The 72089-nt window shown below is 37.4% G+C and overlaps 2 protein-coding genes across 2 annotated transcripts; one reads left to right on the top strand and one right to left on the bottom strand.

Annotated features, from left to right (window-relative positions):
* Window positions 1-48728: 48728 nt before the first annotated feature.
* Window positions 48729-49151, bottom strand: LOC110942981. The gene has a single exon (XM_022184741.1). It carries the CDS (start codon window positions 49149-49151, stop codon window positions 48729-48731), a length of 423 nt encoding a protein of 140 aa, XP_022040433.1.
* Window positions 49152-65765: 16614 nt separating this feature from the next.
* LOC110942980 lies at window positions 65766-66284 on the top strand. The gene has a single exon (XM_022184740.1). The coding sequence runs from the start codon at window positions 65766-65768 to the stop codon at window positions 66282-66284; it is 519 nt and encodes a 172-aa protein (XP_022040432.1).
* The last annotated feature ends 5805 nt before the right edge of the window (window positions 66285-72089 follow it).

Below are 72089 nucleotides of genomic sequence, written 5' to 3'. Positions count from 1 at the left end.
GAAAATGTTATAGAAAAAAAAAAACAAACAAACAAAATAAACTAGAGTTTATGGAATAGCAATAAAGCCAATGGGCCATGGCAGCTCAATATTAAATGAAAAGGATCAATAGCGTTTGCAGCCGAACTTGTAATCATGAACCAAAATTTCATACCGGAAGCGTCTAGACGAAATTCTTGCAATGAAAAAACATGAAAACAAATCACAGTTGACAGTCGGAGTACAGAAGGGATGTGATGACTATACGAGGAGAGAAGACAATGTACGTATTGTATGGGTTATGATTTTTGTGAGACATTGATGTGAGTGTCTAGGTAGATTCTAAAAAGACGTTGTGATAGCCCACTATAAAATTGTTACATAGATAAAGTGTTACATAAAAACTCTAATGTATTAAGCCCACTATAAAATTGGGTTAATCGCATATATCAGCCTTTAAATATTTATTTAACAATCATATATTGCAAGTGTTTTGATGCGGTTTTGCATAGTTAATGGCGGTAGGGATGTGGTAACTAGTGGCAAATCTAGAAATTATTTACTGGAGGTGCGAACATGGGTCTTAACCAACATTTCTAGAGGCGCAATCGGGATGTTTGCCTATAAAATATACTTATTTTTTTTTCAAGGGGTGCGCCCGTTAGGGCTGAACAGTATATGGTTCAGAACCGTCAAAACCGGGGAACCGAACGGGAACCGCTAGATCCAAACCGTATTTTTGTATATAGGGTCCGGTTCTTAAATTTGAGGAAAAACGGTTCCCGGTTCGGTTCCGGTTAAAACCACGGTTCCGGATAAAAAACCGCTAGAACCAGTTGGGATTATAAATATTTAAAACCATTTTGTCATGTAAAGCTTATTACCTACTGATATAACTTGTTAAAGTAAGTGGTTTTACTGATTACTTCAGACCCGAACATCAGAATTATAAATAATCTCTTTTATGATCTTTAAAATGACCAAAATACCCCTACGGGGCTTATATTGAGATTAAACTCATTTTGGGCATAATGGAAGGTATCCTACTGATATCACAACATATTTAGGGCATATTAAATTAGGAAACCTGTAAATGACTCTCATGGTTACCCGTTACGCTTTCTGCGCGTTCGGTTCAATTTATGTAACTAGTTTACATAAATTAGCCGAAAAGGGTCAAACCTTATCGTTTTTATCTCAAAATCCAGAAGGTGTTTAGTTCACCCATATTATACAAGTCTTTAAACTTGTTGGGACTAAAACACATTCTATTCCGGTCTTCGCCTAATCATGCATTCGGACCGTATCTTTCGTTAAAACTAACCGGTCTACGTTTAGGCTTAATTAAAGACCCGTTAGGATTCTAATAGGTTATTATCAACCTTCGTTCCAGAATAGGAGACCCGATAAAAGCTACACGCACTTGCTATTTGTGATTGATACTTGCAAAGGTAAATACTTTTAACTTATCTTCCCTATACGGGCTTGGGGTATGGTATATAAACTACCGCTTGGTCGGACATTGAATCTTTAATCGATTAGAGGTTAAATCATTGATATGCTCCGTTTTGAAATGTTTTGTTTGCTTAAAGCCTTTGGGGGGTTAATGACCATGTCCCGGATATCCCTGGCATCATTTTACGAAATGGCCACGACCTAAGAACGGGGTGTAGGCGTACACCCATCAGTGCCAAAAATAAATAATGTGGTGTGCCTATTGATCTTTAACCCGGTCTACGGATCGGGCTACTGAACACATAAGGAACATGTAATTCTTTTACAAGATTATATTCAAATAATTATCCCAAGTTATAAAAAGTTGTGCCTCGTGCATTCAAATCAATTTTATCAAACCTTTCAAAATGAGTCGGTTGAATGTATTTACTAGTGTAAACTGACGTATTTTCTCAAAAAGGTTAAGTGCAGGTACTACGCGAACTAGGCTGGCTTTCTCCTAGCGTCCACAATAAGTCTCGCAAGCTTGGATGTCAAAACTGTTGAACAATGTTTCCTATTTATTTTGATCCCCCTGTGGATTACTTTCAACTGTTGTGATACTTGATATTACAATTTATTAAAGTTGAAATATAACTATCTTTTGCTTCCGTTGTGCATTTAAATATTGTGTTGTTTGACTGTAATGTTACCAACTACGTCACGATAATCCCCCACCGGGCCCACCGGTGAAACGTGGAAATATCAGGGTGTGACATATATTCTATTGGTTTTCCACTTGATGTGCTTGCCGTAAGCTACGCCACACCGGCCGTAAGCTACGGTTTAATGCTGTTGTCGTCTTGTTGAACATTATGGCTGGTCGTAAGCTACACTACATAACCCGTAGCTTACGGCGGGTTTAACAATCCCCTTTCTCATCACAAACACAACTTTCACAAAATGACTAAGAGGCCCCCAGACTTTGTTCTTTCGCATTTCTTGTGCTTCCAAGGTATCTTCCGACCCGAAACAAATCCTGATCAACGTATTTTACTTTGATTATCATCCTTGAGTGTTCCGCTTCGTCTCCAAGCACTCTAACTTTACTGATTTAAGCGATTAACCTGCAAAACCACAGTCTCTCGTAGTTATCACATTCAAAACATATAATCACTCAAAACGCAACAAAGACCCATAAGATAAGGACATTAACGCTCGCGTTTCACCCTCTCCATAATATCCTCTTGAACAACGGTTCCAAGTCTTGATTAGATGTTTGTCATGCTATTGAACAGATGTTCTGGTTAGGTGTTCAAGATTCACTATCTTTGGGGGGAGAATTGCTTTATCAACTATTTACTTCTTGATCCTTGATTCATGTTTTGGCGTTTGAATATTATCTATTCTTTTGTAGGTCCAACAATCTCCCCCTAGAACGGATGATTCCAAAACAGATGTTTATTTGATCAACTTTTATTTTCTCATCAACTGTTCTCTTATTTGAGCTTTGAATTGTAATTCAAAGTCAAGAGAAACAGTGTCTTCTAGGTCTCTTTCGAGTGGCAGACTTATCAAGTCTTGGAGATATTCAATTTTAGGCATGAGGCACTTTTCATTATGACCAGCCCTGAGCAAAGTCAGTTATCTTTGTTTGACTTCCATTTTAGAATCTTTTGACGAGGTGGATTTGCCGGAACCAGAGTTATTGCAAATGAGTTTGAAGAGACTGGTCTGACCATGATTATGTCAGCTAAGTCTTCTTTCCTGGTATCCTTCTTCTGTTCATATTTTCTTTTGAGAAATTCCTTTGCAGCTAATGCAATGTTTATTGCTAATGGCAACTCAGAAGGTCTGACCAATGTTTTGATAGAAATGTCTAACTGTTCGTACTCTGGCCTTTTTGGTAATGAAGGATCCTTTTCTTGTTGTGTTTCCAACTGTTTATAGATTTCAAGGGTTGTTGGCTCATTCCATTTAGCCATTGTTTTCATGGTGCTTCTTTTTGCAGCTGCCATCATGGCATGTTGCCTAGCACGCTGCCCTTGTTTCCTGCACGGCGACCTGAAAGCGTGGCCTGACGACGTGCTTGCCTTCAAAAATTATGATTCCTCAAAAAATTAATGTCTGTTCCTATCTGCCAGTTCTTCCTTCATTTTCCTCCTCTTTAGAACCATTTTGTCATTTGGCTTTTTGCATCTTTCCAATTTGGGGGTGAACGGGTAATGTTAGGAAAGAGCTTCCACTTTTCTATCCTTACTATTTCATCTAGTAAGGATTCAGTTGGTCATCCATTAAACTCAAGACAACTAGCTAGACTCAAGGACAATACAATTCATTCCATCTTTTTAGTTGTTTTATTGCTAATTTTTTTAATTTTACTTATTCTATTTCTTAAATATTTTTTAATCAAAGTCAATCACCACTAATACGTTGTAATGAATATAAATTGTCACATTTATCTAACATATATTCCTCTTGCAGCAGGAAGTTCTCTAATGCTCATAAGGTATTTAAATGGAAAAAAAACCCGAATATGGTAAGCTTAGTAAAATGTCACCAAACTAATAGGTAACAATGTGTGGTACTTACGCATGTCTAGTAAAATACAAATCAGTCTCAAGATGTTTGGTACATTGATGTATTAGATTACTTGCAACTAAAATGCACTTACATTATGATCCAAACAATAGTTGCTTTACAAATAGCTTGGGCAATACACCTATGTTCATTATGGAGTGAGATACAACATGCTGATATTTTAAGGACCACGAAACAATATTATCACCATAAAAGATACTGAATATGCAGATGTAGAGTGAAGAGTATTGAGGAACAATCCACATTGGTGTATCTAATCAATGGTAACATATATATTGAAGAATGCGGTTCAGGGCATGCAGTGGCGAAGCTTGAGATTTCCGAACGGGAGGGGGGGTCGAAAATGTATATATCCAAAAATTTCTATAGAACCGAAGGATCGAAAACGTATATACCCAAAAATTTCTATACGGAAGCTACATATATAACACTACTGAGCGCCCCTTCTAACATGCGCCACTGAGGGCATGCAAATTAGGGTCATGGATTATGCATTAAAAGAAAACCTTGATAAACAAACTAAGCAATATCATGAGTTGTAGACGTCACGTATTGTAGTACACCTACAAGGTTGTGATATGGAGTATGATCAAATACCAAATAATTGGTGGGTGAAAGTTCGGATTTGATGCCAACATGAGAGTTATAGGAGTTGCAAAGGACATGTGAGCTTTTGAGCAAGAAAGGTTTTTTTAGAAAAAAAAAAAAAGGAGATTTGGGAAAAATAAATACAAAACGTTTTGTAAGTTGAAAAGAATCCCCAAAAGTATAGTAAATAACTAACAATGGTCATGTCAAACTTAGAGACAAGTGGTTGTGATAGTATATATAAGAGGATACGTAGTGGGGCGGTATCCCCTTCCATAGCGTCGGTAAAACACCCCACACACCAAAACGTGGGGCGCTATGAAACAAAAAATTGGATGTGGCGCGATAAACTTAGCGGCGTTATTTTTGTTGTTTATTTAATATTCGGCCGTTGATTAACGGTCATATTTAAAAAAAAAATCAATTTTTTTTATTTTCACACTATAAATAACTTCCAACTCTTCCATTTTTTTACAAATCATACTCAAATATTCTCTCATTCTCTATATATTTTTTAAAAAGTGTTGAAGCTACTCCCACCCTATTCAAAAAAAATGGGTTCCCCGTCGAAAGACTCTTTCACCGATATTTACCGAAAAAAATTTTCGCCCGAATAAGACGCGGATGAGGAAGAAGCGGTTACGAGTGCATGTACTTTTGTGATACAAGCATTTGAGCACATTCGGCCTACTCCCCCTCCACGACCCATCTTGCAGCGCACCTATATCTTGCGAGATCGTGAAGCCGCGAACGAGCGTTTGATGAAAGACTATTTTGATGCGACACCGGTTCACGGACCCAATGTTTTTAGACGGCGTTTTCGGATGAGCCAAAGGTTATTTTTGCACATTAATAATGATTTGGAAAATAGGTATGATTTCTTTAAGCAAAGAATGGACGCGCGAGGATATCTAGGCTTCACCTCAATTCAAAAGGTCACATCCGCCTTACGCATATTATCATACGGAAACACGTACGACATCAACGACGAGTACTTGAAGATGGCGGAGAAAACAACCCGAGATTGCTTGGAACATTTTTGCTATGGTAATTTTTATTGTCTTTTATTTATTTACTTTTATATATTTATTTTTTAGTAGCTTACTAGTAAAACTTTTATATATTAAATTATATTTTAGGTATATGCCAGTTATATGGAAAACGTTATTTGAGACATTCCACTTGGAACGACCTTCAACAAATATATGAGGTGCATCTAGAAAAGTATGGAATACCTGGCATGATTGGTAGCTTAGATTGTCGTCAATGGCGTTGGTATAATTGTCCAACCGCATGGCGAGGTCAACATACACGGGGTGATCAAAAAGGGCCAATTTTGGTATTACAAGTTGTTGCGTCATACGACATTTGGGTTTGGTCGGCCTTCTTTGGTGTAGCCAGGTGTTTTAACGATATTAATACGTTAGAGGCTTCACCATTAATAGAGGGCTACATTTCTGGAACTATACTTGGGCGATGGTATCTACCCGGAGTATTCGATTATTGTTAAAACGTTTTCTGAAACGTTCGATGAAAAAAGAAAGTTTTTTAAAAAATTACAAGAGTCTTCGAGAAAGGATATCGAGAGGTGTTTTGGGGTTCTACAGCAACGATGGCATTTTCTCAGAAATCCTTGTCGCATGTGGCATAAGGATAGAATACGAATAACCATGTATGCTTGCATCATTTTGCATAATATGATCATTGAGGATGATGGAAGAGCGATATGCCAAAACTATATTCCGGAAGATTTAGTCGAAGGAACCTAAGCAACAATGGAAGAGAGACTCGCAAATGCTCAGCTATTGCGATCTAGAGAAATACATAACACGTTGAAGGCGGATTTGGTTGAGCATGCTTCGGCGATTCGCCCAATTCGATACAACAGTGACTACGAAGAAGATTCCGAGGAAGAAGAGGTTGAGGAATTCGAAGACGGGAACTTTGAAGACGTAGGTTTGGATGCTAGAGAAAACGAAGAGGAAGAAGGAGAGAACGAAAATGAAGCCGAAGAATAAATATATTTTTTTAGGTGTAATGTTTTTTTCTTTAACGTTTTTTTATTTTAATGTATTGTTTTTTATTTAATGCAATGATTTTTAATTTTATAAAACTTAGAAATTAATTAAAAAAATGAAAATTAAATTAATTGAGTAATGGTGACAAATGGGCTTTATGACTACGGCCTCAAGTTGCATAACGCCCCATAAAGCCCCTTGCTGACGTGACATGCCACATGTCGCATAACGCCCCCAAAAGGGCCTTATGACTACAGACGGCCTAAGGAGTAAGAAGAAAAAGAAGATACATGACATTTGATTAGCAGAATAGATAAATAGAGAAAGACAACGTGTGACTAACTTAAAGTAGTGAGGCCGTTCCTACGTTTTCAGAGGCTCTAAGCGAACTACAAAGTGAAGGCCCTTTTGCAAAACTATCCCTTTCAACATATTTAGTAACTAAACTCTCCTTCTTTACCCGGCTTGGGACATGCAAATAAAAACTAAAAAATTTATAATTGGCGTAGATAAAAAAAATTATATTACATTTTTTATAGATAAAGCATATGTTTAAATAAAATTTATTTTTCTAGCTTTAATTGAGGCAGATTGTTTGATGAAATTATCGCAATCAAGTTCTTCTAAAAATCTTTTTCAATTGATATAATAGCTAATGATTGTAGGCCTTTCAATTTGGGTAATGGACTAATGGGTTGTTTCAATTGCAGGCCTTTTTAGTGGGTTGTTTAGTGTATTATCTTATAATAATTGAGCTTAGTATAAAGAACACCAAATTTTAGAGGCGTTTTAATTTGGGTAGCCCTAGACTTGGGCCTAGGGTCTGAAGCCCTTTAGGCCGGCCCTGGTAGTGAGAACCTTGTGCTAGCTACAAGGTCCAAGTCTCCAAGACAGACATAGTCAAACAAGTGAGGAGAGTCAATGGGTACTGGAAGATACAATGTTTTAAAAACCGGTTTTTAAATTATACCGGGATGGTCTTAAAAATGGTTCAACCGGTAGAACCGGGTTGTACCGGGTGGTTCAACCGTATGAACTAGTTAACTCTATAATTTCATAGAGATACATACGTACATGAATTATATTGACAGAACTTATCAGTTTTAAATTTTTTTCACTAACATAATAAATTATAATATAACTATATCATGTCCTCTTTCTTTTTCAAGTTTCAAAATACAGTCTTTCACATAACATTGCTTTACCCGTATAGACATACATACATACATATGTATATATGGAGAGAGAGAGAGAGAGATACATTGTATTGCTTCAAGTCTTTCACTTTTTGACCCATTTGTGGATCTATTTACTCTTAGATTATTTTACTGAAATAAGTAAAACTACCAATGAATATGGAATTGGAAGTATGATGAAGATGGAGTGATGAACCGATGAAGATGGAGCTGAATCTTGTAGATGAAGTGATGAACCGTAAGTGATGATGGTTTTGAATGTTGATCGATTGTACATGTATCTGATGAAACTCTAGAATACTAAAAACCCAAACCAAAATAACCATGGGCCGATACCGGTATTATGGTTCAAACCGGTATGCCGGATTTTACCGCCGGTACGAATCTTATGCCATTTCACTTATTTACCGGGGTGTTTCGTACCGGATTTGCATCCGGCACCGGTAATACCGGTATAACCGGCCGGTATTTACCAGTTTTTAAAACACTGGGAAGATATGTTAAGACAACCACAAACTCGAAGATGATTATAGGTGGAGAAGATACCATATTCTATCTAAAAATGCGCTAAAAATATTCTAAAGTGATACCACACAACATATTTTTGGATGACCATCTATGCTGAATATTTACAAAAAAAAAGGTGTAGACGATAAAAGCTTGAAAGAGAAGGGCGTGAAAAAAATTATTTAGCTTAGCCATTCATTGGACAATGCAAGGCCAAATTCCATTGGTTTCAAATAGAGTGCGATAAGTATGATAATCAAAATTTCGCATAAGAAAAGAAAAAGTCATAAAGAATCATGACATGATAAAGAAAGGCATTCATATTCATACTCAAAACTAAACATGTCCAAACATCATAATGTACAGTCTCAAAAAGACGAGTAGTTTTAGTGGCAAAAGAACAAAATCGCAACTCAAAATATTTGTTTTCCTACCTAACAAGCAGGAAATAAGGAAAATGTTATAGAAAAAAAAAAACAAACAAACAAAATAAACTAGAGTTTATGGAATAGCAATAAAGCCAATGGGCCATGGCAGCTCAATATTAAATGAAAAGGATCAATAGCGTTTGCAGCCGAACTTGTAATCATGAACCAAAATTTCATACCGGAAGCGTCTAGACGAAATTCTTGCAATGAAAAAACATGAAAACAAATCACAGTTGACAGTCGGAGTACAGAAGGGATGTGATGACTATACGAGGAGAGAAGACAATGTACGTATTGTATGGGTTATGATTTTTGTGAGACATTGATGTGAGTGTCTAGGTAGATTCTAAAAAGACGTTGTGATAGCCCACTATAAAATTGTTACATAGATAAAGTGTTACATAAAAACTCTAATGTATTAAGCCCACTATAAAATTGGGTTAATCGCATATATCAGCCTTTAAATATTTATTTAACAATCATATATTGCAAGTGTTTTGATGCGGTTTTGCATAGTTAATGGCGGTAGGGATGTGGTAACTAGTGGCAAATCTAGAAATTATTTACTGGAGGTGCGAACATGGGTCTTAACCAACATTTCTAGAGGCGCAATCGGGATGTTTGCCTATAAAATATACTTATTTTTTTTTCAAGGGGTGCGCCCGTTAGGGCTGAACAGTATATGGTTCAGAACCGTCAAAACCGGGGAACCGAACGGGAACCGCTAGATCCAAACCGTATTTTTGTATATAGGGTCCGGTTCTTAAATTTGAGGAAAAACGGTTCCCGGTTCGGTTCCGGTTAAAACCACGGTTCCGGATAAAAAACCGCTAGAACCAGTTGGGATTATAAATATTTAAAACCCTATTTTATTAATGGGATTTTCAACATCATACGACCATCCTAATTCTTATTCCCTCCTCTTATAATCATTCCACGATCTCATCTTTCATCTTCTAATTCTTCTCCATCTCTCAACCCTAACCCTAATTGCTATCATACAAGTTCATCTCCATCAACACCCTGCAAATACAACTATGCTATTCTATATGGCTTTTTTTTATGATTGCATATATTTTCTTTCTAGATGTTTGCTTTCTGATACATATAGTTTTCTGTATGTGAAATTAAAAATTGAACAAAAATAATCAAATCAGTGTTGATCGAATTGTAAATGTGTATATAAATAGTGTATCGCTTCTTTTAATTGTTAACACGATGGTTGTAATAGTTTTATTTAGAGTTTGTTTAATGGCTTGAAATTTTTTATTGTTGCTTTGCTACTTTTATTTTGGTTGGTTTGAACTTTGAATGTTGCAACTCTTAGTTAATGTTTAAAATGGTTTGATTCGTTTCTATTGAATTATTAATTTTATGATTTAATTGTCAACCGGTTCCCGCGAGAACCGTTTAACCGGTTCGGGACCGAACCGGAGCTGTTATAATACGGTTCGGTTCCGGTTCTTAAATTTAGCAATTAACGGTTCCGGTTCGGTCCAGTTCGGTTCGGTCCGGTTCTGAACCGTTGCACAGCCCTAGCGCCCGCCCATCCAGCCTATAACCTAGGTCCGCCCCTAGTGGTAACTATGACGAGAGAGGCGTAGTGTTACATGGTAGTGTACTTTTTTTAGAATGGCTAACTCACACACCCATTAATCCTACTTCTAAATCTAGGGGTGTGCAAATTCGGATTATCCGATTTTCGGATATCCAAAAATTTCGGATAGTGAATATTGGTATCCGAACCCACATCCGAAATTTCGGATATCCGAAATTTCGGATTCGGGTTCGGATATCCAAACGGATATCCGAACTTAAAAAAAACAAAAAAAATGTTTTCTAAGTAGATCAAAACTAAAACCATTTACGGCAAAAACTAGTATCTTTTCCAACTTTATAACATCTCATACCTTCAACAAATTCATAATAAAATGCAAGCTTAATCAGTTCAAAGTTTCATACCATCACAAAAAAAGGTCAAAAACAATCCAAAGTTTTAAATAACCAAACATTCAAAACAAGACATTAATCCCAAAAGTAGTTCTTGAACACTTAAACAATAAAAACGACATAATCAGCCATAAGCGCTTGTAAACATCCGATATCCATCCCTTGTGAACCTGCGATAACATAACATATATTATATATATACACAATACATCAATAATACGTATTTATACAAGTTAAACACATATAATACCTACCATATAAGTAAGCCAAAATAGAAAAAAAAAAAAAAAAAAAACATGGCTGGACATCATCCCATATTAAGCTGCAACAAAATTTATATATATATTATACTAGTCTAAGACCCCGCGAGTTTCGCGGGTGGCTAAACACCAACTAAACACATAAAATAATTTAAACGTAGAAGCGTTAAAGTGTGATTTGTTAAGCCTAATATTTTAAGACAGTTGAGCACGTCCCAATAGTACATCTACATAATGTTCGTTACAAATTAAGTTTTTGCCAACTAAACCTTCATGATGTTTTCATGATGTCTTCTTTAACTCCACTATCGCATTCATCCTCTGACATTATCAATTTCAACCAGGACGACTTAGAATTTAAACCTCTATTGCTAGATTATTAAAAAGATACATGAAATTAATTTGAAAAAAATAGATTCTTACTTAAGTGTAAGAACAACTTAAACGGGTTCTTAGAGATATCAACTGGTTGGCTACCCTCCAACACTTGATTTGCTATAAATCCCTTTTACTGTTATAGAAAAAAATAAGGTTAATAAATTAAAATACCCATGATACCAATAACCAAAAAAACTACTATCCTACATCATCTTGAATTGCAAAACTTTATAGATTACATGTAGGTCTTCTCCTCAAATGCATAGCAATTTGAAAACACACACAAAGCGACGTGTCTGAAGGTTTAGGAAGAAGTGAAACGATATGTCTAAAGTTATGAAATGTTGGGAGCTTATAAATGGAAACGGTTTAATGTTAATATGAGTATAATATGACCAGCAAAAGGAGAACTTCTCATTAAAAAAAAAAAAAAAAAAAAAAAAGAAAAAAAAAACCTCTTTCCACTTAGCAAGATGCTAAGGGACCAGAGCATACACCAGAGGGACAACAATACAGAAAAGAAAAACTACAGTAAACTGAAACAAAAATTAACCATAGTCCATTCCTTTGAATTTAATCCAGTTCTCCTTGCTCAGGACAGAGATACAACATCGCTTCTCCATCCACCAGTAAGACCCTTGTTTTACTAATATTATGTTGGCCCAAAAAACATGACAGCCTTTCCCAGTCGTTTCTTTCCGCAGCAGAGGTGAGTGTGGAGTTCCACTCAAGATCCCAGCAGATACCACCCCACCTTCTTGTTGTCCATAATGGACACATCTTTATGCTTCACCATGGCAAAAATTTGACATAGTTAGAAAATATATGTACATGTCCTTAAAGTACCATTTGAGTTTCTAGCACTTCTATAATTACAAAAGAGAAGTGGTCATTTGGTGTTGATGTAGATAATTACAAAAGAGTAGTCCACAAATAGATCATCCTGTTATCCCACTTTTCACGCCTCCTTATCTGCAGTTAGAAGGCAAAAAAAAATGCTTAGAAATCAAGTTTGGCAATTGATAACAGATTATCAAAATTCATAAATAACTGTTTTTTTTACTACTGTAATTTTAGTGCTATTCAATTTATGTTATCCTATACCGGTATTAATACCGCATATAATAATGAATTCCAAAGGGTTTTTAGGTTGGATTGAAGATGGGATAAATATGCAAAACTAAAGAGGAAAAAGGAAAATGCAAAGTGATTAGCGAGATTAACACAATATCAAATTACTTTTATTTGGTTATTTTTAATCAATTATGATGTTTTTTTAGACATGTTGGAATTTGGATGTTAAAAGTCGAACACATGGTTGTTTATATTTTGATTTTTTTACTTCTTTATAATGTTGTACTAACTTTTGAAAACCTTTTTCAATGTATTATTTATAAAAACAATTTAAGTAGACAAAAACATGGTTTGTAAGTCAACTGGCCCATGCCATGTTAACAACATTCGAACCTATAAAACGGCTGAAAACACCAGATTTTGTAGTTAGTTTATTTGAAATGCAATTAATTACCAGAACTAACCCAAATATGAAAATGACCCAAGTTGAGACTGACCCAAATCAAAAAGCTCTAATTATACAGGGCTAAGGCAATCAACATATATATAATTAAGACCATGAACAAACTTAAACTAAGATTGAAAGCCATACCTACGTGAACAACAACCATAGTTGTACCTTCCCAACAATAAGATGTGTGACATTAGCAAGGAAAGCATCCACCTCAGTTGAAACACAACCATGCACAAGCTTCGATAGCTCACCACCAACATTTACCAAAGGCTGTCATAAGCCTTTTTAGTAAAAAAAAAAAAACATTTAACATATGCATGAAAGCAACTGTACAAATGCCTACTACCTAAAGAAAACAATCTACCTTATTAACAAAACATATCATTCGAGCTTCCGGGGTCCCTAGACCATAACATGGCTTATCCACCAATGCAGTATCCACAACACCCTACAACGAAAAGGTAAACATAAATCCTTATTGTCTGAAGACACTTTTTGCTCAAATTCACTTGATACTTCTAATTTTTAACGCAGCTATCAGGGATAGGATTCAACATAGTAGCACTGAATTACTACCTTTTGAGGCACAACCAAGGTAGCCTCATCCTGACTAATGCATCTAAGAATTACCCCATGAACCTCACCAATAATAGCCTAAAAACAGCCTCTTCTTTCAGATCTATTTTTCAAGTACAAATGTTTTAGAAAAATAATACCTTTCATGGGGAATATGAGAAATCATTTCCTGAATTTCAGCTTCTTTAGCATCCTTTGCTATAAGAGATTCCAGCTGAAAAAATAATAATTTTTAACTTACACAAGAACAAAAAGAATCCGAAGTGAACCTACTCTGAGATAAATTGGTATTTATCAACTGTGTTTTTGATAGTCAATGAAGGTTCAGCAGTGCTACTTGTAATGTGATATGAAGCTAAAGGTGAAGGTAAAGGACAGGTGTGTATGTGTTTCTCTCTCACCTTGTAATGCGATAAGGGCTATGGTGTGAACCTCGCAGATAATTTAATAAAATATAATTAGCGAAAAATAAAATAAAACATGTACCATGGTACCATACATATGAAACAAATGTTTAGCAACAGCAGTGTCCAAGACTCAACGAATAACTATTCTCGTGTGTGACACTTTCATCCATACATATTCTTGAGCAAGCATAATGAAATATGCATGATCCCATCCATCGATCCACCCACCAGATGTGTAGACTCCAACCTCATGGTAAAACTAATTCTCAACAAAATCAATGTTCTGACAGTTCTGTAACCCTAAAACCCAATCAATCCAAAGTAAAAAAAAAACGTCCAAAACAAATCATATTAAATCTCCAGCCAACAACATAATTAAATTGGAGCCCTAACTAATTGTCGAAGCCTACAAATGGATAGAATCAACAGTATGTAGAGCAAATGTGATGAACGTAGAGCAAATGTGATGAGCTGATAACTGAAATTGGAAGCATATTTATAGGAGATGGATAGAAACAAAAGTATGTAGAATACATCTTGCAAATAACATAAACCAAACACATACCTTCAGTCATTCTCAGATGTCATGCCAAACACCGCCGTGAACAACCAACGGAAAAACCAAGAGGCGGTGGCGCTGCCGCCGTGGAAGCCATTGTTTGACCACCGATATCTATTGCGAGTAAACAAACCGTAATACATGTGAAATCAACGTAAATGAATTCAAAAGAAGAAATTGCGAAAGATATAAATGGGAAAAAGATGAAATCGCCTGAGCTAGAGCTAGGGTTTGTGACTGAGATTATTGTGGAAAGATAAAACGTACCGGTTAACCTATTCGTCACTATCATCTTCATCACCATAATTGCAATCCTCAAAATCGTGTTCATCATCTTCATCACCATGGTGGCGGCATTAATCTGGTGGCAGAGAGATGAGATCTAGGGTTCTTTCATTTCAATTAGGAGGATAAAGGATGAAAGGAAACACTGGATTTAGGGTTTTTGATTGTAACAGCCCTCAATCAATGGGAGAATCAAAAAGGTAACTCCGAAATTTATTGAATTCAATGATGGGTGAATTGAAGATAATCGATAGGAGGTGATGGCATAGGAACGAAGAAACTGAAATAGGGTTTAGAGGCTTTGTTTTAGCGCCTAAACACAAAACGCATGGATTAAGAGGAATACACGTGGCAATGAGTGGTTTAAGTGAATGCCAAGTGGCATAAGTTTGTTTTGTTTTATTATAAGGTATAGATATTAAACACATGGCTTAAAAATGGACATTAGCCTACAAAATTGCTAGGCATATTGTTCGACAGTGGGCATTGGGTATCAGCCTTCAAAATTGTTGGATAATAATGCCTTCAAAATTGATTATTAGACAAGAATTTCTTCAAAAATTTGCTGAACATTAAACATATTTTAAAATACATGGCTTGACCATTCAATAAACATTTACTCTTAGATTTTTAATTTCATGGTAGTCTTAAATGAGCAACAACAATCGATTAGAATTTAGAAGTATATAACTTACACTAATGGAAAGGTGGAGGTTTTCTTGACCGTAGCGACTCAAAGATAGAACTTAAAACGACTGGCGATCGAAGATGGCAGAGTATTGACGAGAGAGAGGGGTGAGAGAGCGACGACGCTGTGTGATATTGAAACCCTAGTTTTCAAAAGTGAATGGGTAAAAGAAAAGCGCGTGTGGGGATATATTTGTTATTTTAGGTCAGTAGAAGTAATATATTAATAGATATATATATTTTTTATTTTTTAAGTTTTCGGGTTCGGATAATCCGAATATCCGAAAATTTTCAGAATTAACATCCGAATCCGAATTTTCGGATTATCCGATTTTCGGATATCCGAATTTTCGGATAATTCGGATACGGGTTTTCGGATATTTCGGATTCGGTTTCGAATTCGGATTTTTTTGAACACCCCTATGACTAAATCTACACTAATGTCCACATGGAGAGGAACTCCTTTGCTAAATTCCTTGATACCGCTAGGCTTAGAAGCCCTTTCGCCAAACGGCGGTGTGATGAAAGTGAAGCTTAAGAAGTAAACAACATTAAATAGAAATATGTTACCGTTAACTCCAATTTGTAATTCAAATAAAAGTGTTATGAAGCCGATTCAAGATGGCTAATCTCTCAATAGACCCGTAGAGTGGGTTAGGCTCTAAAGAACAAAAGACAGAGATAGACTTTCGATCCAAGTTTCTTCACACTTTCATTTCACGAATTAATGGGCTTAAATACAAAGCATAGAATTGAAACATGGGCTAACGTGTGAATATGCATCATGGGTAAAACTACCAACTAATGGGAAACTACTTAACCAATATGACTAAATAAACATGTAATTTAAACGTGGAGTTGGAATGTTGGAGTGGGTCTTCACGGGTCGGGTCGCGGGTTGGATAGCATCATAAAGCCTAATTGATTAATTATGTTTAAAGGCGTAACCTAAGGGACGGTTCTACTATTGAGCTACTTGTGTCACGTGATAAGGTTATATTTTTACGTTATTCGTTATTTATGTATTATAATTGTATATGAGACTTATGACAGTATTTCCAAAACGTGATGCTGGTAAAAAAAAATTACGATCCATCTCTATTAAACCAAGGTTCCGACATAAATATATAGCCAACTCAATCTTGTGATGAGATATTTTTGTGATTTTGAATTGTAATAAAATGTTAGTGCAATGGAATATGACATGATCATGGTGGACCATAACATACAGCCTTGCAAGCAAGCAAGAAAAAGCAAAAGACCAAAAGGTGTTGTTTTTTAAAAGAGTGAATTGCAAGTTTTGTCCTTTATCTTTAGGCCATTTTGCAAGTTTTGTCCTTTATGTTTAAATTTGACGAGTTTTGTCCTTTATGTTTGAAAATCAAGCACGTTTTACCCTTGGGGGCAAAACGTGCTTGATTTTTAAGGACAAAACGTGCTTGATTTTTTAAATATAAAGGACAAAACGTGCTTGATTTTTAAACATAAAGGACAAAACGTGCTTGATTTTTAAGGCCCAAAGGGTAAAACGTGCTTGATTTTTAAACATAAAGGACAAAACTCGTCAAATTTAAACATAAAGGACAAAACTTGCAAAATGGCCTAAAGATAAAGGACAAAACTTGCAATTCACTCTTTTTAAAATTAAAGTTAACCATGTAAAGTCCCTTTTGGACCCATTCAAATTTTGGAACACTTTAGGGACCAAATTTGACAAACCCCCTAATTTGTGGAGGGTCAACTAACCTGACCTAGAGTTATACATAAAACTTTCTTTGCTTGTGATGGTGGGAAAAATTCCATTGTCACAACTCACAAGATAAGATCGAGACAATGACTAATGATGATATAATTTGATTAAAAAAATCTATTTTAAACATTATATTATTTTATTGTAAAAGAGATGTTTGATCATAATTTTGTTGGTAACAGTTGTAACCTTATAAAACTTCCTACTAAATACATATCCACATATGGCTATAGAGAAGGTAATAAGTACATATACTAAGTTTACATATATGGAAATCTATAATATGATACTTTCGGGTATTATTCGGGTAAATGAGTCGGGTATCGGGCGGGTATCACTAAATCCCATACTCGTACCCGTACCCAATTTTTTTCTTTTTTTAAGCCCGTACACGGCCCATACCCATTGGGCTTCGGGTATGCCCGGCTCATATGTTTCGGGTTTCGGGTATACCCATCGACTAGGGCTTTTTTGCCATCCCTATTGCCAGTCCTTAGGGCGGTGGGGGTGGAACCGTTATTCCACCGTGATGGGCAATATAACGCGTGGAAAATAGAAAACTTCCACCGCCACCTAAATATTAACGCGTGATAATATATGTTCCGTGATAATATTAACGCGTTATGGGGTTAGCGTGATAAATGGATGTAGGGAGTGTGGGGGTTTATTGTTGGGTGTTGTGAGTGATGACCATTGCCACCAAAAAAGGTTGTGGGTGATGGAAAAATGGTTGATGATATGACGGAACTTGATTGGGTGCTTGTGAGTGATGGAATTCTATCACTAGACATGCCTCATTGTGCGTGTGTTCTAAGTTAGCTAATCAGCTTTCTATTTCATACATCGAACATAATGTATGTTTATTGATATGGATCACGTGAGAACTGCAAAGTTAGTTTATTAACTAACGTAACACAAACACAAAGTGTTTTTCATGTGATTGTCCTTTCGAAAAGATGGTACGGATAAATGGTTTGTGGGTTGCACGTATATACATACCACACTCATAATTTTATGTGAAATGTATTTAAAATTGTAAATTTGCTATTGATATTCAAAATCTTATGATCGAATAGAATGTGTTTTAAATTTGCTATCACTCTTTAGTAATCTTTAGTATGTGGATGTTTATGCAATTAGGTGACCCTGATATAATTACTTAATTAAGTAATGGTTTTGATTTAGTTTGGTATATGTGGTATGAATATGATATATAACTTATTAATTATATTTTGATTTGTTATAGTCATAAAATAATAAATTATATAAAGGACTCGGGTATGCCCGTTGGGACATTTGTCCCAACGGGTATTTTTATAAAATTAACGGGTATACCCGACACCTGCGGGTATGTCCGATACCCGATGGGTAATTACCCGACAAATACCTGATGTGTAACGGACCAGGTATGGGACATAGAATTACAATCGGGTACCAGCGGGATTACCAATACCCGGTCCAAGCCCGGCCTATTGCCATTCCTAACTGCCAAAGATATAAGTATCTGCTATTTCTTGGTGTAGAGCTTAAATGTATTGTTATCTTAAACACGAATGCACTTTAGCCCAAGGGCGAAGGATTTAAGGGGCGGGGAGGGGCGCCCGCCCCCCCGAACTTTTCGGTCAGTAGTGTTATACATGTACGTTTCGTATAGGATTTTGTAGGTATATACGTTTTCGACCCCCCGGTTTTAATTTTTTTATTTATATAGCCCAAATAAAAAAATTTAATTAGTCCAAATATTATAGCCCAAATCATATTATTTGGTAGAATACTAGAATGTATATTATATAAACCAAATCAAATCATTATATAGCCCAACTTAAAAGCCCACCCTATCCAATCTTCATAAGGTTAAAGGTTTGTGTTTTTTCTCTTTAGGTTTAATTTAGGGCTGCAATTTATGTGATTTATGTTGAAATTAGGGGTGAAATTGGTCCGAATTTTTGCCCTAAACTTGTTGAATCTTTCTGTAACTATGTCTAATTTTATTTGTTTAATCTTATTGTTATTTGATTTAGATAGAAACTAGAGTTTGAAATTTAAGGTGATTTGTTAACATGTTTTGTTATTAGATTATGCTATGTGGAAGAATAAAATGATAACTTCTTTTTAATGTTTGAGAACGTTTTTTATTTGATATTAATGTTTGACCCGACCCAACCCAAATCGAATCACCGACGTCCGACCCGAACATACACCTCGAAACCACACGATAGAAAAAAAATTTTAGGTCCGTTACTTTCCGACCCCCCGAACTTTTTTTTCAAGCTTCGCCACTGCTTTAGCCTTTCGTAACTTAAAAAATATATAAATGTAGGGGATTTTTTTTCATTTTAGTTTAATTCTTTCACAATTTAGAAAGGGGTGGTGAGGTGGGTAGCAGTGGGACTGGGAGACTTCAATATTTTTTATTTAATTCTTTAACAATTTAAAAGAAATATGAAATTCAATTGATAGTTGAAAGAATTAATTTCAATTTGAAACAAATATGAAATTCAATGGAGAGTTGAAAGAACTAACTTCAATTTGAGTTTCATTCACTATCTAACTACACAAGTTATAACTTATATCCAGAAAGCAATTCAATCAAATTATGCTAACCAAATGTGATGTGAACTAAATTAAAAAAAAAAAAAAAAAAAAAAAACAATCAAGTTATGCTAACCAAATGTGATGTGAACTAAATTAAAAGAAAAAATTGATCGATGAATTTCTTTAATTTTGTCATCCATGAGACTTAAACTCAAGACTTTCAAAGCTAGGAGTTTCTAAAGGTTTTACCTTTGCCATTTGACCACCAACCCTATTACTAGCTGAATTTAAATACCAATTTTATTGTAACTGTAACAAACCAAATGCACGTACACATAATGGCAAATAATACGAACCCAGCTTTACGTTTATTTAAATAAAAAAAAAAAGGCAAAACGGATTGACTTGTTCACCCAAGATTAAGTGCAACTTGTCATACAAAATAAGAGGTGACGAGGAATGATTATGTTTATATATGGACTCTTGTTGATTCTTTTTCTATGTTTCCTAAGGTGTTGTTTGGGACCCCTATGTTATCCCTTATTTATTTAAAACATAGAAAAATGTCGGATAGTCCCTGTGGTTTCGTTTTTTTTCACCTATAGTCTCTAACTTTCTAAAACTACCTGAATAGTCCCCAAGTTTTCATTTTTTGTTCCCGGATAGTCTCTGGGTCTAACTTCAGTTTGTTTTCTCTGTTAAGGAGGGTGTGAAATGACAAAAATACCCTTTCCTTAAAAGGCCAAACCATAGGGACTATCCGGGCATCTTCTTCATATTTATTTATAAAACCCCACCACCACACTTCATCTTCAACCTCCACCCACAATCACCCTCCTCCACCTACAATCACCCTCCTCCACCCTCCACCATCACCGCCACAGTTTCAGAGAAAATCCGCCCGTCTAAAGGCCAACTGCGATAAAAGTTGGGCTCGGTCCCGAACCGACCTCAAAACTACATCGCCATCATCACCCCCCCCCCCCAACCCCCACTCCTTCTCCCCTTCCTGTTTGTTTCTTTGTCTCTGCAACCTGCAAACACCACTGGCCCACCATCGGACGACCACCTGCCATCACCACTGGCCCGCCATTATATTGTCGCATCATGTGTATTTGGGATTTAATGTCAGAATCAAAAAGAACAAGTTCACATAATCAAATAGTCACTACAGATTTTTGGCATAATCATCACTTTAGTTCACAGTTGCAAAGGTCTAAATCTACTTACAATTGACACGTCAAAACCCTATCTTCACAAACACATCTGCTCAACACTTGTTTCCCACCCAAATGCTCTCATCTACATATTTATCAAACAAAACACAGACAAATCAATTGAAGAACTGATCCATCTCACCTTCCTCTCGATCTCCCTCTCACCTTACACAAAATCCGGTCACCGGATTCTAGATCCGGGCAACGTTTACAGGTAAGACACCCCCCCCCCCTTGGTTCTTCACTGATGAAGACCACCGACAGAACCAGGAAGAGACCGGAGAAGGAAAGGGAGCCGCCGCACACGGCGGCGACGTACCTGGCAGAAAATCCCTTCGTCTCTACCTAGCAGAAAACCCCTTCGTCTCTACTAGTAGAAATCCCTAATCGAAGTCCTAATCGTACCTGCAAATCGAACCAATTCCGTCATCTACACTCGATGGTCTGATTTCAGATAGGTTTCAGAAGAGATGTGGGGTTAGAAGAGGGTGTAGGGTGGGTGGGGCTGGTCGACTGGTGGTTGTGATAGGTGGTGACGGTGAAGGGTGAATATGGTAGAGAAGGAAGAGAGAGAAGTAGTGTTAAGTGGTGGTTGTGGCAGGGGTGGTTGTGATGATGGTGGTAGTGGTCAGTGATGATGGCGGTGGTGGAGGTGGAGGTGGAGGTGACGGTGGTGGTGGTACCAGAGAGAGAGCAGGGATGAAGAGAAAGGGATAATATGGGGTTTTATAAATAAATATGAAGAAGTTGTCCGGATAGTCCCTATGGTTTGGCCTTTTAAGGAAAGAGTATTTTTGTCATTTCACACCCTACTTAACAGAGAAAACAAACTGAAGTTAGACCCAGGGACTATCCGGGAACAAAAAATGAAAACTTGGGGACTATTCAGGTAGTTTTAGAAAGTTGGGGACTATAGGTGAAAAAAGGCGAAACCACAGGGACTATCCGGTCATTTTTCTCTTTAAAACATATACTAGTTTATTCTCTCCTTTTTTTAATCTTAGACTGGGTCGAGAATTCATGTATCATGTTTGAGCTTAAAAAAACGTGTTATTAAGCCTTAACGAAATTGGGTATTGGGCTCACTAAAGGTCTAAATCTAATGTCAATGGGCTAATAACTAATCTAAACCAAAAAAAATAGTTTTCTAAGTGGGCATATGTTGTCGTTTGTATTGGTATATACCCTATTAATTTATTTTTTTACATATGCATATTAGATTTTTTTAAATAACATGCCCTTCGAAATATTAGGCCCTAACTGGTGGTCCTCCCTGCCCACCCTTAGGGCCGCCCATGATCTTAGGCCATGTTTGCAACGACTATGTTATCCAATATTTAAAATAATATAAACATTTCATCAAGGATCAAAGAAACCATTCAGACCAAACGTTTTAAGTGTACGAACGTGAGATTGAGCTTTGAGCCCGGATGTTGGTGATGTCATCATATTTTGAATTGAGCCTCATATTTTTATATATTTGTGTGCATTTAAAATAAACGAAAATACAAACAATAGGTCGGACACATTCAACAAGACAAACAATTAAACAAATGTGAAGCACGGTATCCTATGGACAGTGGACACGATTAAAACTTAGGGTGGTCGGTATCATCTCGGGGAGAGGCTTTAGGGAGTGGGGTGGCCGCACGGGGTTGGGATGCCGGTGTTGGATCGGTGAGCGGGGAGAGGTTTCTTCGGTGACTACTCATCGATGCGGGAAGAGGAGGAAAGGGGGAGAGAGAGGGTTTAATGGTGGGTCCCAACCCCTTTCAACCAATCACAGTTTTTTTTTTTTTAATTCTTTACCACTCTCCATGTGTTTGACCATTACTAATGATTGGATGCAAAATGAAGAGTGGAATGGGGACTTGACATGACATGATATTATTAGCTAGAGAATAACTCAAACACCCTAAAATGATTGAACCACTCTCTACCCTTAGACCAGACGGTATGGGGGCCGGCTTAGGCCCGGCCTGGCCCGGCGCCGGTCCCCCACACCGCCCCCCTCGGCCCGGCTAGTCCTTTTCGGCTCCCACTCGCCGGTCTCGCCGTGCCTCCCTTCTCTCACATATACCTATACATACATACATACATACATACATATATATACATAAAGGGGATCATCCCCCACTCCTCTAGGTCCATCCCCTTCAAACCCCTCCTACGTGGCGGCCCATCCCCTTGGGGATGAAGCTCTCCATACCCTCCAGCCTTACAAATTAACCCCTCAATTATTAAAATTAAGGGTTATTGGATTTTATCACCCCAACTATCGGCCTTTGGCCATTGCCACCCGCAACTAACACTTTGACACCCGGCACCCCCAACTTGACTTTTTTATTTATGCTGGCACCACCCAGTTAAATATGCACTAACTGGGTTTGTTTTTTGTCCGACGTGGCACAGGTTTGCTGAGTTGGAGATGATTACGTGAAGAATGATGTGTCATATCCCTATTCTCCTTCTTTATAACACAGAAGTTATGTCTACCATTCATCTCTAACCCTAACTCGACTAACGTTCTGATTTTTAGGAAATGCTAATTTAGCACATCGCCACGTAGAAGAGGGATATGACACATCATCGCCACGTAATCATCTCCAACTCAGCAAACCTGTGCCATGTCGGACAAAAAACAAACACAGTTAGTGCAGATTTAACCGGGTGGTGCCAGCACAAATAACAAGTCAAGTTGGGGGTGTCGGGTGTCAAAGTGTTAGTTACGAGTGGCAACGGCCAAAGGCCGATAATTGGGGTGATAAAATCCAATAACCCTAAAATTAAATGTCATTTCTTCCGAGGAATTCTAACTACTTATTAATTGAAGGTCAGCCCATTAATTATTCCACTTTGTTTTGATGTGATTCAAATTTTATGTTAGTTTTAGGGCATGTTTGGCTAAGCTTTTCAAAACAACTTATTGGCTTATTGACTTATCAAAAAGCCAATAAGTTGTTTTTGTGTTTGGCTAAGCCAAAAGTTCTTTTAGAAATGGCTTTTTGCAAAGAAGAAAAAGGAGGTTTCAAGAAGTCACAATATTGTGACTTTTTGGCCAGCTTTTAACTTTTCAAACTACAAATTACCAATATACCCATTCTTTACCCCCTTATATCTAAAAGAATGCCCATTTTAGTCATTTTACATCAATAATCTAATCCAAACACTTTTTTTAAAAACTCATTTTCAAAAAGTCATTTTCCCAAAAGTCTTTTTCCAAAAGTTCTTTTTAACTATAATAAGCTTAGCCAAACATGCCCTAAAATGGTACAACCGGTTATTTTGGGTGAAGGATACATTAAACTAAAAGCATATTGGAGTGATTTAATTGGAAAATTTTAAACTTTTATGTTTTTCGGTTTCTACCTAGTTGTTATTTGCCTTTTGTGAAATGAAATCTTCTGTAACTTAGGTTTTGGCTAGTGGTCAAGAGAAATTATCTTTTATGAAAAAAAACAAAGTTTAATCTTTAGGAGGTGTAAGTATTTAAAGAGAAAAAATTAACCGTTCAAAAAAAAAACCTTCGTGTTCGAAAAATAAATGGTATTATTAAATATGTGATTAATATTCTGTAATTTCAAGTGTGATTGCGTATTACAATTGCATATCTACACTATATTATAATGAATGGGAAAGATGCATTTTAAGATATTCAAAAAATTTGAACTTTTCCCTCTAAATTTATAAATACACCCCTAAAATAAAGGTAAATTGGTCCTTTAAACAATAATTATATTTTAGCCCTCCCCCCCCCCCCCCCGAAAAAAATCTTATTACACTTAAATCATCGAGTTTTAACTTAATTATGGGTAATTTGTTACACTTTTCCCCTCCACAACAAACTCATAATTCTTTTATGTATTCTAGCCATATCTTATAAGTTATAATGCTCTAAAAAAAATCTAAAAGTACCGTGACGACCTGCTCATTTTTGTCGACGTTTTGATAGTTGTCTTGGTCAGTGACGTATGGATTAAAGGTACAAGTTGACGATGTCTTAGTGTACAAGTAATTGAAGTCCAATGTACTTAGTAATTATCCTAGAATGTCAAGTGATTAAATACCGTCAATTTAATCCTCTTATCTAGATTACACTTTAATCCCTCATCTTTAACAAAATTATAGATAATTAGTTAGTAGTTACACTTTATCCTCTTACTAGTATTAAGCCCCTACGTTACAGTGGTTGACATAAAACTTTGTTAAGTAGTAGCAATACTATACCATTGTCAGCGACCACCAACACCGAAAAAGCTCGTAAAAACAAAATAAATAAAAATGGGAAAAAAGTAACGCCGAGCAAAAAATAAATAAACCGAAACGTAAAACATAGAAAAAAATACCTAAGTCCATCCAGGACCCGCGTGTTGGACAAACTTGTCAAACGCAGAAAAATAGATGTGACGCGATAGGCCGGTCAAACAGGAAAAAATATACGAAAAAATGTTGAACCCCGCACGAACGTTGCGGTGCGTTAAATGAAAAATTTGGGAAAGATGAAAAGTATGGTGGACCAAAATTGAAAATAAAAAAGAGTTGGGATTAAATTGCAATAAATGAAAAACTTTGGGTTAAAAGTTAAAAAAAAAACAAAGGGTCTAAATTGCAAAAGTGAAGAACGTTGCGGTGCGTTAAATGAAAAATTTGGGAAAGATGAAAAGTATGGTGGACCAAAATTGAAAATAAAAAAGAGTTGGGATTAAATTGCAATAAATGAAAAACTTTGGGTTAAAAGTTAAAAAAAAAAACAAAGGGTCTAAATTGCAAAAGTGAAGTTATTTTATTAATTTTAGATAAAGATAAGGATAAAAATAAGTGCTATCTATATATTGGTTATTAATTGATATTAATATGTTGATGAACGTTGCTTAGAAATATTAAAAATTTTCTATCCCTCTCCGAATAACCCTAACTACCGCCAAGAGTGCTCGACGATAACGGCACAATCTGATTAGTGTGTGGAGTTCTATCGGTCTGCATACTGGTTGCAACCTGGATTAAACTCTTCTCTATAACTGGGTTCTGCTCAAATCCATTCGCCTCTTGGGGTTCGGTTAGCTTCAATCTGGTTGCATGGCGGGGAGAGACATTGAGGAAGATGAATGGAGGGACGTCCCGGACCGCCGGAACCGTAAAGGAAGGAACAAGGAAAAGAAGATAGACAAGAACGTAACCAAGTACTACGTTACTAATATCCCTTTTGGTTGTACACCTTGGGAGGTGGCGGAGTTTCTTAGGTATTTTGGAGAGATTGTGAGGACGTACATCACAAGGAAAAACGATAGAGAGGGAAACAGGTTTAGCTTCGTGACTTTTAAGAATGTGAAGGATGCAAAAGAGCTGGAACATAAGCTAAACGGAGTTAAGATGGGGAGATACATTTTCAAAGTTAACAGAGCCAAGTTTGCAGTAGAAAATGCTGGTATTCTGGAGGTTGATGACCAGACTAAAACAAAGGCAGATTATGAACATAATGGGAAGGTATACCAGTCTCAGAAATATGGTCGCGACCTTAACAAATTTAGACGAAAAGGAGGGTGTTCGTTTGCGGATTTATTCAGAGGTATTGGACAAAGGAATGATATAATGCAGCCTAGGCACGAGGTTAACTCGAGTAAATCCATTGAAGTTTCTGATGATGTCAAGGCTTTTCACTACCTTCATGGTAGAGCTTTGGTCGGGAGAACGATAGATCTCAATACTCTAACCAAGATGGACAGAATCTTATGGGAGGTAGGTCATGTCGGGGTGGAAATACACTACGTGGGGGGGGGGGGGCATAACGCTCCTGCTAAAATTCAGGGATCAAGAGGAAGCAACGGGGTTCCTCCTGAAGTAAGATGTTTGGAAAGAATGGTTCTCGGTGCTGGATATGTGGGAAGGTCAAACTATGTCGTTCGAAAGAGTGGCGTGGCTGAACTTGTTCGGGGTTCCTCTACATCTAGCGGATAACTCGGTTTTCAATAGCATTTCGAAAGAATTCGGAGTGCTCGTCCAACCTGCATAATTGTTTATTGACGATGGAGATTTATCCACTGTCTGTGTGGGGATTTTGGTCGGTGATGGTAAGGTTATTAACGATTCAGTCTCCCTTAAATGGAAAAACAGAAGCTTTCAAGTTTGGATTGTGGAGGTCAATGATGTTTGGATTCCAGAATGCATGGGGGTGGTCGGTCTAAGAGCTGAAGATCGATTTGAGGAACATCAACCTCCGGCGTCGAAGGTTTTTTCGGTGGTAGCTGAACAGGCTACGGGGAATCAACAGTCTCATGGTTTCACATTGGAAGATGGCGATATGGATCTGCATGGGAACCCCAAACATCCCTCTGCTAATTCGCCGTAAAAGGAACAGTTTACGATGGAAGGTGAAGGGTCCAAAGATGTTAATGTTGGCGGCTACATAGGGATCAAAGATACATGTGCAAACGAAGGCGGGAATATTGAGAAGGACAAAAGGGACCTTTCTTGTGCTGTTAGTGAGACTTCAGTTCTCAAGGGGACTCAAACGTCGCATTTGAACTTGGGTGGACCCCAGATGGATAACGAACAGGACAAATCACTCAAAGGCAATTTCTTTTTTAATTCAGTGGATAATGTTAGGCCTAAGAGGTATCTTGCGAGAATTAGGCCTAGAATATCTAAATCCCTCCCTAATGGAAACCCGAGCCCAGGCTCAGGGGAAAGGCCCAAGAAGAGATTTAGGGATACAGGAGAACTTCTTTTTGACTTAAACGTTCTGGCTAGTCATCTTCCAGACGCCTCATTCCAGGAAGATATCACCGCTACTAGCAAGGAGCTTAAGGAGAAGGGGCCGGAGTTTGTTCTGTCTAAAAGGAGTGAGTCGAGTTCTTCCGATGAGCCGATCAGCGGAGATAATCTGGATAGCACCTTTACCAATGTGGTCAGAGACTCGCTTGCTGATCAAATTGAGGAAGAGGTTGTGGCCACAGTCAACATTGGGAACATCGTGGGAGTTAACTTGAACGACCATGGTTCTCTCGTCAGAAAGACCATCAGAGGTGAAGGTAACAATGTGGTGGACCAATGAATATTTTATCTTTTAACATCAGGGGTCTAAGAGGGGGATTTAAAGCATCGTGGGTGAAGGAAAAGAGGTTAATTAACAAGATCAGTGTTGTGTCTCTTCAAGAAACAAAGGTGGAGACGGTTTCGACGGCTGATTTAGCGAATTTAGGGGGGAACAGAAATTTTGAGTCGGCTACTGTAGCTTCGGTTAGGCAGTCTGGAGGATTTTTTTGGATTTGGGACCCAAAACTTCTGAAGATTGACAATATCGGCCAAAACAGATTCTTTTCGACCATCAGTGGAACTGTGGTTGGTAGTGGTGATCGTATTAATTTGATTAATGTTTATGCTCCCCAAAGCATAGTGGCCAAAAGAAATTTGTGGGATGAAATCTCTAATTCTATTGATTCGGATGCCGGCCTATGGGTTCTCACAGGTGACTTCAACTCGGTTCGGTCTCCAGACGAAACAAAACAGTCCAAATACAAACCGGTATGCGCTAATAATTTTAATAATTTTATTTACAACAATGGTTTGCTTGAGTATCTGTAATACCCTTATTATTATTTAACGATTTTCATGTAAATTACAAAAATAAACGGGTAATTAGAATTTCAAATACATTGAAAATACGGGTTTCATTAAACTTTATTTACAGAATTAAAACTATACAATATATCATGTGTGAGTTCGTCATTTAACATAACAACGATACATAGTGCGGAAGCTTATTTCTTGATCGTGTTCGGTTCTTCGTTGTGCTTGATCGTCCTCCGGTGCTAAAATTATACCTGAAACTCATAAAACATGAGTTTGATTAGTCATACATAACTTAGAACGTATCTAAACGAGTCCGGGAAGCGAAACTGATTAAAATAAATTTTTTCGCTAAAACAGTGCCCTTTCGCACCACACGAAGGCACCCAGTTGCTCCCTCGCGCCACGCGAGGGAGACCGTTTTCCAGCAGCTCTGGAGTTGGGTCCTGCATTTTTCAGCAATACCAGTTTTTACGGAAACGGCCATAACTTCTTCGTTATTGATCCGTTTTACGCGATTCTTTTTCCTACGCGTCCGTAATTTAATTCTCCATCATATGGAGTTAAAAATTCAACATCCAACCTAATAAATTTTGAGACTTCTAGTCTTCGACTTGTTACCTTTTTACCGAATTTTAACCCGTTTATGCATTTTATCAAACAAACGTATTTGTTTGATCCTTATATCACATACACTTCTTCAAATTAATGTTATCTACCATTTTAGGTTCTAATCACAGAATTATTACACAATTTAAATGTGACAACCGGTAATTAACGCCTTATTATTACGCGATTAACAAACGTTTTAGGCGATAATAAGTAGTGTTAAGGCACGATTAACTTAATTAGGCTCTTGGTATGCCTTGGAACGCTTATCAAACGTTACCGTGCGTGTTTGGCGATTTTCGGAAAAATTACGGAACGATAAGCGGTAACGAACTGACACTGTACAAAATGTTGACAACGCCGACAAATACGAAGTTTAAACTTATAACTTATACATATAAATGTGGTTTTGTGGAAATAACACGCTTTCGAAAACCACAAAGCGCAAACGTGCACGAAAAAAAAACACGGAAACAATGACGCACCGGCATCGAAACAGAAGCATCAGACACGCGTATTAACTTATAAACTGAAGTATTTTGATATATTTAGCTTCATTTCTAAGCTTTATAATCCGTAGGTGAAAATGGATCGCAAAACTGACACGAAACGGCGAACGACATGTATTACACGTTTAGCGCAACCGACGAATGCACACAATGAATACCAACTACCAACACCCTTTTATGAAATTTTGACGCTATAATAATGTTATACAACATTATACGGCACTCGGGTGTGAAAACGGGCTTCGCAGACGTATCGGGCCGTGTAAAAGCGGGCTTGTGGGCCTGGCCCAAGCCCACTTAAAACCTAGTATATATAACTACTATGTTAGCCAAAAACCCTAGATCATTTTTCAATTCATCAGCCGCACATAATCATCTGCTCTCATTTTCCCTTCTAAAAATCTTATCTTCTCAAAATCCCAAACCTACTGAACCATATCTATCACAAACACACACACACCTCTCGATCTCCCTCATCTCTCTCTCTCTCTCTCTATGAATGGTGACCGGAAATCTGGTGAAGCAGGGAACTCCGGCGGCTGCCGGCGGTTCCTTTTGTCAGGCGTGACCCCACCCCCTGCTCCTTCCTTTCTCCGGCGAATACACATGAGGAGCTGGCCGACAAACGACGGAGCTGGGCGACGAAGGGAACGGGGGAGAGAGAGAGAGACGTGGAGGGGGGAGGCGGTGACTCCCGGTGACCGTCGGCGATGATAGACGAAGATGCCGATGAAAACAAACGGTACTAACAGAAGATTTATGGCGGGGTGATGCTGAAATCAATGTCGACAGCCGGCCGACGGCCGGAGCTGCACCGGCGACGGCGACGTCAGCCGTCTACAACGAGGGTCGGCGGTGGTGTCCTTTGTTTCCGACGAGAATTCCGGTAAGTATTCACAACCCGCCTTCACCTATTTTCCTCTCGAATCGTAAAGTTTCTCGCGTCTATTGGCTCTTGGTTGTTTCAGGAGTGAAAGTTGATGTCGGTCGCGGCCGACGACGACATGGCAGTAGTGGTGGCGGTTATGTTTCGGTTCATGTTTAGGTCAGGATTCAAGACTCGGTTAAAGTTTCGGGTGTCGCGGTTCAGTTTATTTTTGGCTCGGGTCATGATGCGGGTCAACTCGATGTTCGGGTCAGCCATTAGTCAACAGCAAGTTCACGTTTCGGTATTCAGGTTAACTATGGTCAACAAGTCAACTTCGGTCAAAGCTCGGTCAAACTTTAGTCAACAACAGTCAAACTAGTCAACTCGGGTCAACAAGTCAGCCCAGATTCGATTACGGTTCAACTCGTTTCGGTTATGGTTCAAGACTGGTTCGAATGGGTCAACTGGTTTCGGTTCGGGTTTCGGGTCAACACGTCAACTGGTCAAACTTTAGTCAACGACAGTCAACTGTCGGGTCAAAGGCGGTCAACTCAGGACCCGGTAAAGTTTTAACAATGCGTTGAACTTTATATAAAGATTCGTAGATTTTTAGCTTACGCGACCGAGCTCGAACCATCCTTTATTTAGTTATTATATACGTTTAATTTTTGGCGTATTTTGGCGAAAATCATATACATATATTGCTTGATTGAATTATTATTGCGTTTTGATTTAAAATATCGACACATTGGATGTCGAGGTTATCCTAAAAACAGAGGAAACTCTGTCCGTTTTCCATTAAAAACCCAGATTACAAAACATATTTAAATCTTAAAGACAACACTTATCGAGATACAAGTTTTTTTTTTTAGAATTAATACAGAAGTATATTTATTTGGCGATGTTTTACGAGTTATAAAACGAAACTATAACATTTTGGCACACACACGAAATACTAATCAACGAAACTCGAAAATTTATATGTATTTTCAAAACACATTGAAACTCGAATGCTTTCACGACATAAGTATCATTAGTTATATTTATTTCAAACAACGTACTTCGTATACTTTTATAAAAATAAATATAATGTTTTATATTTATTTCAAACGATGAAATTCGTAAGTTATATTTCAAACATTTAATATTCAAAAAAATCATATAAAATAAATATAATTAGTTATATTTATTTTAATCGTCTAGAATACGAATATTTTTACAAAATGAGTATAGTCAATTATATTCATTTCAAACGTCGAGTTTCGAATATATACATATGTATATACATCTATCCATTTCCATCCTACGAAAACTACAACGGTATATTACCGTATCATATAGGACACGACAAGACACTCCTTTATCCGTATCCGTATTTCTAATTCTCGACGACCAACACGACATCGCAAGTATATATTTATATTTAAATATATATAAATATATATCTTAATCACTTGAAAACTAAGTCGATCTTGAGACTTAGTTCTATCCCAACTATAAACGGGACCAAATAACCATAGATTGGTTATTCTAAGTCAAGGTCACACTAACTTAGAGCCGTTTTGTTAACGACTCGGTAGAGCTCGGACACGTAGTTTAACTACGTTTAGATTAGAAACTGATAAATTATTCCCTGTTAGGAATACTATAGATGCACGCTAGCCAAATCACGTCCTTGGAACGACACTACGGAATCACGCTAGGCTAGCATTCCACATGGAAGTCCAGGTGAGTTCATAACCCCCACTTTTTACTATTTTACATTTTTATAAATGTTTTCGGGGGTGGAAAGACATGCAAGTTTTGCAAAAATAAACAACTTTTCGATGAACGAAAACTCATATTTCTAAACCGTGTTGCGAACGAATTTCAAGGAACTTAAATGGTTTACGAATGATTTCGATCAAACATACCGGTTTTACAAAACACGCGCCTATTTACGAAACGTGCATGATTTTCTAATGGGTACGGGCGACACAGTCGAGGTGATTCGACACAGTCGAGGTGATTCGACACAGTCGAGGGGATTCGACACAGTCGAGGTGATTCGACACAGTCGAGGTGATTCGACACAGTCGAGGTGATTCACACAGTCGAGGGGATTCGACACAGTCGAGGTGATTCACACAGTCGAGGTAATTCGACATAGTCGAGGTGATTCGACACTAAAAACCGTCTATACAGGTTGAGTACTTCCTATGTCGCCGCATACGTTAATGTCCTCGCGAAACATTAACGATCAACCTGTTCATAGACGCTTTACATACCCATTTACAACACTAAAACTTTCATATGTTCATAAGATTCATTTGATGGAAACTCAGAAATACATGGATTTACAAACTTTGGTAACGTTTTTCAAATTATACCTAAGTACGAGGACGCGCTGATCCTGCTTGCAAAGGTGCGTTTGGGCTCGGCCCATTCTCTCTCGTGCAATGCACAAAGACTATTGTGGGCTAGACTCACAGTTTTTCATATATCATGCCATGAAAATAATTTTACTATATTTTCTCAACAACTTTGAAACCGGTTATCAAAAAGATTTATTTTAAATCTTTTCAAAACAAACTATGAGCTCGCTCAACTTTATGTTGATTTTTCGCATGTTCTTTCTCAGGTTGCATTTTCAAAACTATGGAACGGTTGGAATAGGAGAACCCATGGGATTTCGAGCACTTAGCGGGCGTTCATTGTTTAGAAGTCTTAGCTTATTTGCTTCCGCTGTGCAATGAAGATACCGGTCCAGTCACGCCAGCTCTGATTTTTCGGGGTGTGACAGATTGGTATCAGAGCTATAGGTTTCAGCGAATTAGGTTTCTGTAGAGATACCTAGGCTCTAACCTCACTTTTCTTTGGGGACTTAGATTATTAAGACTTGAACACATACAGAACGCCTAAGACTCGAATATGGGTTCCAACCGTTACCAAGAACAATGAGTCAACTGTTTTGATTTTAAACATATACAAATGTTGTGTCGATACACGGTACACGAAACAATTACACACAAAATCAAAACTTTGAGAGTTTTCAATAACATGCATTTAGGACCTTTGGAAAGCTTATGTCAAAACTCATTAAAGGTCCTCACTTAGAAACCGTGACTAACAACTCGAGCAAACGCCATTATATTATGTCGTCTATGCTATTTGACTTACCGGAGCAGGTAACCTACGTGGAACGAAACGCTAGTGCACGATGATACATGAAACTCAAACTATACGTCAACGGATGTCGGAGCACATCACATTCTACGCGGAACGAAACGCTAGTGCGCGAATATACGTGAAACTTAAACTATACGTCAGCGGACGTCGAAGTACATCACACACGACTTTCGAGGCAAGGCCTTGGGGAAGCCACAAATGGTCACGATAACAACGATGCTAATCCCGGCAGCGGGAGAACTACCGACCGCAATACGACACTTTGCCATGTGATCCGGCAAACAACATGAACCTCGCTGAGGTACGTTAAAGCAAGATTTGACAACAGTCGATGCTTAGTCTAATAGGACTCACAGCTATTGGCGCTGCAAAAGAAGTCACAGGTCTTCACATCCCCCTATTTCATTTATGGCAAATACTCAACGTTCGACATTCCATGGTAATGTCATCTAACAACCGATCATCACACGAACTTCCAAGTAAAGTCCTTAAATTTCTTTTGTTGAAATTTTGACTTTTGCATATAATGAGTAGATTTTCGCATTTCTACTCCACCCTAACGGTCATTGCATCATGAAGATTTCATTTCTTGATAGCGAACACTCAATTGCTTCATTTCTTGACAAATTCATATGTTACGCATGTTTTGTTTGTTACACATGCGGTTAAGCTGATTCGTGAAGACCATTGGTGGCTTCACTCTAAATTGTTGCTTTATCCAAGTACAAATACCATTTCGCTACATCCAATTATTTCATTGTGATCTAGATGACCCGCATTGTTGCAAAGTGTTGACTTTTTGATATCGAGTCAACGAACTAGTCGAAACTCTTTTCTTTTGAATACATTACATGGTTTGTTCATTGTAACCATGTCGAAATCTCTTGTTAACACATGCATTTATCGTTGCAATGTGGCTAAACCAAGTTTAATTGTTGAACTTGCTCGTAATATATATTCGAATCAAGATTCCATATGATGGATTGAGGCCATCATATTCTAAATAATCCCAACAAGCGCTTCATTTGCTTTGAACCATAACATGCTTGTTTGGTCTTCGACTTCATTGAGTCGTTTCTTTGATCACGATCACCTTGTGGTGGCGTCTCACATATTTGAAGCTTGCGCTAATCTCGTTTGCACACGTCATGTACGGGTTTAATTGCTTACTTATTTGATTATTGATATTAAATCCGTTTGTTCGATTTATTGTATTAAATCAGTCTTAATGCAATTGTGTGTTAAGATGATGGTACACAAGTTCGTGTTAAATATTTCAGTGTACCTCTTAACGATTCTTTCAGCATCGATCGAACATTTTGTGATATTTATTGCTCTTCCATTTTCGATCGAAAAACATTATTTACTTGTTTCATTTTCAATTGAAAATCCTATGGGATTTGTTTGGAACACCCACATTTATTTCGTTGAGCCTTCATTTGATTTAAAACACGGTGATACTTGTTCGATCACCGCTATTATTGAGTTGTTTTATTCACTTTGACACCTTGTGGTGTCAGTATAAACTTGTAGCTTGGGCTAATCATGATCGAGCGTTTCATGCAATACACGGTGATACTTGTTCGGTCACCTCTATCATCGAGTTATTTCATTCCCTACGACACCTTGTGGCGTCGGTATAAACTTGTAGCTTGTGCTAATCGTGATCGACTGTTTTATGCGAAACTATATATGCTTTTTGTTTGACACATCATTTAAATAGTTTTAATGCAACTATGTATTAAGACGATGATACACCAGGTTCGGTTGTATTTCATTTCGGTGTATCCTTGCAATTCAACAATGTTAACACATTGATTTTGTCTTATTCATTTATTGGTTCGATAGTTGACAAATCATTTCCTGATTCTATCTATTTGAGCTTGTTGATTCAAGTTTCAATCATACAACAACCAACGCAAGTTTCCGTTGGTAGTGAATTCTATTATTTCAAAAATTGATTTGCATATTGTGAACGTTCATTTGGAATTCTATTGGTCGAAATTCCTCTTTTGTTGAACTCCGTAAACTTACTCACATTAGTGATAGTATCACAACGCTTCGTTCACTTGACATCGATTTCTGGAACAAACTCAGTTGAACTGTTAGGTTCTTATTGATGCAAAATGTCTTTACACTCACGTAATCTGAATAAGTCCTGATTCAAGTACGCAGTCATTCACTTTGATATTATTCGGACTTACCTAGGAACGACACAACTATGAGGAGATAACATAGACTAAATTTCGAGGACGAAATTTTTGCAACAGGGGGAGAATGTGACAACCGGTAATTAACGCCTTATTATTACGCGATTAACAAACGTTTTAGGCGATAATAAGTAGTGTTAAGGCACGATTAACTTAATTAGGCTCTTGGTATGCCTTGGAACGCTTATCAAACGTTACCGTGCGTGTTTGGCGATTTTCGGAAAAATTACGGAACGATAAGCGGTAACGAACTGACACTGTACAAAATGTTGACAACGCCGACAAATACGAAGTTTAAACGTATAACTTATACATATAAATGTGGTTTTGTGGAAATAACACGCTTTCGAAAGCCACAAAGCGCAAACGTGCACGAAAAAAAACACGGAAACAATGACGCACCGGCATCGAAACAGAAGCATCAGACACGCGTATTAACTTATAAACTGAAGTATTTTGATATATTTAGCTTCATTTCTAAGTTTTATAATCCGTAGGTGAAAATGGATCGCAAAACTGACACGAAACGGCGAACGACATGTATTACACGTTTAGCGCAACCGACGAATGCACGCAATGAATACCAACTACCAACACCCTTTTATGAAATTTTGACGCTATAATAATGTTATACAACATTATACGGCACTCGGGTGTGAAAACGGGCTTCGCAGACGTATCGGGCCGTGTAAAAGCGGGCTTGTGGGCCTGGCCCAAGCCCACTTAAAACCTAGTATATATAACTACTATGTTAGCCAAAAACCCTAGATCATTTTTCAATTCATCAGCCGCACATAATCATCTGCTCTCATTTTCCCTTCTAAAAATCTTATCTTCTCAAAATCCCTAACCTACTGAACCATATCTATCACAAACACACACACCTCTCGATCTCCCTCATCTCTCTCTCTCTCTATGAATGGTGACCGGAAACCTGGTGAAGCAGGGAACTTCGGCGGCTGCCGGCGGTTCCTTTTGTCAGGCGTGACCCCACCCCCCTGCTCCTTCCTTTCTCCGGCGAATACACATGAGGAGCTGGCCGACAAACGACGGAGCTGGGCGACGAAGGGAACGGGGGAGAGAGAGAGAGACGTGGAGGGGGGAGGCGGTGACTCCCGGTGACCGTCGGCGATGATAGACGAAGATGCCGATGAAAACAAACGGTACTAACAGAAGATTTATGGCGGGGTGATGCTGAAATCAATGTCGACAGCCGGCCGACGGCCGGAGCTGCACCGGCGACGGCGACGTCAGCCGTCTACAACGAGGGTCGGCGGTGGTGTCCTTTGTTTCCGACGAGAATTCCGGTAAGTATTCACAACCCGCCTTCACCTATTTTCCTCTCGAATCGTAAAGTTTCTCGCGTCTATTGGCTCTTGGTTGTTTCAGGAGTGAAAGTTGATGTCGGTCGCGGCCGACGACGACATGGCAGTAGTGGTGGCGGTTATGTTTCGGTTCATGTTTAGGTCAGGATTCAAGACTCGGTTAAAGTTTCGGGTGTCGCGGTTCAGTTTATTTTTGGCTCGGGTCATGATGCGGGTCAACTCGATGTTCGGGTCAGCCATTAGTCAACAGCAAGTTCACGTTTCGGTATTCAGGTTAACTATGGTCAACAAGTCAACTTCGGTCAAAGCTCGGTCAAACTTTAGTCAACAACAGTCAAACTAGTCAACTCGGGTCAACAAGTCAGCCCAGATTCGATTACGGTTCAACTCGTTTCGGTTATGGTTCAAGACTGGTTCGAATGGGTCAACTGGTTTCGGTTCGGGTTTCGGGTCAACACGTCAACTGGTCAAACTTTAGTCAACGACAGTCAACTGTCGGGTCAAAGGCGGTCAACTCAGGACCCGGTAAAGTTTTAACAATGCGTTGAACTTTATATAAAGATTCGTAGATTTTTAGCTTACGCGACCGAGCTCGAACCATCCTTTATTTAGTTATTATATACGTTTAATTTTTGGCGTATTTTGGCGAAAATCATATACATATATTGCTTGATTGAATTATTATTGCGTTTTGATTTAAAATATCGACACATTGGATGTCGAGGTTATCCTAAAAACAGAGGAAACTCTGTCCGTTTTCCATTAAAAACCCAGATTACAAAACATATTTAAATCTTAAAGACAACACTTATCGAGATACAAGTTTTTTTTTTTTAGAATTAATACAGAAGTATATTTATTTGGCGATGTTTTACGAGTTATAAAACGAAACTATAACATTTTGGCACACACACGAAATACTAATCAACGAAACTCGAAAATTTATATGTATTTTCAAAACACATTGAAACTCGAATGCTTTCACGACATAAGTATCATTAGTTATATTTATTTCAAACAACGTACTTCGTATACTTTTATAAAAATAAATATAATGTTTTATATTTATTTCAAACGATGAAATTCGTAAGTTATATTTCAAACATTTAATATTCAAAAAAATCATATAAAATAAATATAATTAGTTATATTTATTTTAATCGTCTAGAATACGAATATTTTTACAAAATGAGTATAGTCAATTATATTCATTTCAAACGTCGAGTTTCGAATATATACATATGTATATACATCTATCCATTTCCATCCTACGAAAACTACAACGGTATATTACCGTATCATATAGGACACGACAAGACACTCCTTTATCCGTATCCGTATTTCTAATTCTCGACGACCAACACGACATCGCAAGTATATATTTATATTTAAATATATATAAATATATATCTTAATCACTTGAAAACTAAGTCGATCTTGAGACTTAGTTCTATCCCAACTATAAACGGGACCAAATAACCATAGATTGGTTATTCTAAGTCAAGGTCACACTAACTTAGAGCCGTTTTGTTAACGACTCGGTAGAGCTCGGACACGTAGTTTAACTACGTTTAGATTAGAAACTGATAAATTATTCCCTGTTAGGAATACTATAGATGCACGCTAGCCAAATCACGTCCTTGGAACGACACTACGGAATCACGCTAGGCTAGCATTCCACATGGAAGTCCAGGTGAGTTCATAACCCCCACTTTTTACTATTTTACATTTTTATAAATGTTTTCGGGGGTGGAAAGACATGCAAGTTTTGCAAAAATAAACAACTTTTCGATGAACGAAAACTCATATTTCTAAACCGTGTTGCGAACGAATTTCAAGGAACTTAAATGGTTTACGAATGATTTCGATCAAACATACCGGTTTTACAAAACACGCGCCTATTTACGAAACGTGCATGATTTTCTAATGGGTACGGGCGACACAGTCGAGGTGATTCGACACAGTCGAGGTGATTCGACACAGTCGAGGGGATTCGACACAGTCGAGGTGATTCGACACAGTCGAGGTGATTCGACACAGTCGAGGTGATTCACACAGTCGAGGGGATTCGACACAGTCGAGGTGATTCACACAGTCGAGGTAATTCGACATAGTCGAGGTGATTCGACACTAAAAACCGTCTACACAGGTTGAGTACTTCCTATGTCGCCGCATACGTTAATGTCCTCGCGAAACATTAACGATCAACCTGTTCATAGACGCTTTACATACCCATTTACAACACTAAAACTTTCATATGTTCATAAGATTCATTTGATGGAAACTCAGAAATACATGGATTTACAAACTTTGGTAACGTTTTTCAAATTATACCTAAGTAAGAGGACGCGCTGATCCTGCTTACAAAGGTGCGTTTGGGCTCGGCCCATTCTCTCTCGTGCAATGCACAAAGACTATTGTGGGCTAGACTCACAGTTTTTCATATATCATGCCATGAAAATAATTTTACTATATTTTCTCAACAACTTTGAAACCGGTTATCAAAAAGATTTATTTTAAATCTTTTCAAAACAAACTATGAGCTCGCTCAACTTTATGTTGATTTTTCGCATGTTCTTTCTCAGGTTGCATTTTCAAAACTATGGAACGGTTGGAATAGGAGAACCCATGGGATTTCGAGCACTTAGCGGGCGTTCATTGTTTAGAAGTCTTAGCTTATTTGCTTCCGCTGTGCAATGAAGATACCGGTCCAGTCACGCCAGCTCTGATTTTTCGGGGTGTGACATTAAACCCGTTTTCGCTCGTATGCTTATTTTGACCCGTTAAGGGTATTTAAGCACTTTAAAGCTTGAAATCGCTTTCATTCATTTCAAGCATTTTATTCCTACATTTCTTATCAAGTAATCTTCAACCACAACACTATGTGTGTTGGATTTAATGTGGATATCTATATGTTTCGAGTTTTACCCTTCGGATTATTATTTTACGGCAAGACTCAAATAGAGCCATTTGACTAACGTATTACATCTTTCAACTTCTGCATTTATTCTAAGTATTTATCTAATCATGAAACTCGTTTCCAAACAACCTCTAAGGGTTGTTTGTTCAATTTAGCCAACAAGGGCGTTTTGGTCCTTTTTAGTCTTTCAGTTACGACAAGGTCTTTTGAGAGCATGTTTGACCCATAATTCTTCTTTTGAGTTATGATCTTGTTCGAAAAGTCATTATGCTTTTCGGAATGCCACGACCCTCTTTTAAAACGTTCGGTTTACCCATTTAAGTAACCCATTGTCTATCTAAGACTTCATTTAATGCTCATTGAACCTTACGTTCTAAATGAATAATTACTCTATTACACATACCTGGCTCGGGTCAATGTATTGACCTGTTTTAATGCCTTGCTATAATAATCGCTAAGTAATAGCGATGCAAATATCATTTCAACATTTATTCCTGAAATCATATAACTCGACAAGAACCATTAGTCGCTGTTATCAAAAGGTGGTATCTTCACCCTTTGACTCGTTCAGTCTAAATGACCGATTATATTAGCGAGACGACATGTATTTTCATCTCGACTATATGACTCGCTCCGATTTACATCGTGCGGTCATTTTACCTAAAATTCATTTCTTAACACTTTTTGGTCTATTAAGGCTTACTTCATAAGTGTCTTTTAAAACCAATAGTTATGGTCAACGCCTGACCAATTTACCGTTTTACCCTTATTGTTTGTTTTGGTTTACCCTATAAGGTAACCATTTAAAAGTTCATTTTCCATTTGTCACAAAATGATCGAATTACCGATTTAACTCCTTTTAAACCATCAACATGGTTTCTTGTCATGCTCGACTATCTTGTTCCGTACGTCTACACGCCGGAACATCATACCTCAACTATGTATTTATCTTCTTTGTAACTAAAACGATAAGAGAATATTCTAAATTATAAGACTAGTGTAAGCCATACTTACCTTACTTCCAAATTATGCTTTTCCGTCATTCTTGCTTCGTTTGACCCGCTTCGTTCCCAAGCTTTCACCTAGCCTGTTAATCGTCAAACTATCATTGTAAATTGTAAGATGGTTAGATTAGTCATAATTATTCACGACTATTCCATCTCACTTATTTCATATGTCGAAACTACTATTCGACTTCATGATTAGTTAACTTAGCTTATTAAAGTTAACTACTTTAAATCACAAGGTTTACAACATTAAGTCTAAATCAACATAATATTTAGAACCCTTATCACTTCATATTACGCGTAATCGCCATATCATTCAAATACGCGTTTTCGCTCTGATTTCAACACTTTAGTTCTCGCTTAGGCATTTTAACAAACACCTAATGTGCATAATTTGTATTCTTCTTTTATCAAGTTCATGGTTATTGTTTTAACCAAGTTTTAACATCAATTAACATGTTCACATCCATTATTCGCATCTACAACATCAGAATTCACTTACGAAAATTCAAATTACACTAGAACTACTTATCAATTTCTAGTGTTTAACATGTTCGTACAAAACCCACTTATCACCTTCAATGGTGATCATGAATCTACAAGAATTAGGCCTAATTTCATCATATACTTGTCTAGGGTTTACTCCTAGACACTACAATGTTCCTATTTCATCATATAACACGCATGCAATCATCTAATTCGAATCCTCTAGGTTTGCTCAGAATTTCAACTAGAGATTTCTCAAGAAATTTACATACCTCGTGACTCCTTTTTCAATGGAGATCACTAATTCGTACTCGGATTTTGATTTGGACTTGATTTGCCCCTTCAATTTGATGAAATTGTGTTGATTAGGGTTTGAGCTCAAGAACCCCTTGTGCTCCTGTGGAAAACCTCGACCAGAACACACACTTATTCCCCTCACTTGTTCAACTTTTTATAAAGAGTGTTATTAATCAAGTTTCATTGGCATTTTAACAACATTCAATTAACTAGGTTGATATTCCTAGTTACTTGGCGGGTTCGGGGAAATCACATCCTGTTTCGACTTTAAGTCCTGTTAACTCGGGCCTTTTATATACTTTGTTTTCTCAAAGTATTTACCCTCCTTTTAATTAATATTGGATTTATTTATTTAAATCCTAATATTTACCGGGTAAATTTTTACCACTAACGGTATTTTACCCGTCAGTAATATTAACGGAGTTTGATTACCAAACCCGTTTTTGGGGTGTTACAAGTCTACCCCCCTTAAAGAGGTTTCACCCTCGAAACCTTTTTCTTACATGTTTTATCGAGTTTAACTCCATGCATTTGATCTCGATAATCAATTGAGCATTGCTCATATTTTAACCAATTGTTAGTATTACCAGAAAAGTATGATAATATCTTTTTGGTTACTAACCATCTACGTATCTCATACGACATAATGCACTTTGAAATAACGTGATCTTGTTACTTCTACTAGTTTAGTTAACTTAGCGATATCCATCGCTTTTATATATCATCGAACTCTTTGTGAATCCGTTACCTTGACCCGCTTAAAGGTCTTTAGTGAAATCTTTCACTTTTAGCAACAATTTCTTTTGTTTTCAAATTTATTTATTCGGTTCAGTTATACCGAATCCACTGCTTACAAGCAACCAAATTTATTTAAATGACCTTAACCGATCTCACTAACTAGACTTATTAGTCCAGTTACTCTTTACTGCTCGCTTGGTTATAATGTGATTCCACTTCACATTGCATTTCTTGACCGTGATCGTGTCACGTCATGTTTAATTTATATCAACGTTTCTTTATCATACTTCTTCTTTTCGAATGTATTGTCTCGCACCTATCGATGTTAAGACCCATACTCTTTGATATTTGTTATTTCCGAATTCGCCTTATAGTAATCATATTTGTTAAAACGTTATTTCTTACTAAAACTGAATTTTAGTTTAACGTTTTTTTTAACTATGTCAATTACTCATATCAAGGAAATTGACAACCCATAATTTATTGTTTTCCGTTCTCGTTTTACGTGGGGTTTCGTAACAAGTTCCCTCACCTTACACTATTAACCCGTAGGTTCCTACACTTAACCTCGTAGGCTATTTCCTTAAGCTTTCACCTCTTTAAGGCGAGGCCCTTATGATCCCTTTGCTTCAATTCATGACCCGTGGGTCATTTTGGCCCCGTAGACCTTTACACTAATCAATATCCCGTAGGTTATGATGATCCCGTAGATCATCTTTTATTCGAGTCTTTATTCAAATGTGTATACGTTTATATACGTATATGGTGTTAAGGCACCACTTTTTATGTTTAGAATTATTCACCTTTACTTTTTGGATTTCGTTTGACCTTGACCGTAATCTAAGGCTACATTGTTTTCTTTCGAATTATCTTTCCGACTTCTTGACTTCTAACGTCAATTACACGTCGGTTTGCCCTACACTTCCCATTACTCGGGTCCTTTCATTTTAATGTTTTTAACACCTATAACTCATTTACATAGGTTTATTAATATTTCGCACTTTTATTTATTCGATTCGTGCTTACTTACTTTAGCAAGTGTCATCCTTTATTAAATTTGTTTGACTTGTTCGTGTGAAAATCCGTCACTTATGAATGTCAAACTTCAGTCTTTGTTCGACCCATTCAGCTTTGAAATAGTTGAACGTAATTTATCAAAATTTCTATTTGCAGTATCTTATCGTCCTTTAGTCATGACTCAAAACCCAAGTCTTTTTGACTTTCCATACGCGTTCATGTTTCTCAGTCTACGCATGCGTTTAATTCCTTACCCATCAACCGGGTGTTTTACCAAAATCGTTATCATTGCACCCCCTTCCGGTATGCACTAAGACTTCATTTCGATTTACTTGGTCATCTTAGTGAAATCCGTCACTTTTATTCGACCATGTCTTTTATTCTTTACGTGACCACCATTGGCAGCTTTATTAATTATGAGTGACGATTATCATCGTTATCCTTTCTTTACTACAACTGAAGTTAACAACCTTGATTATCTTTTTCGTGTGGGCAACACCATTGTTTTTATGACCCGGCGGATCATCTATACTTTGGTTTTACTTGCCCATTTTGTTCACCATGGCCCCTTTCGTCCAAGATGACTTATTTTCGTGAATTTTCTTTTGATCATTCATTTATGTCATCATTTACATTAATCCTTGTCCCTTCTCTCGGGCTCATTATCCTAATGTAACACGCTTCCGTCACCCGGCTGTGCGTTTACATTATTATCAACTATTTTGTTCATTTGTTTCATTTGGGTACTTTTTAATTTGTCCCATTCACCTCGTCCTTACTACATCGGATGTAAATGTGTCCGCTATAAGAAGTTCATGGTATCATATGCCACTACTTACTTGGCCAGAGTAAGCGATTAACACGTGACACGCATGACCTTTTTATAGTTTTCACATCACGCCCTATGTAAGTAATGCCTCTATTTGTTTCTTTTGGAAACAATATCCCGAATACATTTTCTAATCGGGTTTTTCCAAGTTTTCAATCTACATATGCAACTTTCAATTTCTACATATTTGTTGCATATTACTATTTGTGCAATTAATTTAAAATGTGCACCTGGTAATGCTTGCCTTAACGGGCTTTAAAAGTGTTTATGGTATTCAATTATGAATGAATGTATTGAACAATAAACAACCCTTTAAATAGGGAGAATACAATAAGCCCTACCACTAATTTAGGAACTATTTTAGGACTAGATAAACATAAATATTACAAAGATTATCTCTAATAATAATAATAATAATAATAATAATAATAATAATAATAATAATAATAATAATAATAATAATAATAATAATAATAATAATAATAATAATAATAATAATAATAATATCGGCTAAGACACCCCCACAGTTTGAGCGGGCGTAGGATAGACGTTCAAACTTGAACGAAAGGATTGAAACAGCTGTCTGGAGATCCCTTTGGTGAAGATATCTGCATACTGCAAAGACGAGGGGACATGAAGAACGCGAACATGGCCAATTCGAACTTTCTCCCGGACAAAATGAATATCAATTTCAATATGCTTCGTTCGTTGGTGCTGAACAGGATTATCTGACATATAAACTGCAGAAACGTTGTCACAATACACAATGGATGCATGGCGTAATGGAGTATGTAATTCAAGCAAGAGGTTTCGAATCCAAGTGACTTCAGCCACCACATTAGCTACACCACGATACTCAGCTTCGGCACTGGATCGTGAGATCGTTGGTTGGCGTTTAGAGGACCACGAAAGAAGATTGTCACCTAAGAAAACACAATAGCCACTCGTGGACCTGCGAGAATCCGGGTAACGACCCCAATCAGCATCAGAATAAGCTATCAATGCCTGGGTACCAGATTTAACTACCCGTAAACCATAATCCAAAGTACCCTGTAAATACCGTAAGATCCGTTTTAAAAAAACAAAATGAGTATCACTAGGATCATGCATAAATAAGCAAATTTGTTGCACGGCGTATGAGATGTCAGGTCGGGTGAACGTCAAATATTGCAACGCTCCAGTCAAATTGCGATACAATGTAGGATCATGAAAGGGAACACCGTCTGCAGCACTAAGTTTAGCAGATAAGTCAACCAGGGTGGCACAAGGTTTGCAGTTCGACATGGATGGCCGTGAGATAATGTCTTTTGCATATTGTTCCTGAGATAAAAACAAGCCCTGTGACTGACGAATGACTTTAATACCCAAAAAATGATGTAACACCCCCAAATCTGTCATGGAAAATTCCTTGGAGACAGTACGAATAATCTCTTGGAGGAGTGTTGTGGTAGAGGCTGTAAGAACAATATCATCAACATACAATAGCAAATAAGCAATTTCCTGTCCTTTGTTGTAAATAAAAAGAGAGTGATCACATGCACTGCTCCGAAAACCATGTGATAGAATGTAATTCGTGAACCGTGTGTATGAAGCACGCGGTGCTTGCTTGAGCCCATATAAGGACTTTTTCAGGCGACAAACAAAATTAGGATGTCGAGTATCAACAAAACCAGGTGGTTGATGCATAAAAACAACTTCATTTAAATTGCCATGTAAAAAGGCGTTCTTAACATCAAGTTGATGTATAGGCCAGTCTCGTGAAACTGCCAAGGAAAGTACAGTGCGGATTGTCGCTGGCTTAACAACCGGACTGAACGTATCTTCACAATCAATCCTCATCGTTTGAGATTTCCCATTAACTACTAAACGCGCTTTATACCTTTGCAAAGACCCATCAGATTTAAACTTATGACGAAATAGCCACATGCATCGAATAATTGGTCTATCAAGTGGGCGTGGAACCAATTCCCATGTATCATTATCCTGTAAAGCAGTAAATTCGGATTGCATAGCACGTAACCAATTTGGATCAGCAAAGGCTTTGGCATAAGAGGTAGGAACAGGGGAAACAGTTGTGGCGGTAAGAGTGTGCTGGGTTCTAGCTTTGGATCGGGTAGTCATTGGGTGAGTGGAAACAGGCTGGGTCGGTGTAGGTATGGGAGTTGGTGGGTTGGGCTGGTTCGGTAAGGGTGGTATGGGCTGGTTCGGTTCGGTAAGGGTGGTATGGGCTGGTGTGCGGTTTCGACGGCTATAGGTCAATGGGTACAGTATAATGCTTGGGTGTGAGGAGGATGAAGGTGGTTTAGGAGGCACAGGTGGTTTAGGAGGCACCAGTGGTGTAGGATGCTGAAATGTGAAGGCATCGGGAATAGGGTCATCTAGAAACTGATACTTGCTTAGAGAGGAAGGAATGGTGTAAGGGAAAGTATGTTCATCAAAAGTAACATGACGGGAGATGTGCACTCGACCTGTGGTAGGATCAAAGCATTGGTATCCCTGGAAATCAGGTGGGTATCCAAGAAAAATGCACCGCACAGAGCGACTGTGCAGTTTATGAGGTTGGGTAGCGGATGTGTTGGGGTAACATACACAGCCAAACACCCGTAAGTGATCATACGTGGGATGGCGTAGATAAAGTGCAAAAGTAGGAGTGAAGAAGTTAAGTCGTTTTGTTGGTAAAACGTTATGAAGGTAGGTCGCAGTGTGAAGAGCTTCTACCCAAAAGAAGGGTGGAAGGTTGGCATGTATAAGGAGCGTGCGTATAACGTCATTTAGGCGACGAATCATACGTTCAGCTCGACCGTTTTGGGAGGATGTCTGGGGACAAGAGAAACGAAATAACAATCCATGTTGAGTGGCAAAGTTTTTAAATGCATGATTGTCAAATTCTCCTCCCAAATCGCATTGAAAGGTTTTAATATGGCGATTAAATTGGGTTTCGATTAAGCGGTGAAATTTGACAAAGGTTGAAAATGTTTCAGATTTATATTTAAGTGGATAAACCCAAACAAAATGTGAAAAATTGTCAATAAGAACCATACAGTATTTATATCCTGTTTTACTCGTGATAGGTGAAGTCCATAAGTCATAATGGATAATATCGAAAGGCGTAAACATAAAAGAATTTGAGGCATAAAAGGGCAATCGTTTACTGTTAGATAATTGAAATGAATGGCAAAAACTAGACTTGTCTTGATTACATGGAAAATTGAAATTACGACTAAGAACTTCTAAAACTTGAGCACCGGGATGACCAAAACAATCATGCCAGGGTAGAGCAGCGGATGTTAACGAGGAGGCTTGAGGTGGAAGTTGTGGAGCGGTGAGCGGATAGAGATCTCCGGTGCAATTGTGGCGTGAAAGAATTCGTCCAGTTTTGAGGTCCTTCAAAGAAAAGCCAAATGGGTCAAATTCAATAGATACATTGTTATCACGAGTAAAACGTCTAACGGATATTAGGTTTTTGATAACTTTAGGACTATGAAGGATGTTGGGTAGGATATAGGTGCGGTCATTAATGGTGTGGTAGCCAGTGCCTGATCCTTTTATTGGTTGACATTCACCATTGCCAACCAAGAGTTTACTGAAAACAGGAGATGAAGATGGGTTAGGAATCATACCTTGATCATTAGAGACATGTGTTTCAGCACCAGTGTCCATGTTCCAGTTTTGGTCAGGTTGCTGAAGATGCATGGTAGCAAAAGCTGCTTGAAGGTCAGAAGGATTTAATGCATCATACCCTTGAGGTGGAGGCTGAAACTGAGGAGCCATGGGTGGATAACCAGCAAAGTGAGCCTGTTGAGTGTTATCCATGGGCTGCTGAGGTCCAGTAGCCTGGCCTGAAGGCTGAGAGGCTGGGTTGTAATTGGGCCTCCATTGGGTTTGAGTAGGGTATGGACAAGGGTGAGTGTTCTACCAAGCCCATTGAGGGTAACCTGAGTTCTGATAGTTCTAATAGGCCCAATTTTGCTGCTGTTGGTTCCTGCCAGATCCGCGTCCACGTCCCCCATGTCCCCGGTATCCCTATCCACGACCACGGCCACGACCCCGCTGCGTAGCCTGGTTTGACTGTTGGTTCAGGTTCTGATATGCTTGTGGTTGGTTCAGGTGTTGATTCGGGTTGGGGTTCGAGTTATGTGGAGGCTGCGGCGATGATTGTTGTGGAGCAGTGGGTGCTACAAGAACCGAAGATGAGGAATTCTGACGTGCCTCAAGACGAATTACTTCATCATGCAGCATGCTGCGTGCGAGATCCCAATCTGCATCCTGCTGGTTGATGAGAGAGGCTGTTGTATCCTACTCCGCTGGTAACCCATGAACAAGTTGTAATACGAGTCGAGACTCGGTAACCGGGTGATCCAGATCACTCAGTTGATTAGCAAGTTCCTTCAGATGTTGACAGTAATCGTCTAGGGATGAAGAAGCGGCAAGGGTAAGATTGCAGAATTTTGTTTCAAGTGCAGCAGCTCGAGCTTTCTTGTTGCTGAGATAAATTTTCTCAATCTTAACCCAAGCAGCACGTGCAGTAGAATCGGTATCCAGAATACGCACCAGTAAGTCATCTGAGATGGTGCTATATATCCATTGCAGAACTAGTGCATCGATCTCCTTCCAATCACCGTAGTTATCAGCAGGTTTTGGGGGCGGTGGAGTGTCATCGATATGATTGAGAACCTTATAGGCCACCGCATGAAGTTTGAACAACTTTATCTGTAACATTTGTGCTTGAAATCATTGTGAACAGTTCAGTTATCAATAAAACAATGTTATTTGATCCCAATGTTTGTTTGGTTATGTTTTACATTTTTCATGTTTTGACTTTTGTTCAATTTCAAACTCTACATTACTTTCTGGAGAATTATACGCAAACTGGTGCGTAAACGTACTCAGTTTAATGCGACAAATACTCCGGAACACCAACATATACTCAACATACCTTAAATAACCTTTACATAACTTAGAAATAAGTTTTGAAGGCTTTGGTATGGCAAAAACAAGTTAATTCGCTTACAGGGACTAAACTTGACAAACTGTGAAAGTCTGCCAATTTGAACTGTAACAAACATTCCGGAACATGTCCATAAGTTAAACATACCATAAATATCCTTTACATAGCTTAGAAATAGGCTTTGAGGGGTTTGGTATGCTAAAATAAACTGTTGGATCATTCAGGGACTAAAAGTGTCAAAAAGTGCATAAGTTTGCACTTTCGCGCATAACTTACGTTCTGAATACATCCGGACATCCAAAAATTTATGTAAGCATCCTAATATTATGTTTTAATGTTTGGCTTGTCAAAAATCCATTCGTCGCGCAATTTGGATCGTTTTTCGCGCTTATGCGCATTCCGTCGTAATTAACCGAACATCGCGATCGTACGGCCAAACGAACCAACATCCGACATATTTTTGAGCATGTTTCATGTCCTCAGTGTTTAGGCATCATTTTAGGGCCTTAAAGATGGCTTAACGACCCTTGAACGTGTCGGAAATGGCCTTAAACCATAACAGGGACCTAAACTGTCAATTCTGAAACTTGGTTTCTGATCAGGACTCCCAGGCGGGGCGTGTAAGCCCTGACTAAATCCTTACGCGGGCGGCGTCAGCCCTGCAGATGTAGAAACTCGTTTTTTGCTGTTTTTGGCCTTTCAATCACTCCAAAGGGCAATGCCCCTTCACAATCTCTGGAGTTAGGGTCATAATGTGATACCACAACATCTTGACAAGTGTATGAATGAGATCATGGCACGAAATTCAAGAAACGATCCTAACGGTTTTGCTTTTCCTATAAATACCCCCCCCCATTTGGTGTAAAACCCACAAAACTGATCAAAGAGCTCTAAGTTGATGCCATTGCTTCATACCTGAGCTCCTGGATCAAGTTTAGCTTTCGGGGACCCTTCGTAAGTGTTCTTTCGTTCTTTTAATCGCTTTCTAGTGCTAAAGTCAAACTTTGTTTGACTTTCTGCGTTGACCAGCTTATGGTCAACACGAAGTTCGTTGGAACTTCATAACGTGAGCGTGATCACGATGGTTATAGTCTGTAGTGACTATACCTACTAATTACCACGTTATCTAGGCTAAGTGACGAGTCGTAGTTTCGGCCAAAATGCGCATTCTTGTGTATTTTGTAACCAAACTACTCGTGGGTATCAAAACCGTTTGTTTTGATACCAAACCTGTTTTCTAAACTAAGTTAAGCATGTGTTAACATGCTTAGCTCGTCACTTTTAGTTTAGTGCTTATATAGGGTCGTAAGGTAAGCGATCTAAACAATCGCTTATACTTTCGAACCCGACCCATTTGGTCGATCATTAGGATCCGACCAAACACATTAGGTGACCATAGTTGTATAGGGAATAACCTTCCGAGGTTATACCTTATGGTCACGATGTTAGGCGTTCCAAACGCGTTCTACGCGAACGACGCGTTAAGGTAGCATAAGCTACCTAAACGGGTCGTAGTGGGTCGTAAGCACTTAGGCTAGGTTTCATTTTAGTATGTAGGCTTTGTTAAACCATATTACACGAGTCTCCATACTCGTTTGGTTTACAAACCCTCATTCTATCCAAATCCTCCGATTTAGGTCCGGTACATTAATATAGTTACCTATATTAGGTGTCGTTTGATATCCGTGATCTCTAGCATTATTTCGTTGTTATACAAGAACTTCAAAGCAATCTCAGGTGAGTACATAGACCCCTCTTTTACTGTTTTCCAAACTGTTTTGGGGTGGAACACATGTGCCTACTTGCTACTTTCGTGCTTTTCATGCTTTCACATCATATACTTGCTATGCTCATTAGTACACTATTAGTACATGATTTACATTACATTGTTTCGCTATGTATGTTTACTTAGCATACTTAGTACATTGATTTACGTTACATTTCTGCTACGTGTGTTGACTGATAGCATGCTAGCACATTGATTTACATGACTTTTATGCTATGTATGCCCATTGTGTGCGTACTTAGTACAACATTTTACACTACATTTTATGCTATGTATGCCCATTGTGTGCGTACTTAGTACATTTATTCATCACATGCTCACATTTTGGTATGACATTTGGTTTGTTCAAATTATACAATGTACATTCATTAACACCGATCATGCCGCCCGTTAGTAGGTAATGGTACCATAGGACTTGACAACTCCCATTCCTGAAATCTCGGGTTTGTTTGGATTGGAAGGAATGACCGAATACGATGAACATAACACATATAGACCTTTAATTTGTTTAAAGGTCTATCACCACAGTCACAAAGGCTTGAATGTATGCATTTTCACAATACCGCATAAATGTTTGTATCAGTATAGCATGCATTTGTTCCACAAAACATATCTTTGACTTAAACTATGTTTAATTCAATACCCTGTTTTTGTGCATTTTACCTATGGCCTAGCTGATATATTTCACATGTCATACATAATATTTTGGATACACATTATATGATTTACAGTAAACATAAACAAATTTACATTAGACATGAACATTTTGATATGGTTTACACAATAACACTTGACGATTGATTTATACATGAACAATTTACATGGTGGTTGGTTTGGGTAAATGGTTTGAGTAACGTGGCGTATGTAATATGATACAAACATGGTGGATACACCGCTGGTACTTCCTATATATAAATGTTTGTATAATATTACCTATCGTAGCAATATTTAAATCATTTCAGTTTAGACATATTACGTTTTACACAAATAACATATTCTTCGCAAGACATTATTTTTACAAACAACTTATCTTATACAAACTCACTTTACTAGGTTATTCATTTAACCTTACACTTTTATACATATCATCTGATCTTATCGTTTTTCATACGATTTACAAAACAAAACAATTTACAAGGTTCATGACTGACTGTTATTGAACGTTTTCTTTAAACTCAAGTCATGAATCCCATTTTCACAAAACCTATGTATCTCATAGGCATTTTTATGCTGACGTACCTACTTTCACATGTGTTTTCAGGAGCTATCGCTTAGGATGACGATTGTGACACTAGGGCGGACCTGTGCCTTAGAGATATAAAACGAAGATAGACTTAGTTTAATTATGTTAAAAACTCTTTATTTCCTGTTTGAAGACAATGTAACACTTTTGTTTGATAAATAAAATATAACTTTGTATGCCATGGTTGTGAAACAAATAATTCTGTCTCAACACTCCCCGACGTTTCCGCCGCGGTTGCATGTTATACGCGGTCGGGGTGTGACATTATCCAGGATGAATATGTGGCTTTGGTGCCATCTAGGGTACGAATTTTTGTCTGGATATTCGTATCAGAATATGCGGGATGGAGGGCAGTTGGTGGACTGGGTTTTTGAGAGGTATCACCATCATCAGGTTTTGTCATGATGAAGGACACGAGGTGAACTCAGCGACGGCTAGGGTTAGGAGAAATGAAGAAGATGAGGTATGACAGAACCGAAGCCCTGATACCATAAAAGTTTTTATGGTATTCAATTCTGAATGAATGTATAGAACAATAAACAACCCTTTAAATAGGGAGAATACAATAAGCCCTACCACTAATTTAGGAACTATTTTAGAACTAGATAAACATAAATATTACAAAGATTATCTCTAACAACAACAACAACAACAACAACAACAATAATATCGGCTAAGAGGCTTCTCTTGCCATTAGCCTTGTTCACGACCGTTACGCGATTTAGGTCCTTGATGAGTATACTCTTTAGACCGTTCCTCTTGTCAAATCTGTGATTTGTTAAACTCTCGCTATCTTCATATGCGAGTGTCCTTCAACTAAAACATATACAACAGTTAGTAATTTCGACATTAAAGGATGCCCGTATTATAATACAAGGCTTTTCTACTATACGCATCAATGCGTGTAATTTCGTTGACTATATCTATTCTATATCGTTTTTATTGGTGTAACGTGTATTACACGATAACCATATGTGTTGTTCTCAACACTTTAATCATACTAAACCATTGTTATACAAGTACTTACCGGATTTGCGATCAAGCCTCGAACTGAACACACTTTACTTTTTAACCATGAGCTCTGATTACCAACTTGTAACACCCTTATTATTATTTAATGATTTTCGTATAAATTACGAAAATAAACGGGTAATTAGAATTTCAAATACATTGAAAATACGGGTTTCATTAAACTTTATTTACAGAATTAAAACTATACAATATATCATGTGTGAGTTCGTCATTTAACATAACAACGGTACATAGTGCGGAAGCTTATTTCTTGATCGTGTTCGGTTCTTCGTTATCCTTGATCGTCCTCCGGTGCTAAAATTATACCTGAAACTCATAAAACATGAGTTTGATTAGTCATACGTAACTTAGAACGTATCTAAACGAGTCCGGGAAGCGAAACTGATTAAAATAAAATTTTTTCGCTAAAACAGTGCCCTTTCGCGCCACGCGAAGGCACCCAGTTGCTCCCTCGCGCCACGCGAGGGAGACCGTTTTCCAGCAGCTCTGGAGCTGGGTCCTGCATTTTTAAGTAATACCAGTTTTTACGGAAACGGCCATAACTTCTTCGTTATTGATCCGTTTTACGCGATTCTTTTTCCTACGCGTCCGTAATTTAATTCTCCATCATATGGAGTTAAAAATTCAACATCCAACCTAATAAATTTTGAGACTTCTAGCCTTCGACTCGTTACCTCTTTACCAAATTTTAACCCGTTCATGCATTTTATCAAACAAACGTATTTGTTTGATCCTTATATCACATACACTTCTTCAAATTAATGTTATCTACCATTTTAGGTTCTAATCACAAAATTATTACACAATTTAAACCCGTTTTCGCTCGTATGCTTATTTTGGCCCGTTAAGGGTATTTAAGCACTTTAAAGATTGAAATCGCTTTCATTCATTTCTAGCATCTTATTCCTACATTTCTTATCAAGTTGTAACAACTGGCACTAAAATCCCTAATTAGGATAGTAATTAGCTATTAAGGAAACCCTAATTGAGACACCCAAGTGATTCTACACAAACCCTAAAATTTTCAGAATTTTCAGAATCAGGATCAGGGCCCCTAAAACTCAGGGGGGGATAAACCCTAGCCAACGATTATCTTCATAACTAATTGTAAAAATCGAATTTTAAGAAACTGACAACACAGCAAGCCTACCTGCACGAAGGGCTACCCTATGAAAATAGGGTGGTCACTCGCGTAGCGCGACGGCTAAGGGGGTACCCCTCGCGCTACGCTAGTGTGACAAATTTTCAGTATAAATAGCAGGGGTTGGGACTTGAATTTTGGCACTTGAACGACGAAAAGCGGAGTTACGTAGATCGAGTTATAAGCAAAACAGTCCAACACACACACACAATTATCGAATCGCTGCCGCAAAACAGGGTAATTAGTCGATCACTATTACGAATCAGTTTCCGGGATCAATATACCCAAAGAATGTCTAAGTGCCGCCCACATTGGGCTATGCTTTATCGTTGTCGATAATTCGATAATGAGCCGAAGCATTGTACTTTGTCGTTGTCGATAATTCGATATACGAGTTGAAGTACTATACTTTATCGTTTGTCATTTTGATAAATGAGCCGAAGTATTGCACTTGGTCATTCATTGCGAGTATTTGATCTTGGAAATTTATCGTAACTGCTGTATTGATCACTAATCCTGTTTTGTGTGCATTATTGTTAGATTAGAAATAATCAAGGCTAATCAGTAGGCTTATACACTGCTCGTTAAATCTGCAATGTGAGTCATTCTTCTTTTTATCAACTGTTTTACAATACTCCAAATTATTTTCAAAGTATTATAATTACAGGGACTAAGTCGTGGATATCTTGATTTATTGGTTAGTGGGGTATTGTGCACATTACTATTTCTCCCAGTTAGGTTCATTGACCTACTAGGGAGAAACGTCACTATTAGAGTTCATTGACCTAATAGTGATATGACCATCGTCACCATTGTGACTTGTCACCATTGTGACAGAACGCCAGATAAAAAATAAGATATGAACCATTGTAATCGCTCTTATGCTGTAATTTATAACTATGGGTCATTTCCTAAAAAAATGAATGAACTCACTCAGTATTTCCCCGCTGACAAAACCTTTTTCAAACATGTTTCAGGTAATCTGTTGTGAGCAAAGAAAAGTGCCAGGAAGCACTACCAGCTTAGAAAAGTGGCTCAGTGTAAATAAATAAAGGAACATGTTTTAAAAATAAAGATTTCCATGGAAATCACATTATTGTAAATTACTGGGTTTTATCCCTAAATTATATAATGAGCAGTTTTAAATACTAAAGATCCTGTTTTAAAAAGACTTCCGCTGTCGCCTAAATTAAATACCGCGGGATTTCTGTTCCGCGGCTCCTGAAACGGGTCAAACCGGGTCGGGGGCCGTGACAGAAATAAGGTGGTATCAGAGCCACTTCTCAAGCCACTGATTTAAGCCAATTAAGTATTTAGAAAATACTTAATTTCCATTAATTGCTATTTTGTGATTATTTGTTTATTTATCTGACTAATTGTATACAGTATAAGCAGATCTTTATATGCCAGTCAATGTAGTAAGTCATACAAATTCTTAAATAATTTGACTCAAGTATTAGTACCTTTATTATCTACAATCTAGAAGTCTTATCAAGAAAATCATAAAATTTTCAAATAAAACCTCGTATGATGTAAATTTCAATAGTACCCAGTAGGAACTAATATTTAAAAAGTTTTCTATAAATTTTATGAATTCTGACTATGTCTATTTTTGCTAAACAGCATGAGTAACTTGTCTGAGGCCCTTCAGAATTTAAATCTCTATCCAGTAAGAGTAGAAGTTTCCAGAGATTTCAATAGGTATATACTAGATATAGAAGAACCTATAGAATTCGATGCTTTACCTCTCAAGAAACCCAAGCCCAAGGAAATAGAAATTGGGGAAAGTTCTAGGCAAATTGAAAAGTTACCATCTCAGGAAGAGTTAGATTCTATAATGGCAAGCCATAATACTATTAAGCCTGTTAATGAAAATATTTTTAATCACTCTCTCGAAGCACAACTACCAATGAACTTAGAACCATCTATTCCAAACCCTTCAATCCACTCGCAAATAGACGAATGGTTAATTAATGAAATACAGTTACAAAACTATCCCTATAAGCTTTTTCCTCAAGTTCCATCTAGAACCTTTACCAAATCCACCAATGAGTAACAAGAATAAGACTGAACTTCGCTTTGGTAAAGAACTAATGGATACTGGGAATAGAATCCAAGAGATTGGGGGACAAATCTCCTGGAACTACGATAAGAGGGAACACAGTTACTAGAATATCGTTGACAAAAAGAATAGGGGATTTATGAAACTGTTATTGTGTAATAGTAATAATAAAATCAGTATGTAATAAAACGGTTGTATATAGAAGCATGAAATTTTAGAGAATTTATAAATTTTGTTCATATACGTGATTATGTGCAATTAAGTGTGATATTGGATTATTTCTTACTAATTATTTATCTATAACTTAGTTGTCAAATGGAAAACGCTAATAATGAACCAGTTAATGAGGTTAATGATTCTGAGCAACAACCGGGGGATCAATATATGACTAGGCAGGATATAGAAAATATTGTTGCTCAAGGGATAGCCAACACTATTCCAACAATGATAGCTCAAGGGATAGCCAACGCTATTCCAGCCATCGTTGCTGCTGTTAAAAATCCAATAGAACCACAACAACCCGTTCCTAGCAAACGTATTTCTGAAGATAACTTCAGTAATAGCATAAACGGAGGCAATGATCATGTTAATCATGACAATGAACCACAACCAGCGCCGCTCCCTAAGAAAATGAAAGTTGCAACGCCTGGTTGCACTTACAAGGAATTTCTTGCTTGTAAACCATCTGAGTTTGCGGGCAACGAAGGAGCAACTGCGGCACTACGTTGGTTAGAGAAAACTGAGGCAGTAATTGCCATAAGTAAATGTGCTCAGGATGATCAGGTCATGTACGCGTCAAACCTTTTCAAAGAAGGAGCGCTAGAATGGTGGAATACGGTGTTACAATCAAAAGGAAGAAGAATGGCGTATGCTATGAACTGGGAAGAATTTAAGAGCTTGGTAGAAAGAAAATTCTGTCCCGAATATGAAAAAGAACAAATGACAAACAAGTTTTTAACCCACCGAATGATTGATGTAGATTGTCGAAAGTATACTACGACATTCTTCGAATATGCTCGAGTAGTACCAACCCTGGCTTCGCCAGAGCCAGTACTTATTTCTCGATATATTTGGGGATTGATTTCTGAAATCCGTAACATTGTCAAGGCTGCGAAACCTCGCACGATTGATGATGCGGTAGATTTAGCCAATACTCTGACTGACGAACTAGTACGGACAAGAGAAGAAAATAGAAGGAAGGAAGTAGCCCAAAAGATTACCCAGGTAATCCGTTCGGATAACCATAACGATTTTAAGAAAGGAGGGAATGGGCAATCTTCTACTAATTCATTTTGCAATTTTTGCAAAAGGAAGCATTTTGGAAGATGCAAAGGATACTGCAATTTTTGCAAAATTCCGGGGCATCAGGAAGAAGACTGCAGAAGGAAGAAATTTTCAGTTTGTTACAACTGTGGAGAAACTGGACATCTTAGGCCAAATTGTCCAAAACTGAACAAACCATCTGACATTAAAGTCAAACCTGCAGAAGAAGCAAAAAGGAATGCAAGAGCCTTTCAATTGACTGCTCAGGAAACAGAGCTCATTCCAGATGTGATAGCCGGTACGTCCTAGGTTACAACGTTTACACAAAAAGTATTAACTGACTCTGATGCTCACCAAAGTTTTATAAATACTTCATTTTGTCAAATTCTTAACTTAGACAAACCTTTACAGTCAAAACATGCAAAAAGGAAAATATAACTCTCAGGTCATATAATTCTTCGCTAACCTAATTCCTATGAAATTAGCCGAGTTTGATGTTGTGTTAGAAATAGATTGGTTAGTAGCCAACCCTACTCGAATTCTCTGTGATAAGAACTTTATAGAAAATCCAGGTAACCGCCGGAGAAGTATTTATGATTATAGGAAATAAACCACGTAAGATCACATGATAAATCATGAAGATATTCACTTAGATCCTGCTAAAATAGCAATGGAAGAGTTCGCAATCTTTAAATGGAAAGTAAGTATTTTGTAAAATTTAGCCGGATACTATAGGCAGTTTATTAAGGATTCTTTTAAGATAGATACATCCTTAACTAAGTTAACACAGTTAATTCTAAATAAGAACCTAAACAAATAGAAGCCTCTAGCTAGCCTTACCAGAAGGAACAGAAGATTTTAAAGTATACGGTAATGCTTTAAAGTTAAAATTTAATGCAACACAAAAAGGTAATTGTGTATGCATCAAGGCAATTACAAAAGCACAAAGAAAACCTTACCACTTGTAAGCTTAAAAAATTAGAAACCACAAGTTACCCTAAAGACTATGAAACATTATCTAAGCAAGCTTACTATCCATATGGGTCATAAGAATTTAAGATACATATTTGAGCAACAAGAATTAAACAAAAAAAGGGAAATCCTTGATAATTACGACTGTAATATTCAGTATCATGAAGGAAAGGCTAAAAACGGTTAGAAGAACTATACAAATAATAAACAAAAGCCGTCGAAGTTCGAGTTGGAGACAAAATGCTATTGAAAATATTTCCTTGGAAAGGAATTTATAAATTCGGTAAGAGAAGAAGCTAAGTCTCTTATACGTAGGACCATTACCAGTAATCCAACGCATAGGACCAGTAGCTTATCATTTACAACTACCAGAAGAGTTAGCAGGAGAACATGATGTGTTTCATATATCCAATCACAAGAAATGTCTCACAGACAAATCCCTGGTAGTACCTCTTCAAGATATAGAGATAAATGAAAAACTAAAATTCATAGAGAAACCCTTACAAATAGAAGATCGGAAAATTAAGTTTCTCAAACACAAACGACTAGTGTTAGTGAAAGTCCAATGGGAATCCAGAAGAGAACAAGAGTATACTTGGGAACTGGAATCAGAAATGAAGTGAAAATACTCTCATCTATTTTAGTAAATCTCGAGGACGAGATTTTTCTTAAGGTGGGGAGGATGTAACAACTGGCACTAAAATCCCTAATTAGGATAGTAATTAGCTATTAAGGAAACCCTAATTGAGACACCCAAGTGATTCTACACAAACCCTAAAATTTTCAGAATTTTCAGAATCAGGATCAGGGCCCCTAAAACTCAGGGGGGGATAAACCCTAGCCAACGATTATCTTCATAACTAATTGTAAAAATCGAATTTTAAGAAACTGACAACACAGCAAGCCTACCTGCACGAAGGGCTACCCTATGAAAATAGGGTGGTCACTCGCGTAGCGCGACGGCTAAGGGGGTACCCCTCGCGCTACGCTAGTGTGACAAATTTTCAGTATAAATAGCAGGGGTTGGGACTTGAATTTTGGCACTTGAACGACGAAAAGCGGAGTTACGTAGATCGAGTTATAAGCAAAACAGTCCAACACACACACACAATTATCGAATCGCTGCCGCAAAACAGGGTAATTAGTCGATCACTATTACGAATCAGTTTCCGGGATCAATATACCCAAAGAATGTCTAAGTGCCGCCCACATTGGGCTATGCTTTATCGTTGTCGATAATTCGATAATGAGCCGAAGCATTGTACTTTGTCGTTGTCGATAATTCGATATACGAGTTGAAGTACTATACTTTATCGTTTGTCATTTTGATAAATGAGCCGAAGTATTGCACTTGGTCATTCATTGCGAGTATTTGATCTTGGAAATTTATCGTAACTGCTGTATTGATCACTAATCCTGTTTTGTGTGCATTATTGTTAGATTAGAAATAATCAAGGCTAATCAGTAGGCTTATACACTGCTCGTTAAATCTGCAATGTGAGTCATTCTTCTTTTTATCAACTGTTTTACAATACTCCAAATTATTTTCAAAGTATTATAATTACAGGGACTAAGTCGTGGATATCTTGATTTATTGGTTAGTGGGGTATTGTGCACATTACTATTTCTCCCAGTTAGGTTCATTGACCTACTAGGGAGAAACGTCACTATTAGAGTTCATTGACCTAATAGTGATATGACCATCGTCACCATTGTGACTTGTCACCATTGTGACAGAACGCCAGATAAAAAATAAGATATGAACCATTGTAATCGCTCTTATGCTGTAATTTATAACTATGGGTCATTTCCTAAAAAAATGAATGAACTCACTCAGTATTTCCCCGCTGACAAAACCTTTTTCAAACATGTTTCAGGTAATCTGTTGTGAGCAAAGAAAAGTGCCAGGAAGCACTACCAGCTTAGAAAAGTGGCTCAGTGTAAATAAATAAAGGAACATGTTTTAAAAATAAAGATTTCCATGGAAATCACATTATTGTAAATTACTGGGTTTTATCCCTAAATTATATAATGAGCAGTTTTAAATACTAAAGATCCTGTTTTAAAAAGACTTCCGCTGTCGCCTAAATTAAATACCGCGGGATTTCTGTTCCGCGGCTCCTGAAACGGGTCAAACCGGGTCGGGGGCCGTGACACAAGTAATCTTCAACTACAACACTATGTGTGTTGGATTTAATGTGGATATCTATATGTTCCGAGTTTTACCCTTCGGATTATTATTTTACGGCAAGACTCAAATAGAGCCATTTGACTAACGTATTACATCTTTCAACTTCTTCACTTATTCTAAGTATTTATCTAATCGTGAAACTCCTTTCCAAACAACCTCTAAGGGTTGTTTGTTCAATTTAGCCAACAAGGGCGTTTTGGTCCTTTTTAGTCTTTCAGTTACGACAAGGTCTTTTGAGAGCATGTTTGACCCATAATTCTTCTTTTGAGTTATGATCTTGTTCAAAAAGTCATTATGCTTTTCGGAACGCCACGACCCTCATTTAAAACGTTCGGTTTACCCATTTAAGTAACCCATTGTCTATCTAAGACTTCAGTTAATGCTCATTGAACCTTACGTTCTAAATGAATAATTACTCTATTACGCATACCTGGCTCGGGTCAATGTATTGACTTGTTTTAATGCCTTGCTATAATAATCGCTAAGTAATAGCGATGCAAATATCATTTCAACATTTATTCCTGAAATCATATAACTCGACAAGAACCATTAGTCGTTATTATCAAAAGGTGGTATCTTCACCCTTTGACTCGTTCGGTCTAAATGACCGATTATATTAGCGAGACGACATGTATTTTCATCTCGACTATATGACTCGCTCCGATTTACATCGTGCGGTCATTTTACCTAAAATTCATTTCTTAACACTTTTTGGCCTATTAAGGCTTACTTCATAAGTGTCTTTTAAAACCAATAGTTATGGTCAACGCGTGACCAATTTACCGTTTTACCCTTATTATTTGTTTTGGTTTACCCTATATGGTAACCATTTAAAAAGGCATTTTCCATTTGTCATAAAATGATCGAATTACGGATTTAACTCCTTTTAAACCATCAACATGGTTTCTTGTCATGCTCGACTATCTTGTTCCGTACGTCTACACGCCGGAACATCATACCTCAACTATGTATTTATCTTCTTTGTAACTAAAACGATAAGAGAATATTCTAAATTATAAGACTAGTGTAAGCCATACTTACCTTACTTCCAAATTATGCTTTTCCGTCATTCTTGCTTCGTTTGACCCGCTTCGTTCCCAAGCTTTCACCTAGCTTGTTAATCGTCAAACTATCATTGTAAATTGTAAGATGGTTAGATTAGTCATAATTATTCACGACTATTCCATCTCACTTATTTCATATGTCGAAACTACTATTCGACTTCATGATTAGTTAACTTAGCTTATTAAAGTTAACTACTTTAAATCACAAGGTTTACAACATTAAGTCTAAATCAACATAATATTTAGAACCCTTATCACTTCATATTACGCGTAATCGCCATATCATTCAAATACGCGTTTTCGCTCTGATTTCAATACTTTAGTTCTCGCTTAGGCATTTTAACAAACACCTAATGTGCATAATTTGTATTCTTCTTTTATCAAGTTCATGGTTATTGTTTTAACCAAGTTTTAACATCAATTAACATGTTCACATCCATTATTCGCATCTACAACATCAGAATTAACTTACAAAAATTCAAATTACACTAGAACTACTTATCAATTTCTAGTGTTTAACATGTTTGTACAAAACCCACTTATCACCTTCAATGGTGATCATGAATCTACAAGAATTAGGCCTAATTTCATCATATACTTGTCTAGGGTTTACTCCTAGACACTACAATGTTCCTATTTCATCATATAACACGCATGCAATCATCTAATTCGAATCCTCTAGGTTTGCTCAGAATTTCAACTAGAGATTTCTCAAGAAATTTACATACCTCGTGACTCCTTTTTCAATGGAGATCACTAATTCGTACTCGGATTTTGATTTGGACTTGATTTCCCCTTCAATTTGATGAAATTGTGTTGATTAGGGTTTGAGCTCAAGAACCCCTTATGCTCCTGTGGAAAACCTCGACCAGAACACACACTGAAGTGTGTGTTTTGTTGTTTTGTTTTAATTAAATAAAATTATTTTCAATTTTGTCAACTTTAGTCCCCTCACTTGTTCTACTTTTTATAAAGAGTGTTATTAATCAAGTTTCATTGGCATTTTAACAACATTCAATTAAGTAGGTTGATATTCCTAGTTACTTGGCGGGTTGGGGGAAATCACATCCTGTTTCTACTTTAAGTCCCGTTAACTCGAGCCTTTTATATACTTTGTTTTCTCAAAGTATTTATCCTCCTTTTAATTAATATTAGATTTATTTATTTAAATCCTAATATTTACTGGGTAAATTTTTACCACTAACGGTATTTTACCCGTCAGTAATATTAACGGAGTTTGATTACCAAACCCGTTTTTGGGGTGTTACAGTATCCGATGCAGGAGAAAGTTTACGTGTGTTAGGGACAATGGGAAAAAACTTAGTAAGCTGGATCGTTTTTTTGTCAGTACTGATTTTTTCAACAAGTAGCCCTCCGCCTGTGTTAGAGTGTTACAGTGTCATCTTTTGGATCATTGTCCCATTATTTTGGAGTTGGCTGATCTGAAATTTCGTCCGCGGCCATTCCGGATTTTTAGTTCGTGGATCGGGAAACCAGGTTTTGAGGATGCGGTCAAGGATGCAATGGACAATTTCGAAATGTTTGATCACCCTGATTATTGTTTGTCGCTTAAGTTTGCTCGAATCAAGTCGTCGGTCAAAACCTGGAGGGACGCGTACTTAGCAAAAGAGAAAGTAAAGGAAAATTTAGCTTTATCCGAGCTGGAGCAGTTAGAACTGGACATGGAAATAAGGGACCTTTCGGAAAAGGAAGAATGGACTATGGCGAAAAACAGGAAAATTTTCAGAGAGGCGGAGATCAGAAAAAATTTGGACCTCAAACAGAGAGCACGGTCGAAGTGGGCCACGGAGGGAGATGAAAATTCTAAATACTTCCACGCTTTGGTTAATAACAGGAAGGCGACGAACTCCATTCATGGTCCTAATGTCAATGGGGATTGGTGCACGAAGCCAGCTAGAATTAAGAAAGAAATATTCTCTTTTTTCCGTGACAAGTTCAAAGAAGAGGTCACGGGGAGACCCGATGTGATTTACAACAACATTAAGAAAATCTCAGAAGATGAAAGTAGCAAGTTAGTCGTTTAAAGGAAGCCGTTTTTGAATGTGGGGATGATCGGGCTCCGGGTTCGGACGGGATGAACTTTAGATTCGTAAAACGCTTCTGGGAATTATTTGAGGAGGACTTCTCTAAAATCTTTGCTTGGTTTCATTCTAATGGAGAGATTGGTAACGGAAGTGGATCTTCTTTATTGCTCTTATACCTAAAGTCAAAGACCCGGTTTCTCTCAACAACTATAGACCTATCAATTTAGTTGGCGCTATCAGCAAGGTCCTATCAAAAGTCTTAGCCAATAGAATGAGAAAGGTGCTGGATGGTATTATTTCGGTTTCCCAATCGGCTTTCCTGACAGGTAGATTCACTTTGGACGGGCCTCTTATCATTAACGATCTTATTTCTTGGATAAAAAAAAAAGAAATCGAAGGCTTTTTTCTTAAAGATTGAGGCTTACGACAATGTGAGGTGGCAATTTGTGGTTAAAATTCTTCTTCAAATGGGTTTTCCGAGTAAATAGTGTAGCTGGATATTAGGTATTCTCAAATCAGCTAGATCTTCGGTCTTTGTGAATGGGGCTCCTACTTTTCAATTTAAGTGCGAAAAAGGCATGAGGCAAGGAGATCCGCTTTCTCCGTTCATATTTCTGGTGGTGATGGAAGTCCTTTCTTGCATGATTAACTTAGCAAAGGAAGTGGGAGCCATTAAAGGGATTACCACTCCAAATAACGGGTCGGTCATTACTCATCTCCTCTACACGGATGACACCATAGTGGTGGGGGAATGCCCTAAGGGGGAAGTGGTGAATGTTGTTAGAATCCTCAGATGCTTCTATCTTTGTTCGGGCTTAAAAATAAACACCGAGAAATCTAATTTATACGACATTGGAGTGAGTATGGAGGAAACCGGAGACATGGCTAATGAGGTCGGTTGTAAGCCGGACGCTCCGCCTTTTCAAGTATCTCGGCCTAAAAGTGGGAGCTAACATGAATAGGATCAACAATTGGCAATCGGTTTACGACACGTTCAGGAATCGATTATCTAAGTGGAAGTCGCATCTTTTGTCGATTGGGGGTAGAGTACTCATTATTAAATCGGTTATGGAAATCTTACCGACGTACTACTTCTCGCTTTACAAAGCCCCTAAGAAGGTGATAACAGATTTGGAAGCAATGATTAAAAAGTTCTTATGGGGAGGATCCACGGAGGAGACTAAAATGCATTGGGTGGCATTGGATCGTGTCTCTCGTCATAAAAAAAAAGAAGGCGGTTTCGGTCTAAATAAGCCCAGGGAGGTAAACATCTCTCTCTTGATCAAATGGGGATGGCGATACAAGACGGAGCCGAATAACCTTTGGAGGAAAGTCATCGATGCTTTTCATTCAAGTAGGGTGGGTGGGTGTGATCCCTTTAAAAAAAAACTCTGAGTGGCACGTGGAATAATATAGCTAAGGTGTTCATTAATACTAAGGTAGACGGGCGTCCCCTCTAGAATTATTTCAAAGGTGTTATCGGAAATGGCAAGGAAATTTGTTTTTGGCTTGACCTGTGGATCGCTAACGAACCTCTTAAAGAGAAATTTCCAGACCTGTTCAGCCTAGAGGCCGATAAAAAATGTATGGTGGCTGATCGGATCTTGACTCTCGATGACGGGACTGATCTGAAGTGGGATTGGAGGTCGCCGATGACTAACGTGGAAGCTATAAACAGCCTTCAGCAACTGACATTGCTTCTGGACAATGTTCAGACCTCGGAACGGGCTGGCATATGGGAATGGGTGTCCGGTTCAACTGGGGAATTTACGGTGAAGGCGGTTAAACGCCTTTTATATTCCGACTATGAGGCGGTCAACAGTTTTATTATGGATTGGTGTCATTGGATTCCAGCCAAATGTAACATACACGCATGGAGAATGGAGATAGATAAGATCCCGACCGAAGAAGCGCTAAGGAAAAGGAACATTCAACTTGAAGATTCGTTGTGCCCTTTGTGTAGGTCGGACGATGAAACCACGGAACACCTCTTCATTTCGTGTTTCATATCATCGACTGTTTGGAACGGTGTTAGTTTGTGGTGCAAAATTCCAAATATTTTCGCGTTTTCGATTAAAGACCTCCTTGAATGTCATACAGTTTAGGGCATCAGAGAAGAAAAAGGAAGCTGTCCAAGGCATCATTATTATCGCCTGTTGGAGTTTATGGCGTGCTAGGAACAACGTTAAATTCTCTAATCTGCCGGTTAAGATCGATAGTATTTTGAGTGAGGTTAAGGCTTTGGGATTTTTATGATTTTCGAATAGATCAAAGTATAAGGGGATAGAGTGAAGAGATTGATGCTCTTTTGTAAATATGTAATTTTTGTGTTGTTTTGTTTTATCATCTCGTTTTGGGTCGGCAGCGTTATTAATGAAGTATACCTTTCAAAAAAAGTAGATATTAATGTTAGTATTAAAAGAAATTTATTAAACAAATATAAATAAAATTTATGAGGTTGAAGGAGAGAATGCTATGTTGCATTATTTGGAGTCTTTTATTATAAGTTAGATAAAAAAACTAACCCCTAACGATTTTTAGACGGTCATAACTTTTTTGGTATGTTAATATTTTTTTTAAATTACACCATATAAACAAGTATTTCATTTTCTTTGATTTGAGTATAGTATTGCTATAGTTTTTTTTATTAAAAAAATTGATATATTACATGTTTAACAGTGTCAAGGGTGAGTAATAACTAAATCGTTAACCAAAACCGAACCAAAATCAAACAAAAAGTTAACTCATATTATCACATCATCCTTAAGTGTTTTTCATGTGACATAATTCAAGGACTGGCAAAGATATTATCACATCAGGATTAGAATCAAATACAAAGGATTCTAATTGTAAGAAGGGTATAAAGACTTCTAAAAAAACCCACTACAAAAAAAAAAAAAATAAATATCCACCACCACCCAAAAACCTAAACCCCCACCCCCCTCCTCCATCAGCCACCCAAAAAAAAGTTTTTTTTTTTTTTTTTTTTTTTTTTTTTTTTTTTTTTTTTTTGCCGAGGGAGTGGGGGTTTAGGTTTTGGGGGGGGGGGGGGGGGGGGTTAGGTTTTTGGGTGGTGATGGGGTGGGGTGGGGTTGGGTGTTTAGGTTTTGGGTGGTAATGTAGTGGGTTTAATTTTAAGTTATTGAACCCTTGTCACTTTATAAATACTTCTTACACTTCTTACAATTAGGAGCATTTTCATGTAATCTCAAACTATCTGCTATTTCTTGGACACTAATTTGTACATGCTACCAAAATCATTTTGAGACGAACTTGTATAAGGCTATAAGCTATAAAGTGGTGTAGAACTTAAACGCATAAATGTAGGGGACTTTTATATTTTGTTTAAGTCAGCTTTCCGTAACTTAAAAAAATATATAAATGTAGTGGACTTTGTTTCATTTAAGTTTAATTCTTGAACAATTTAGAAAGGGGTGGTGACGTGGATAGTAGTGGGAGACTTCAATTTTTTTATTTAATTCTATAACAATTCGAAAGAAATATGAAATTCAATTGATAGTTGAAAGAAGTAATTTCAATTTGAGTTTCATTCACTATCTAACTACACATGTTATAACTTAGAGATAATTGCAAATCTCTCTTAAAAAGTTTCATAATTGCATATTTATCCAACCTTAACTAAAAATTACATATTTCATCTTCTTTATCTGAATTACAAATTACCCTTTCAAAGTTGAGAATATATTATTCACATCAGATGCAAAATCCCGTCTCTTCAGTTTCAACGACCCAACTATTCAAGTTCAATCGGCGATCAGAAGTGTTCACTTTTGGTTCGATTCCAGATTTCATTTTGTTTAATACCAGGTTTGGTGTTTGTTTGGTGTTCTCTTTTGGTTCGATCCACATTTTCTTCTACTTATTTGGTGTTCAATTCCATATTCAGTCTGTTGTTCGATTCCGCATTTGGTGTTCATTGGGTGTCCGATTCGCAACGCTTGTTTTATGTAAGCTTATTGTGTTCATGTTCTGGTTATTCATCATTGAAATAGCATAATTTGTGGGATTATAAAAGTTTCCATATCAATATACAATTTCTCATTATTTCTAGGCCACTTTTATTGGTCCGTTTTAAAACCTGTTAGCTTTCTAAGACTGGAGGGTATGGAGAACTTCATCCCTAAGAGGATGGGTCGTCACATACCCGCCACGTAAGCGGGGCTTGAAAGGGATGGACCTAGGGGGTGGGGGATGAACCCCTTTATATATATATATGTATGTATGTATGTATGTATGTATGTATGTATGTATGTATGTATGTATGTATGTATGTATGTATGTATGTATGTATGTATGTATAGCTGTGTGTGTGTGAGGAGAGAGGAGAGAGGCCCGTCGAGTCCGACGTGTGGGAGACGGTTGGGACGAGCCGTGCATGAGGGGGGCGGTGTGAGGGACCGGCGCCGGACCAAGCCGGGCCTAAGCCAGCCCCCATACCCTTTAGTCTAATGGATACTAGAACTGATTTCCCCACTCGTATGGCTGCCATGTGATATTTTGTTCATTGGTTTAATTTTGGTTTGATCACATAACATAATTTGGTTTAATTTTGGTTTTTCTCATAACTTTTTTTGTTTCAATATGGTGATTGCATAGCTTTGATTCAACGACTTCTACTTTGGTATATGATTCAACAACTTCTATTGCTTCAATATATCAGTATTTGATGATTGTTTTTTAGGCTTGACATAAATGGTTAAACCCGTATTTTTTGAATTGTTACTCTAAAAGCTCACGAAAGACAAGACGAAAAAATAATGAAAGAACTTGGAAAGAGTAAAAACCAAAACAGTTCGTAAAAGATACAAAAAAGACTAGTTAAAAAAAGGATAAATATGCAGTTTTTAAAGTTTTAGTAATACTAAGGGTAAAATAATCATTATATAATTTAATTCTAATTAATAAACTAAATCTAAATGGGTAAATTTGTAATTTTTTAACTAAGGGGATATATATGCAATTTTGGTTTTGACGTGGGTAAATATGCAATTAATGATCTTTTTAGGAGGAAATATGCAATTGTCCCTATGCCTTACATCCATGATGCAATTCAATCAAGTTATGCTAACCAAATGTGATGTGAACTAAATTAAAAAAACAATCGAACAACAAATTTCATTAATCTCGTCATCTATGAAATTTAAACCCAAGATTTTCAAATCTAGGAGTTCCTAAAGGCTTTGTCTTTGCCAATAGGCCATAAACCCTCTTATGAACCTAAATCAATGGATCTAAATGGGCAGCCCAACTCAAGAGGCCAAACAAGTTGATCTGATCCGTGTGAGATGTGAAGATGCCCTCACAAATATAAAGCAAGATCCAGGTGATTAGAAAGGCATGAAAAAGAATATTTAGCAAATCCGGTGTTCTCCTTCCCATCTCGTAATTTCTTCCGTATTCCCATCCCTTCTTATTCTATCGAATCTATAGTTTATATTGCTTTAGTTACTTGTAATCATTCTATGAAATCAATGAAGATATAGTTCATCTGATTGGTTCTTTGGTTGTGATTATAACTAATCACTTCATTGGTGCTTTCATTGATTCATCTGCATCAATAGCGGACAAACCCCTAATCCATGAAATCGTACAGAATATTGAAACCCTGCTTGAGATTAATGGTCAAATGCAACGTGCTGCAAAACGAATGTCAATAACCTTGGATAAACAACTCGCGCTAGATCTCTCTTTGTAGAACTACGACTATGATTCTGATCTAGGGCTCACAACTACTAAGCCACTTCCTGTTATTGTGCAGATCAATCTCAATCATGGGGGGTAATCTGGGTCTAGGGTTAATGTGTGAAGAGATCTGTCATCTATCTAATTCGCAAAAGAATGATGGTCAATTTGATTCTTAAAATGAGGATTGTTCTAATAGATCTCACTTCATAGAGAGCTCGAGTGTTCCGGCATCAAGCGTGATGGTCACTCCTACGATTCTATCTCCCTGGATTCCATCTAGTCCACTTCACTTTGTCATTACCGCACTCCAGGTGTTTGATGAAATACCAGATATTAATGCTACTGAAATTGAAAGTGCAGACAATCAAACCATCAATTTTGCGGTATTATCTATTCCAACTAAAACAATAGTCGTTAATGAGTCATACAGGGTCGAGGATGCTCCAATCGATATATCAGACTATGCTGTTGTGATTAGATGCGTTAGACCTTGTCTAAATGTTGTTTATTATTATCTTGATTCCCTCGTTATGAAATCCTTTGCGTGGAATCCAGGTTTGCTTTCGAATCATGTTCCAATATTTCTAGAAACTTTGGTTTTGATCCTGGTCCGCATCTTGTTAACACACCTTATTCTACTCTCATTACTAGCCTATTTGAACCAATTGCCTCGGCTTTGCTTTAGTCTCATCATTCTTTTTTGAACCACCCACTCCTAAGTTGTTTGCTTTGGATAATGATCCGAAATCTTCCAACCCATACACTTTCTGTCACAACCCCCGACCCCACCTTGGGCGGGAGTCGTAAACAGTCAAGTAGTACCGGTGTTTATTAAATTCGCAACGGAAAATTTCATCCGGATTGTAGTTAGGAAATTTCAGATTTGTAAAACACCAAAGTTATTAAACAACTGGGATAAAACCCATATTATAAGCAAAGGTTTTTAGAGAAATATACCATATTTTGACAAATCATAATTTCTTTTCTTTATTCTGGTAACATAACCACTTTATTTAAGCCTTCAGTGCTTCATAGCATGATTCTTTTACTTTTACAGTAAGTCACCTAAAACGCGTTTAAAAACATTTTATCAGCGAAAAATACTGGTGAGTTCAATCATTTGTATAAAAACACATTCTTATAATTACAACATTTAGAGTTTTTACATTTGTTTATCTTACCAAACTACTATTGGGTAACTCATTGTCCAATAGTAAAGAAACTATTTTAAAGAATATTTGTCACTCGGTGGCAACTCCTGTGACTTTGGTCATATCACTCATTAGCTAACCCATTGTCCAATAGTGATGCATAACAAGTAATGTATATAAAACCCCACATACTGATAATAGTTTCCCAGTAAGAATACAAAGACTTAATCATTGCAAGTATAACTGAAAAACAATTAGGGTTTTGAAAGCATTTGATAAAAAGAGAATGACTCACTTTGCAGATTTAGGGTTTTTAGTAATAGCTTCCTGATCTAAGTTCTGGGTTCCTAATTAACACACAGTGCGACACGTATTGGTGTATTAACCCAATTCAATCTTTAACGATAATCACGAGATCAAAATCTCAATGTAGTTAACAAAGTATAGCCTTATTCAGGCAGCACATTGATGTCACACCCCAACCAATGGCGGAAACATCAGAGTGAGACGAAATAGATTGCTCGAGACGTCATAACACTAATATTTGTGACAAGTATTTAAACGATGAATTTCATTTCATTGCTAAAGAGTCAATTACATGAATTGAAATCAAATACAACAACTTGAATAAAATAATTACAATACAATAAGTATACAAAATTTAAAATGTGTATCTAGGCATTCTACTATGTTCCATGCATCATCAACATCATCATTTAACAATTGTTTTAAAAAGCATAATTCAATACAACGTATTGGCGAGTACACTAGTTTTAGACATGTGGCATAAGTATGAAAAGTGTTTCTCAATCCAACATAGCAATTTGATATACAAGGTCAAACTAGCATGCATAACTAAAAGTCAAACCCAAGTGTCCACAAGAATAATATGTGTCCATTGCCACAAAAGTGATGAGACTAAGTATGAATGATATGTGTCCCTTGATACTGAAGTAATCGAGATTATAAAGAATATAACTTAACAAAACCCCATCGGGTGGTGTGCTACTCCTATAGTGTTATAATTGTTGAGGTGGGTTAACAAGTAGCATC

Source organism: Helianthus annuus, chromosome 5, assembly GCF_002127325.2.
Source record: "Helianthus annuus cultivar XRQ/B chromosome 5, HanXRQr2.0-SUNRISE, whole genome shotgun sequence".
In the NCBI taxonomy this organism is placed as follows: Eukaryota; Viridiplantae; Streptophyta; class Magnoliopsida; order Asterales; family Asteraceae; genus Helianthus; species Helianthus annuus.
The sequence above is the reverse complement of the archived record's forward strand: the minus strand, read 5'-3'. Positions and strand labels throughout refer to the sequence as shown.

What these genes read in the sequence shown, in the direction of transcription:
- LOC110942981 (XM_022184741.1), bottom strand. Translation starts at nt 49,151, where the DNA reads ATGTTACAGATAAAGTTGTTCAAACTTCATGCGGTGGCCTATAAGGTT.
- LOC110942980 (XM_022184740.1), top strand. Translation starts at nt 65,766, where the DNA reads ATGGTGGCTGATCGGATCTTGACTCTCGATGACGGGACTGATCTGAAG.